The 72089-nt window shown below is 38.8% G+C and overlaps 5 non-coding genes across 5 annotated transcripts; 3 read left to right on the top strand and 2 right to left on the bottom strand.

The window, feature by feature from the left end:
* Positions 1-25528: 25528 nt before the first annotated feature.
* Positions 25529-25636, top strand: LOC148580309 (small nucleolar RNA R71). The gene has a single exon (XR_015898993.1). It is a non-coding gene; the product is annotated as a small nucleolar RNA R71 (small nucleolar RNA).
* Positions 25637-32304: 6668 nt separating this feature from the next.
* Positions 32305-32412, top strand: LOC148580308 (small nucleolar RNA R71). Its single transcript, XR_015896906.1, has one exon. It is a non-coding gene; the product is annotated as a small nucleolar RNA R71 (small nucleolar RNA).
* A 4201-nt stretch (positions 32413-36613) lies between these two features.
* Positions 36614-36717, bottom strand: LOC148580307 (small nucleolar RNA R71). Its single transcript, XR_015898421.1, has one exon. It is a non-coding gene; the product is annotated as a small nucleolar RNA R71 (small nucleolar RNA).
* Positions 36718-48193: 11476 nt separating this feature from the next.
* Positions 48194-48297, bottom strand: LOC148580306 (small nucleolar RNA R71). Its single transcript, XR_015895681.1, has one exon. It is a non-coding gene; the product is annotated as a small nucleolar RNA R71 (small nucleolar RNA).
* A 9197-nt stretch (positions 48298-57494) lies between these two features.
* On the top strand, positions 57495-57602 carry LOC148580305 (small nucleolar RNA R71). Its single transcript, XR_015896126.1, has one exon. It is a non-coding gene; the product is annotated as a small nucleolar RNA R71 (small nucleolar RNA).
* The last annotated feature ends 14487 nt before the right edge of the window (positions 57603-72089 follow it).

The raw sequence follows: 72089 nt of genomic DNA, 5'->3' as shown, positions 1-72089 counted from the left end.
AGTATATTTTTATTAGTTTTTAAATAAAAATCATATTTCTGGACTTTACTATGAGTTTGTGTGTTTTTCTGTGATTTTAGGTAATTTCTGGCTGAAATTGAGGGACTTGAGCAAAAATCTGATTCAGAGGCTGAAGAAGGACTGCAGATGCTGTTGGATTCTGACCTCCTTGCACTCGAAGTGGATTTTCTGGAGCTACAGAAACCCAATTGGCACAATCTCAATTGCGTTGGAAAGTAGACATCCAGGGCTTTCCAGTAATATATAATAGTCTATACTGTGCCCGAGTTTTGATGACGCAAACTCGCATTCAAACGCCAACTTCCTGTTCTATTCTGAAGTTAAACACCAGAAACAGGTTGTAAATCAGAGTTAAACGCCAGAAACAGGCTACAACCTGGCGTTTAACTCCAAAAAGAGTCTCTACACATGAAAGCTTAATGCTCAGCCCAAGCACACACCAAGTGGGCCCGGAAGTGGATTTCTACATCAATTACTCATCTTATGTAACCCTAGCTACTAGTTTAGTATAAAAACTACTTTTAGTGATTTATTTCATATCTTTTGTTCATCTTTAGATCATTTTGTACACGTTTAGGGGGCTGGCCATTCGGCCATGCCTGGACCTTCATCACTTATGTATTTTCAACGGTAGAGTTTCTACACCTCATAGATTAAGGTGTGGAGCTCTGCTGCTCCTCATGAATTAATGCAAAGTACTATTATTTTTCTATTCAATTCAAGCTTATTCCTATTCTAAGGTATTTGCTTACACTTCAACATGATGAATATGATGATCCGTGACACTCATCACTATTCTCAACCTATGAACGCGTGCCTGACAACCACTTCCGTTCTACCTTAGATCGAGCGTGTATCTCTTAGCCTCCATTCCAAAAGATCAGAGTCTTCGTGGTATAAGCTAGAATTATTGGCGGCCACTCCTGAGATCCGGAAAGTCTAAACCATGTCTGTGGTATTCTGAGTAGGATCTGGGAAGGGATGACTGTAACAAACTTCAAACTTGCGAGTGTTGGGCGTAGTGACAGACGCAAAAGGATCATTGGATCCTATTCCAACATGATCGAGAACCGACAGATGATTAGCCGTGCGATGATAGCGCATTTGGACCATTTTTACTAAGAGGACAGGAAGTAGCCATTGACAACGGTGATGCCCAACATACAGCTTGCCATGGAAAGGAGTATGAATGATTCAATGAAGACAGTAGGAAAGCAGAGATTCAGAAGGAGCAAAGCATCTCCATACGCTTATCTGAAATTCTCAGCAATGAATTACATAAGTATCTATATCTTATTTTATATTTTATTTATATTTTAATTATCAAATCTCCATAACCATTTGAATCCGCCTGACTGAGATTTACAAGATGACCATAGCTTGCTTCAAGCCGACAATCTCCGTGGGATCGACCCTTACTCACGTAAGGTTTATTACTTGGACGACCCAGTGCACTTGCTGGTTAGTTGTGCGAAGTTGTGAAAAAGAATTGAGATTATGAACGTGCGTACCAAGTTTTTGGCGCCGTTACTGGGGAATGAACAATCACGATTTCGTGCACCAAGTTTTTTTTCAAGCCTTGTTATTCACTGCTTTTTCTTGCTTCAAGAATTAATTTTATGATTTTTTAGATTATCAATAACATTTCTCTTTTTCATCATTCTTTCAAGAGCCAACAATTTTAACATTCAGAAACAATAAATTCAAAAGACATATGCACTGTTCAAGTATTCATTCAGAAAAACAAAAAGTATTGCCACCACATCAAAATAATTAAGCTAATTTCAGGATAAAATCTGAAATTCATGTACTTCTTGTTCTTTTGTACTTTAAGCACATTTTTCATTTAAGAAAGGTGAAAGATTTATGGGATATTCATAACTTTAAGGCATAGACTCTAATATTTATTTATTATTTAATAGAATAATATAAAATAGGCATAGAAGCAGACAATTAGTAATAAAAGAAAGGAAATTAAAGACATAAAGACAAATGACTCTAATACTAATACTCATGTACTCTTAAAATGGATAAAAGATTATCACAGAGTTAGGACTCAACAACCTTTATTTTGGGAGATGGATGCTCCTTTAGTCTGTGGGGTGCTTGGCCCTTCAAGAGATAGCTTCTTGCGCTTCAGCTCCTGTAGCTCACGCCCCTGCTCCTCTTGTTCCTTTAGCAGTTTGCAGAGCATGCTATTTTAAACTTGTTGTTCTTCTTTCAGTTGATCCATAGCTTCTTGCAACTTGGTGACAGATGCTTATAGGCGGGTCCAGTAGTCAATCTGAGGGATTTATGGGAGGAACTCCTGTGCCCTCTTTTTGATGGAGTTATCCTGTACTTGTCCTTCCATTAACTTTTTGGGGATTGGGTGCTCAACTGAGATATACTCATCCACTCCCATCTTCACCCCAGCATCTTTACATAGCAGAGAGATTAGGTTTGGGAAAGCCAATTTGGCATCAGTGGAGTTCTTGTTTGCAATTGTGTAGAGCTCACAAGAAATCAGTTAATCTCTTATTTTGTCCTGGTGGAAGTACATAATCTTCCCTCTGACCAAGGTTCGAAAGGTATAGAAGGCGGCTCCAGTTAATCTCTGCTTATCTGTTTGCCACAGATTTGCGTAGAATTCCTGAACCATGTTTCTACCCACCTTTGTCACAGGATTAGCCAGAATTTTCTAGCCTCTTTTTCGAATTTGCTCTTGGATCTCGGGATCTTAGATCGAATTTAACTTCCGGGATCACTGATCTTAGACCTATTATTTTGTAGTAATGGTCTGCATGTTCTTTTGTTAAGAACCTCTTTTGATTCCAAAGTGGTTTTGGAATATTCTCTTTCTTGCCTCTTGAAGTGGTTTGTTTTCCTTTAGGAGCCACGATCTTAGTGAGTCTTAGCTCAGTGATCACGCAAAGCACACCAAACTTAGAGGTTTGCTTGTCCTCAAGCAAAAGAAAGGAAAGGAGAGGAATAGAAGGAGAGACAAATTCGAATTGTAGTGGAGAGGGGGTGGCCGAATGTGAATTTAAAGAGAAGGGGGTGGGTTCAAAAATTTTGAAAAAGATATGCTAGAAGATATGATTTGTAAAAAGATAATTATGATATGCAAAAGATGTAGTTTAAAATTGAAAAGATAAAAGGGAGATTTGAAAAAGATAAATCTAATTTTTGAAAAGATAGTATGATGATTTGAAAAAGATTTGAAAAGAATTTAAAAAGATAGATGAGTTTTGAAAAAGATTTGCAAAGAAGTTGAAGAAGAATGAAGAAAGATATTTAGGCTTGAGATTTTGAAATTGAAATTGAAAAATGAGAATTTGTAACATTTTCATGCAAAAAATCATGGATGTAAATATGAAAATTTAAAAAATTTGAGTTGGAAAACAAAACTTCCTCTCCTCCACAATCCTGGCGTTAAACGCCCAACTGCTGCTTGTTTTGGGCGTTTAACGCCCATGTGTTGCTTGTTTTGGGCGTTTAATGCCCAGCCAGGTGCCCTGGATGGCGATAAACGCCAGGAATCCTTTGTCATTGGACGTTTTTTTAAACACCTAGGATGCTGTAATGCTGGCGTTAAATGCCCAGAAAGCTATCTTTACTGGCGTTAAATGCCCAGTAGATGCTTCTTTTGGGCGTTTAACGCCCATAATTCCCCTTACTGGCATTTTTGTGCCAGTGAGCTCCTTTTCTCTGCTTTATGCTCTGAATTCTTCTGTAACTCTGTGAACTCATGCAATTGATACTTTACCTTGAAGATTATTTATATTAAACTCGTATAATTATTATTTAAATAACAAATAAGCTTTGCTAATGGCTGGGTTGCCTCCCAGCAAGCGCTTCTTTATTGTCTTTAGCTGGACCTTGCTGAGCTTTTAATCTAGCCTTAGCTTTGAGCATTCTTGCTCAATATTTCCTTCAAGATAATGCTTAATTTTCTGTCCATTAACAATAAACTTATTATTAGAATCAATGTCTTGAAGCTCCACATAGCCATATGGTGACACACTTGTAATCACATATGGTCCTTTCCACACGGATTTCAGTTTCCCGGGGAATAATCTGAGCCTAGAGTTGAACAGTAGAACCTATTGTCCTGGTTCAAAGACTCTGGGTGACAGTTTCTTATCGTGCCACCTTTTTGCTTTCTCTTTGTAAATCTTAGCATTTTCGAAAGCATTGAGTTTGAATTCCTCTAGCTCCTTCAGCTGGAGCAATCTTTTCTCTCCAGCTAATTTGGTATCAAAGTTTAGGAATCTGGTTGCCCAGTAGGCCTTGTGTACCAGTTCCACTGGCAAATGACAGGCCTTACCATACACAAGCTGGTATGGAGAGGTCCCTATAGGAGTCTTGAATGTTGTTCTGTATGCCCACAGAGCCTCATCCAAGCTTCTTGCCCAATCCCTTCTACGGGAAATCACAGTCCGTTCTAGGATTCTTTTTAGTTCTCTATTAGAGACTTTAGCTTGCCCATTTGTCTGTGGATGATATAGAGTTGCTACTTTGTGGCAAATTCCATATTTGACCATAGCAGAGTAAAGCTGTTTATTGCAGAAGTGAGTGCCCCCATCACTGATTAGTGCTCTAAGGACACCAAACCTGCTGAAGATATGTTTCTGGAGGAACTTCAGCACTGTCTTAGTATCATTAGTGGGTGTTGCAATTGCCTCTACCCATTTAGATACATAGTCTATTGCCACCAGAATATACATGTTTGAGTATGATGGTGGGAAAGGCCCCATGAAGTCAATATCCTATACATCAGACAACTCAATCTCCAAGATCCCTTGTTGGGGCATGGCGTAACCATGAGGCAGATTACCAGCTCTCTGGCAACTGTCACAGTTACGTACAAATTCTTGGGAGTCTCTATAAAGAGTAGGCCAGTAGAAGCCACATTGGAGAACCTTGGTGGCTGTTCGCTCACCTCCAAAATGGCCTCCATATTGTGATCCATGGCAATGCCATAAGATCTTCTGTGCCTCTTCCTTGGGCACACATCTACGGATTATTCCGTCTGCACATCTCTTAAAGAGATATGGTTCATCCCATAAGTAGTACTTTGCATCAGAAATCAATTTCTTTATTTGCTGCCTGCTGTACTCTTTGGGTATGAATCTTATAGCTTTATAGTTTGCAATGTCTGCAAACCATGGTGTTTCCTGAATAGCAAATAATTGCTCATCCGGAAAGGTTTCAGAGATCTCAATAGAGGGGGAGGACGCCCCTTCTACTGGTTCTATCTGGGACAAATGATCAGCCACTTGGTTCTCTGTCCCTTTTCTGTCTCTTATTTCTATATCAAACTCTTGTAGAAACAATACCCATCTTATGAGCCTGGGTTTCGAATCCTGCTTGGTAAGTAGATATTTAAGAGCAGCATGGTCAGTGTACATAATCACTTTTGATCCTACCAAGTATGATCTAAACTTGTCAATGGCATAAACCACTGCAAGCAGCTCTTTTTCTGTGGTTGTGTAATTTTTCTGTGCATCATTTAAAATACGGCTAGCATAATAAATGACATGCAAAAGCTTATTATGCCTCTGTCCCAATACTGCACTAATGGCATGGTCACTGGCATCACACATTAGTTCGAATGGTAATGACCAGTATGGTGCAGAAATAACTGGTGCTGTGACCAGCTTAGCTTTAAGAGTTTCAAACGCCTGCAGACACTTTGTGTCAAACACAAATGGCGTGTCAGCAACTAGCAGATTGCTCAGAGGTTTTGCAATTTTCAAAAAATCTTTTATAAACCTCCTATAGAATCTTGTATACCCCAGAAAGCTTCTGATTGCCTTAACATTGGCAGGTGGTGGTAATTTTTCAATTACTTCCACTTTATCTTGATCCACCTCTATTTCCTTGTTTGAAATTTTATGCCCAAGGACAATTCCTTCAGTTACCAAATGGTCAAGGCAGGAGCTGAAAGAGTCTCCAAATACTGAAAAGTCATCCATGAAGACTTCCAGAAGTTTCTCTACCATATCAGAGAAGATAGAGAGCATGCACCTCTAAAAGGTTGCAGGTGCATTGCACAGACCAAAAGGCATCCTTCTGTAGGCAAACACTCCAAAAGAACATGTGAATGCTGTTTTTTCTTGGTCCTGAGGGTCTACTGTAATTTGGTTGTAACCTGAATAGCCATCCAAAAAGCAGTAATATTCATGACCTGCTAGTCTCTCTAGCATCTGGTCTATGAATGGTAAAGGAAAGTGATCCTTCCTAGTGGCTGTATTGAGCCTTCTGTAATCAATACACATACGCCACCCTGTAACTATTCTTGTAGGAACCAGTTCATTCTTTTCATTATGAACCACTGTCATGCCTCCCTTCTTGGGGACAACTTGGACAGGGCTCACCCAGGGGCTATCAGAAATAAGATAAATAATTCCAGCCTCCAGTAACTTGGTGACCTCTTTCTGCACCACCTCCTTCATGGCTGGATTTAGCCGCCTCTATGGTTGAACCACTGGCTTAGCATCGTCCTCCAATAGGATCTTGTGCATGCATCTTGCTGGGCTGATGCCCTTAAGATCACTTATGGACCACCCAAGAGCTGTCTTGTGTGTCCTTAGCACTTGAAGTAGTGCTTTCTCTTCCTGTGGATTTAAAGCATAGCTTCTGATCACAGGAAAAGTGTCACCTTCTACCAGAAATACATATTTCAGGGATGGTGGTAGTGGTTTGAGCTCGGGTTTAGGAGGTTTCTCCTCTTCTTGAAGAATTTTCAGAGGCTCTTTTATTTCCTCTGCTTCCACCAGATCAGGCTGAACATCTTTAAAGATGTCTTCTAGCTCTGATTTGAGGTTCTTAGCCATGTTGATCTCTTCTACCAGAGAGTCAATAATATCAACACTCATGAAGTCTTTTGATGTGTCTGGATGCTTTATTGCCTCAACAGCATTCAGCCTGAACTCATCTTCATTGACTCTCAAGGTCACTTCCCCCTTTTGGACATCAATGAGGGTTCGTCCAGTTGCTAGGAAGGGTCTTCCTAGAATGAGAGTTGCACTCTTGTGCTCATCCATCTCCAGCACTACAAAGTCAGTGAGAAAGGCAAATGGCCCAACCTTGACAATCATGTCCTCAATTATGCCTGATGGGTGTTTAATGGAGCCATCAGCATGTTGAAGACATATCCGATTTGGTTTGACCTCTTCAGTCAAGCCAAGCTTTCTGATAGTGGATGCATGGATTAGATTGATACTTGTCCCAAGGTCACATAGAGCTGTCTTGGTACAACTACCCTCTAATGTGCATGGTTTCATAAAGCTCCCGGGATCCTTAAGCTTTTCTGGTAAGCTTGTTAGGATGACTGCACTGCATTCTTCAGTGAGAAAAACTTTTTCTATTTCTCTCCAATCCTTCTTATGACTTAAGATCTCTTTCATGAACTTAGCATAAGAGGGTATTTGCTCAAGTGCCTCTGCAAACGGAATCTTTATTTCAAGAGTTCTGAGATAGTCTGTAAAGCGGGCAAATTGTTTATCCTGTTCCGCTTGGCGGAGTTTCTGAGGATAAGGCATTTTGGCTTTATATTCTTCAACCCTAGTTGCTACAGGTTTATTTCCTATAGATGCTGGTTGAGAAGCCTTCTTGAGGGAGTTATTATCAGCACTTGCAGGTGTCTGATCGCTCATTGGCGTTTGAACGCCAGAATTGGACGTGGATTAGGCGTTTAACGCCAGATTCCTACCCTTTTCTGGCGTTTGAACGCCAGAAATGGACATGGATTGGGCGTTTACGCCAGTTTTTCACCCGTTTCTGGTGTTTGAATGCCAGACTTATTCCTCTCTGGGTTCTTACTGTCTTCAGAGGGATTTTGGGTAGCAGGTTGCTCATCCTCTGTCAGCTGTTCTTTTCTTAGCTTTCTGCTACTTTGAGTTGAGACATTTAATGTTTTTTCACTTCTTAATTAAATTGCTTGGCATTCCTCTGTTATCTATTTTGATAACTACTGTTTTTTCTGATTCAATTGTGATTCCATATCCTTGTTAGCAATTTTGGTTTCTTGTAGCATCTCCCTAAATTCTGCTAACTGCCTTGTTATAGAAGATAATTGCTGATTGAGTTCAGCAACTTGTTCTTGAGGACTAAAGTCAGTTGATACTACCTTAGCTTCTTCTTTCATGGAGGACTCATTACTTATGTACAGATGCTGATTTCTAGCAACTATATCAATAAGCTCTTGAGCCTCTTCAATAGTCTTTCTCATGTGTATAGATCCACTAGTTGAGTGGTCTAGAGATATCTGAGCTTTTTCTGTAAGCCCATAGTAAAAGATATCTAATTGCACCCACTCTGAAAACATTTCAAAGGGGCATTCCTTAGCATCCCTCTGTACCTCTCCCAGGCATTATAAAGGGATTCATCATCCTCTTGTTTAAAGCCTTGGATGTCCAGCCTTAGCTGTGTCATCCATTTTGGAGGGAAATATTGATTCAGGAATTTGTCTGATAACTATTTCCATGTTCTTATGCTTGTTGTAGGTTGGTTATTTAACTACCTCTTAGCTTGATATTTTACAGCAAATGGAAACAGTAATTATCTGTAGACATCCTGATCTACTTCTTTGTCACGCACTGTGTCAGCAAGTTGCAAGAACTGCGCCAGAAACTCAGTAGGTTCTTCCTGTGGAAGACCGGAATACTGGCAATTTTGCTGCACCATGACAATGAGCTGAGGATTTAGCTCAAAACTGCTTGCTTTGATGGGAGGTATACAAATGCTACTCCCATATGCAGCAGTAATCGGGTTAGCATATGACCCCAAAGTCCTTTCTGGACTGTTCATTTCCATTTAGGTCCATGATGAATAAAATGGAATTAATATGAATTGCAAACAAAATATATTTTTTTGTTTTTATTTTATTTAAATACAATCAAACCGAATAACTAAAATTAAATAAAAATAATAAGATAAAATAAAATAATTTGAAATTAAAATGTAAATTTCGAAAACTAAAAGAAAAATAAATTTGAAAACTAAAATAATTACTTAATTAAGAAGATTTGAAAAACTTTAGATGTGAGGGGTCAAGGACTCAGCATCCCTGCTCCTTTAAGGCGTGCAAAACACCTTTAGATTACACTTTTGGCGTTAAACGCCAGGTTGCTGCTTGTTTCTGGCATTTAATGCCAGTTTTTCTCCTATTATTTCACTTTTCACAACTCGTACCACTAACCAGCAAGTGCACTGGGTCATCCAAGTAATACCTTACGTGAGTAAGGGTCAATCTCACGGAGATTGTCGGCTTGAAGCAAGCTATGGTTATTTTGCAATTCTTAGTCAGGAAATTAATAATAAAAATTGTAGGATTTATGAAGATTAATTAACATAAAATAAATAATACTTGTTATGTAGTAATGGAGAACAGATTGAGGTTTTGGAGATGCTCTGTCTTCTGAATTTCTGCTTTCCTACTGTCTTCTTCTTCACGCACGCAGGTTTCTTCCATGGCAAGCTGTATATTGGTGGATCACCGTTGTCAATGGCTACCGTCCGTCCTCTCAGTGAAAAAGATCCATGTACATGGCTAATCATCTGTCGGTTCTCACTTGTGCTGGAATAGGATCCATTGATCCTTTTACGTCTGTCACTACGCCTAATACTTGTGAGTTTGAAGCTCGTCACAGTCATCCCTTCCCAGGTCCTACTCAAAATACAATAGACAAGGTTTAGACATTCCGGATCTCAGGAATGCTACCAATTAATTCTTGCTTTTACTACAAAGACTCTGGATTCATGGAATTGAATGCTCTGTTGTTAGGAGAGGGAATCAAACTCCTGAACCAAGAACCCAAGAGATATACACTCAAGCTATTACAGATAGAACGTAAGTGGTTGTCAGGCACGCGTTCATAGGTTGAGAATGATGATGAGTGTCATGGATCATCACATTCTTCAGGGTTAAGTACGAGTGAATATCTTAGAACAGAAACAAGCGTGTTGAATAGAAAATAGAAGTAATTGCATTAATTCATCGAGACACAGCAGAGCTCCGCACCCCCAATTATGGAGTTTAGAGACTCATGTTGTAGAGATACAAGGTGAAACGTGAAAATGTCCTGAGATACAAAATAAATCTCTAAAAGTAGTTTTTATACTAAGCTAGTGACCTAGGTTTACAGGAATTGAGTAAACTAAGATAGATAGTGCAGAAATCCACTTCTGGGGCCCACTTGGTGTGTGCTTCGGTTGAGCATTGAAGCTTCCATGTGTAGAGACTTTATTTGGAGTTAAACGCCAGGTTGTAGCCTGTTTCTGGCGTTTAACTCTGGTTTGCAACCTGTTTCTGGCGTTTAACGCCAGAATAGGGTAAAGACTTGGTGTTAAACGCCAATTTGCGTCATCAAAACTTGGGCAAAGTATGGAATATTAAATATTGCTGGAAAGCCCTGGATGTCTACTTTCCAACGCAATTGAGAGCATTCCAATTGGGCTTCTGTAGCTCCAGAAAATCCATTTCGAGTGCAGGGAGGTCAGAATTCAACAGCATTTGCAGTCCTTCTTCAGCCTCTGAATCAGATTTTGCTCAGGTCCCTCAATTTCAGCCAGAAAATACTTGAAATCATAGAAAAACACACACACTCATAGAAAAATCCAGAAACGTGATTTTTGCATAAAAACTAATAAAAATATACTAAAAATTAACTAAATCATATTAAAAACTACCTAAAAACAATGCCAAAAAGTGTATAAATTATCCGCTCATCACAACACCAAACTTAAATTATTGCTTGTCCCCAAGCAACTGAAATTCAAATATCATAGAAAGAAGAGAATATACTATTAATTCCAAAATATCAATGAAACTTAGCTCCAATTAAATGAGCGGGACTAGTAGCTTTTTGCCTCTGAACAGTTTTGGCATCTCACTTTATCCTTTGAAGTTCAGAATGATTGGCATCTATAGGAACTCAGAATTTAGATAGTATTATTGATTCTCCTAGTTTAGTATGTTGATTCTTGAACACAGCTACTTTATGAGTCTTGGCCGTGGCCCTAAGCGCTTTATTTTCCAGTATTACCACCGGATACATAAATGCCACAGACACATAACTAGGTGAACCTTTTCAGATTGTGACTCAGCTTTGCTAGAGTTCAAAATTAGAGGTTTCCTGGGTTCTTAAGCACACTCTTTTTGCTTTGGATCACGACTTTAACCGCTCAGTCTCAAGCTTTATCACTTGACACCTTCACGCCACAAGCACATGGTTAGGGACAGCTTGGTTTAGCCGCTTAGGCCAGGATTTTATTCCTTTAGGCCCTCCTATCCATTAATGCTCAAAGCCTTGGATCCTTTTTACCCTTGCCTTTTGGTTTAAAGGGTTACTGGCTTTTTGCTCTTGCCTTTTGGTTTAAAAAGCTCTTGGCTTTTTCTGCTTGCTTTTTCTTTTTCTCTTTTTTTTCAAGCCTTGTTATTCATTACTTTTTCTTGCTTCAAGAATCAATTTTATGATTTTTCAGATTATCAATAACATTTCTCTTTTTCATCATTCTTTCAAGAGCCAACAATTTTAACATTCAGAAACAACAAATTCAAAAGACATATGCACTGTTCAAGCATTCATTCAGAAAAAGAAAAAGTATTGCCACCACATCAAAATAATTAAGCTAATTTCAAGATAAAATCTGAAATTCATGTACTTCTTGTTCTTTTGTACTTTAAGCACATTTTTCATTTAAGAGAGGTGAAGGATTTATGGGATATTCACAACATTAAGGCATAGACTCTAATCTTTATTTATGATTTAATAGAAATAATATACAATAGGCATAGAAGCAGACAATTAGTAATAAAAGAAAGGAAATTAAAGACATAAAGACAAATGACTCTAATACTAATACTCATGTACTCTTAAAATGGATAAAAGGTTATCACAGAGTTAGGACTCAACAACCTTTATTTTGGGAGATGGATGCTCCTTTAGTCTGTGGGGTGCTTGGCCCTTCAAGAGATAGCTTCTGGCGCTTCAGCTCTGTAGCTCACGCCCCTGCTCCTCTTGTTCCTTCAGCAGTTTGCAGAGCATGCTATTTTGAACTTGCTGTTCTTCTTTCAGTTGATCTATAGCTTCTTGCAACTTGGTGACAGATGCTTATAGGCGGGTCCAGTAGTCAATCTGAGGGATTTCTGGGAGGAACTCTTGTGCCCTCCTTTTGATGGAGTTATCCTATACTTGTCCTTTCATTAACTTTTTGGTGATTGGGTGCTCAACTGAGATATACTCATCCACTCCCATCTTCACCCCAGCATCTTTACATAGTAGAGAGATTAGGTTTGGGTAAGCCAATTTGGCGTCAGTGGAGTTCTTGTTTGCAATTGTGTAGAGCTCACAAGAAATCAGATGATGAATCTCCACTTCGTTTCCCAGCATAATGCAATGGATCATCACTGCTCTTTTGACAGTGACTTCAAAGCGGTTGCTGGTGGCCAGCATAGAATGGCCAATGAAGTCCAGCCAGCCCCTGGCAATTGGTTTTAGATCTCCTCTCTTGAGTTGATTTGGGACACACTTTGTATTGGTTATCCATTTGGTTCCAGGGATGCATATGTCCTCTAGAACTTGGTCTAAGCGCTTATCAAATCTCACAATTCTCCTATTAAAGAATTTTGGATCATCTTGTAGTTGAGATAGCTTGAAGACCTCTCTTATTTTGTCCTGGTGGAAGTACATAATCTTCCCTCTGACCAAGGTTCGAAAGGTATAGAAGGCAGCTCCAGTTAATCTCTGCTTATCTGTTTGCCATAGATTTGTGTAGAATTCCTGAACCATGTTTCTACTCACCTTTGTCTCAGGATTAGCCAGAATTTCCCAGCCTCTTTTTTGAATCTGCTCTTGGATCTCTAGATATTCGTCTTCTTTCAGATCGAATTTAACTTCCGGGATTACTGATCTTAGACCCATTATTTTGTAGTAATGGTCTCCATGTTCTTTTGTTAAGAACCTCTATTGATTCCAAAGTGGTTTTAGAATATTCTCTTTCTTGCCTCTTGAAGTGGTTTGTTTTCCTTTAGGAGCCATGATCTTAGTGAGTCTTATCTCAATGATCACGCAAAGCACACCAAATTTAGAGGTTTGCTTGTCCTCAAGAAAAAGAAAGGAAAGGAGAGGAATAGAAGGAGAGACAAATTCGAATTGTGGAGGAGAGGTGGTGGCCGAATGTGAATTTAAAGAGGAGGGGGTGAGTTTGAAAATTTTGAAAAAGATATGCTAGAAGATATGATTTGTAAAAAGATAATTATGATATGCAAAAGATGTAGTTTAAAATTGGAAAGATAAGAGGGATATTTGAAAAAGGTAAATCTAATTTTTTGAAAAGATAGTATGATGATTTGAAAAAGATTTGAAAAGAATTTAAAAAGATAGATGAGTTTTGAAAAAGTTTTGAAAGGAATTTAAAAAGATAGATGAGTTTTCAAAAAGATTTGAAAAGAAGTTGAAGAAGAATGAAGAAAGATATTTAGGCTTGAGATTTTGAAATTGACATTGAAAAATGAGAATTTGTAACATTTTCATGCAAAAAATCATGGATGGAAATATGAAAATTTAAAAAAATTGAGTTGGAAAACAAAACTTCCTCTCCTCTACAATCCTGGCGTTAAACACCCAACTGCTGCTTGTTTTGGGCGTTTAACGCCCATTTATTGCTTGTTTTGGACGTTTAACGCCCAGCCAGGTGCCCTGGCTGGCATTAAACGCCAGGAATCCTTTGTCACTGGGCATTTTTCTAAACGTCCAGGATGCTGTAATTCTGGCGTTAAACGCCCAAAATGGTACCCATTATGGCGTTTGATGCCCAGAAAGCTATCTTTACTGGCGTTAAACGCCCAGTAGATGCTTCTTTTGGGCGTTTAATGCCCATAATTTCCCTTACTAGCGTTTTTGTGCCAGTGAGCTCCTTTTCTCTGCTTTATGCTCTGAATTCTTCTGTAACTCTGTGAACTCATGCAATTGATACTTTACCTTGAAGATTATTTATCTTAAACTCATATAATTATTATTTAAATAACAAATAAGCTTTGCTAATGTCCGGGTTGCCTCCCAGCAAGTGCTTCTTTATTGTCTTTAGCTGGACCTTGCTGAGCTTTTAATCTAGCCTCAGTTTTGAGCATTCTTGCTCAATATTTCCTTCAAGATAATGCTTAATTCTTTGTCCATTAACAATGAACTTCTTATTAGAATCAATGTCTTGAAGCTCCACATAGCCATATGGTGACACACTTGTAATCACATATGGTCCTTTCCACTGGGATTTCAGTTTCCCGGGGAATAATCTGAGCCTAGAGTTGAACAGCAGAACCTTTTGTCATGGTTCAAAGACTCTGGGTGACAGTTTCTTATCGTGCCACCTTTTTGCTTTCACTTTGTAAATCTTAGCATTTTCGAAAGCATTGAGTCTGAATTCCTCTAGCTCATTCAGCTGGAGCAATCTTTTCTCTCCAGCTAATTTGGCATCAAAGTTTAGGAATCTGGTTGCCCAGTAGGCCTTATGTTCCAGTTCCACTGGCAAATGACAGGCCTTACCATACACAAGCTGGTATGGAGAGGTCCCTATAGGAGTCTTGAATGCTGTTCTGTATGCCCACAGAGCCTCATCCAAGCTTCTTGCCCAATCCCTTCTACGGATAATCACAGTCCGTTCCAGGATTCTTTTTAGTTCTATATTAGAGACTTCAGCCTGCCCATTTGTCTGTGGATGATATGGAGTTGCTACTTTGTGGCAAATTCCATATCTGACCATAGCAGAGTAAAGCTGTTTATTGCAGAAGTGAGTGCCCCCATCACTGATTAGTGCTCTAGGGACACCAAACCTACTGAAGATATGTATATGGAGGAACTTCAGCACTGTCTTAGTATCATTAGTGGGTGTTACAATTGCCTCTACCCATTTAGATACATAGTCTACTGCCACCAGAATATACGTGTTTGAGTATGATAGTGGGAATGGCCCCATGAAGTCAATATCCCATACATCAAACAACTCAATCTCCAAGATTCCTTGTTGGGGCATGGTGTAACCATGAGACAGATTACCAGCTCTCTGGCAACTATCACAGTTACGTACAAACTCTCGGGAGTCTCTATAGAGAGTAGGCCAGTAGAAGCAATATTGGAGAACCTTGGTGGCTGTTCGCTCACCTCCGAAATGGCCTCCATATTGTGATCCATGACAATGCCATAAAATCTTCTGTGTCTCTTCCTTGGGCACACATCTATGGATTATTCCGTCTGCACATCTCTTAAAGAGATATGGTTCATCCCATAAGTAGTACTTTGTATTAGAAATCAATTTCTTTATTTGCTGCCTGCTGTACTCTTTGGGTATGAATCTTACAGCTTTATAGTTTGCAATGTCTGCAAACCATGGTGTTTCCTAAATAGCAAATAATTGCTCATCCGAAAAGGTTTCAGAGATCTCAATAGAGGGAGAGGACGCCCCTTATACTGGTTCTATCCGGGACAAATGATCAGCCACTTGGTTCTCTGTCCCTTTTCTATCTCTTATTTCTATATCAAACTCTTGCAGAAGCAATACCCATCTTATGAGCCTGGGTTTCGAATCCTGCTTTGTAAGTAGATATTTAAGAGCAGCATGGTTAATGTACACAATCACTTTTGATCCTACTAAGTATGATCTAAATATGTCAATGGCATAAACCACTGCAAGCAGCTCTTTTTCTGTGGTTGTGTAATTTTTCTGTGCATCATTTAAAACGTGGCTAGCATAATAAATGACATGCAGAAGCTTATTATGCTTCTGTCCCAATATTGCACCAATGGCATTGTCACTGGCATCACACATTAGTTCGAATGGTAATGACCAGTCTGGTGCAGAAATAACTGGTGATATGACTAGCTTAGCTTTCAGAGTTTCAAACGCCTGCAGACACTCTGTGTCAAACACAAATGGTGTGTCAGCAGCTAGCATATTGCTCAGAGGTTTTTCAATTTTCGAAAAATCCATTATAAACCTCCTATAGAATCCTGCATGCCCCAGAAAGCTTCTGATTGCCTTAACATTGGCAGAAATTTCTCTACCATATCAGAGAAGATAGAGAGCATGCACCTCTGAAAGGTTGTAGGTACATTGCACAGACCAAAAGGCATCCTTCTGTAGGCAAACACTCCAGAAGGACATGTGAATGCTGTTTTCTCTTGGTCCTGAAGGTCTACTGCAATTTGGTTGTAACCTGAATAGCCATCCAAAAGGCAGTAATATTCATGACCTGCTAGTCTCTCTAGCATCTGGTCTATGAATGGTAAAGAAAAGTGATCCTTCCTGGTGACTGTATTGAGCCTTCTATAATCAATACACATACGCCACCCTGTAACTGTTCTTGTAGGAACCAGTTCATTCTTTTCATTATGAACCACTGTCATGCCTCCCTTCTTGGGGACAACTTGGACAGGGCTCACCCAGGGGCTATCAGAAATAAGATAAATAATTCCAGCCTCCAGTAACTTGGTGACCTCTTTCTGCACCACCTCCTTCATGGCTGGATTTAGCCGCCTCTGTGGTTGAACCACTGGTTTAGTATCGTCCTCCAATAGGATCTTGTGCATGCATCTTGCTGGGTTAATCCCCTTAAGATCACTTATAGACCACCCAAGAGCTGGTTTGTGTATCCTTAGCACTTGAAGTAGTGCTTTCTCTTCCTGTGGATTTAAAGCAGAGCTTATGATCACAGGAAAAGTGTCACCTTCTCCCAGAAATGTATATTTCAGGGATGGTGGTAGTGGTTTGAGCTCGGGTTTAGGAGGTTTCTCCTGTTCTTGAAGAATTTTCAAAGGCTTTTTTATTTCCTTTGCTTCTTCCAGATCAGGCTGAACATCTTTAAAGATGTTTTCTAGCTCTGATTCGAGGCTCTCAGCCATGTTGATCTCTTCTACCAGAGAGTCAATAATATCAACACTCATGCAGTTTTTTTGATGTGTCTGGATGCTTCATTTCCTCAACAGCATTCAGCCTGAACTCATCCTCGTTGACTCTCAAAGTCACTTCCCCCTTTTGGAAATCAATGAGGGTTCGTCCAGTTGCTAGGAAGGGTCTTCCTAGAATGAGAGTTGCACTCTTGTGCTCATCCATCTCCAGCACTACAAAGTCGGTGGGAAACGCAAATGGCCCAACCTTGACAATCATGTCCTCAGCAAGTTGAAGACATATCCGGGTTGGTTTGACCTCTTCAGTCAAGTCAAGCTTTCTGATAGTGGATGCAGGGATTAGATTGATACTTGCCCCAAGGTCACATAGAGCTATCTTGGTACAACTACCCTCTAATGTGCATGGTATCATAAAGCTCCCGGGATCCTTAAGCTTTTCTAGTAAGCTTGTTAGGATCACTGCACTGCATTCTTCAACCCTTGGCGGAGTTTCTGATGATAAGGCATTTTGGCTTTATATTCTTCAACCTTAGTTGCTGCAGGTTTATTTCCTACAGAGGCAGGTTGAGAAGCCTTCTTGAGGGAGTTATTATCAGTACTTGCAGGTGTCTGATCCCTCATTGGCGTTTGAACGCCAGAATTGGACGTGGATTGGGCATTTAACGCCAGATTCCTACTCTTTCTGGCATTTGAACGCCAGAACTGGGCATGGATTGGGCGTTTAACGCCAGTTTTTCACCCGTTTCTGGCATTTGAACGCCAGACCTATTCCTCTCTGGGCTCTTACTATTCTCAGAGGGATTTTGGGTAGCAGGTTACTCATCCTCTGTCAGCTGTTCCTTTCTTGGTTTTCTACTGCTTTGAGTTGAGACATTTAATATTTTTCCACTTCTTAATTGAACTGCTTGGCACTCCCCTGTTATCTGTTTTGATAACTGCTATTTTGTCTGATTCAATTGTGATTCCATATCCTTGTTAGCAATTTTGGTTTCTTGTAGCATATCCCTAAATTCTACTAACTGCCTTGTTATAGAAGATAATTGCTGATTGAGTTCAGCAACTTGTTCCTGACGACTAAAGTCAGTTGATACTGCCTTAGCTTCTTCTTTCATGGAGGACTCATTACTTATGTACAGATGCTGATTTCTAGCAACTATATCAATAAGCTCTTGAGCCTCTTCAATAGTCTTTCTCACGTGTATAGATCCATCAGCTGAGTGGTCTAGAGATATCTTAGCTTTTTCTATAAGCCCATAGTAAAAGATATCTAATTGCACCCACTCTGAAAACATTTCAAAGGGGCATTTCCTTAGCATCCATCTGTACCTCTCCCAGGCATTATAAAAGGATTCATCATCCTCTTGTTTAAAGACTTGGATGTCCAGCCTTAGATGTGTCATCCTTTTTGGAGGGAAATATTGATTCAAGGATTTGTTTGATAACTGTTTCCATGTTTTTATGCTTATTGTAGGTTGGTTATTTAACCTCCTCTTAGCTTGACCTTTTATAGCAAATGGAAACAGTAATAATTTGTAGACATCTTGATCTACTTCCTTGTCACGCACTGTGTCAGCAATTTGCAAGAACTGTGCCAGAAACTCTGTAGGTTCTTCCTGTGCAAGACCGGAATACTGGCAATTTTGCTGCACCATGACAATGAGCTGAGGATTTAGCTCAAAACTGCTTGCTTTGATGGGAGGTATACAAATGCTACTCCCCATATGCAGCAGTAATAGGGTTAGCATATGACCCCAGAGTCCTTCTGGACTGTTCATTTCCATTTAGGTCCATGATGGATAAAATGAAATTGATATGAATTACAAACAAAATATATTTTTTGTTTTTATTTTATTTAAATAGAATCAAACCGAATAATTAAAATTAAATAAAAATAATAAGACAAAATAAAATAATTAGAAATTAAATTGTAAATTTCGAAAAGTAAGAGAAAAATAAATTTGAAAACTAAAATAATTACTTAATTAAGAAGATTTGAAAAACTTTGGATATAAGCTCCTTTTATATTTTATTAAAAGCTATGAATGTCTCCAAAAACTTGGTGTACGAAATCGTGATTGTTCATTCCCCAGCAACGGCGCCATAAACTTGGTACGCACGTTCATAATCTTAATTTTTTTTCACAACTTCGCACAACTAACCAGCAAGTGCACTGGGTCGTCCAAGTAATATACTTTACGTGAGTAAGGGTCGATCCAACGGAGATTGTCGGCTTGGAGCAAGCTATGGTCATCTTGTAAATCTCAGTCAGGCGAATTCAAATGGTTATGGAGATTTGATAATTAAAATATAAATAAAATATAAAATAAGTTAGAGATACTTATATAATTCATTGGTGAGAATTTCAGATAAGCGTATGGAGATGATTTGCTCCTTCTGAATCTTTGCTTTCCTACTGTCTTCATTCAATTATTCATACTCCTTTTTATGGCAAGCTGTATGTTGGGCATCATCGTTGTCAATGGCTACTTCCCGTCCTCTCAGTGAAAATGGTCCAAATGCGCTGTCATCGCACGGCTAATCATCTGTCGGTTCTCGATCATGTTGGAATAGGATCCAATGATCCTTTTGCGTCTATCACTACGCCCAACACTCGTGAGTTTGAAGTCATCACAGTCATCCCTTCCCAGATCCTACTCGGAATACCACAGACAAAGTTTAGACTTTCCGGATCTCAGGAATGGTCACCAATAATTCTAGCTTATACCACGAAGACTCTGATCTTTTGGAATGGAGGCTAAGAGATACACGCTCGATCTAAGGTAGAACGGAAGTGGTTGTCAGGCACGCGTTCATAGGTTGAGAATAGTGATAAGTGTCATGGATCATCATATTCATCATGTTCAAGTGCAAGCGAATATCTTAGAATAGGAACAAGCTTGAGTTGAATAAAAAAATAATAGTACTTCTGGTGCACGAAATTGTGATCTCCAGGTTCGAACAAATCCTGGTAATGGCTCCAGAGCTTGGTGCTCTGATCTTAATTCATAATTGTCACAACTTCGATACAACTAACCAGCAAGTGCACTGGGTCGTCCAAGTAATACCTTACGTGAGTAAGGGTCGAATCCCACGGAGATTGTTGGTATGAAGCAAGCTATGGTCACCTTGTAAATCTCAGTCAGGCGGATATAAAATAATCATGGAGTTTTCGAATAATAAATAATAGAATAGGGATAGAGATACTTATGTAATTCATTGGTAGGAATTTCAGATAAGCGAATGGAGATGCTTTTCGTTCCTCTGAACCTCTGCTTTCCTGCTATCTTCATCCAATCAGTCTCATTCCTTTCCATGGCTGGCTTTATGTGATACATCACCACTGTCAATGGCTACTTTCGGTCATCTCACGGGAAAATGATCCAATGCCCTGTCACGGCACGGCTAATCGTCTGGAGGCATCACCCTTGTCAATGGCTTCATCTTATCCTCTCAGTGAATAATATGCTCACGCACCCTGTCACGGCACGGCTATTCATCTGTCGGTTCCCGATCATGCTGGAATAGGATTCACCCTCCTTTTGCGTCTGTCACTATCGCCCAACAATCGCGAGTTTGAAGCTCGTCACAGTCATTCAATCATTGAATCCTACTCGGAATACCACAGACAAGGTTTAGACTTTCCGGATTCTCTTAAATGCCGCCATCATTCTAGCTTACGCCACGAAGATTCTGGTTAGGAGATCTAAGAGATATTCATTCTAACTTATTTCATGTAGAACAGAAGTGTTTGTCAGGCACGCGTTCATAAGGGAGAAGGATGATGAGCGTCACACATAATCATCACCTTCATCACGTTCTTGGGTGCGAATGGATATCTTAGAAGCGAAATAAGATGAATTGAATAGAAAATAGTAGTACTTTCATTAATCTTTGAGGAACAGCAGAGCTCCACACCTTAATCTATGGAGTGCAGAAACTCTACCGTATGAAAATACATAAGTGAAGGTCTAGGCATGGCCGAGATGGCCAGCCCCCTGAAGCGTGATCAAAGGATCATAAGGTAATCTAAAGATGGTCTAAAAGACGTCTAATACAATAGTAAGAGGTCCTATTTATAATAAACTAGCTACTAGGGTTTACATGAGTAAGTAATTGATGCATAAATCCACTTCCGGGGCCCACTTGGTGTGTGTTTGGGCTGAGCTTAAGTGTAGCACGTGCAGAGGCCATTTGTGGAGTTGAACGCCAGTTTCTGTGCCAGTTTGGGCGTTCAACTCTGGTTTTGGATCCTTTTCTGGCGCTGGACGCCAGATTTGGGTAGAAAGCTGGCGTTGAACGCCAGTTTACGTCATCTATTCTTGGTCAAAGTATGGACTATTATACATTTCTGGAAAGCCCTGGATGTCTACTTTCCAACTCAATTGGAAGCGCGCCATTTCGAGTTCTGTAGCTCCAGAAAATCCACTTTGAGTATAGGGAGGTCAGAATCCAACAGCATCAGCAGTCCTTTTTCAACCTCTGAATCTGATTTTTGCTCAAGTCCCTCAATTTCAGCCAGAAAATACCTGAAATCACAGAAAAACACACAACTCATAGTAAAGTCCAGAAATGTGAATTTAACATAAAAACTAATGAAAACATCCCTAAAAGTAACTAGATCCTACTAAAAACATACTAAAAACAATGTCAAAAAGCGTATAAATTATCCGCTCATCACAACACCAAACTTAAATTGTTGCTTGTCCCCAAGCAACTAAAAATAGGATAAAAAGAAGAGAATATACTATAAATTCCAAACTATCAATGAAACATAGCTTCAATCAAATGAGCGGGACTTATAGCTTTTTGCCTCTTGAATAGTTTTGGCATCTCACTTTATCCATTGAGGTTCAGAATGATTGGCATCTATAGGAACTTCAGATTTCGAATAGTGTTATTGACTCTCCTAGTTTAGTATGATGATTCTTGAATACAGCTTCTTTATGAGTCTTGGCCGTGGCCCTAAGCACTTTGTTTTCCAGTATTACTACCGGATACATAAATGCCACAAACACATAATTGGGTGAACCTTTTCAGATTGTGACTCAGCTTTGCTAAAGTCCTCAATTAGAGGTGTCCAGGGTTCTTAAGCACACTCTTTGTTTGCTTTGGACCTTGACTTTAACCGCTCAGTCTCAAGTTTTCACTTGACACCTACACGCCACAAGCACATGATTAGGGACAGCTTGGTTTAGCCGCTTAGACCAGGATTTTATTCCTTTAGGCCCTCCTATCCACTGATGCTCAAAGCCTTGGGATCCTTTTTATTTGCCCTTGCCTTTTGGTTTTAAGGGTTATTGGCTTTTTCTGCTTGCTTTTTCTTTTTCTTTCTATTTTTTTTTCTATATATATATATATTTTTTTTTTCGCCTCTCTTTTTTTTTTTTTTCTGCAAGCTTTGTTCTTAGCTGCTTTTTCTTGCTTCAAGAATCATTTTTATGATTTTTCAGATTATCAAATAACATGTCTCCTAGTCATCATTCTTTCAAGAGCCAACATATTTAACATTCTTAAACAACAACTTCAAAAGACATATGCACTGTTCAAGCATACATTCAGAAAACAAGAAGCATTGTCACCACATCAATATAATTAAGCTAAGTTCAAGGATAAATTCGAAACTCATGTATTTCTTGTTCTTTTGAATTAAAACATTTTTCTTTTAAGAGAGGTGACGGATTCATAGGACATTCATATCTTTAAGACAAAGTTACTAACTACTAATGATCATGTAATGAAGATACAAACATAGATAAGCACATAATATAGAACGAAAAACAGAGAAAGTAAGGACAAGGAATTAATCCACCTTAGTGATGTCCTTGAGCTCTTCTATGTCTCTTCCTTGTCTTTGCTGCTCCTCCTTCATTGCTTTTAGATCTTCTCTGATTTCATGAAGGATGATGGAGTGCTCTTGATGTTCCACCCTTAGTTGCTTCCATCAATTGTGTGGAAGAAAATGTATCCCCTGAGGTATCTCAGTGATCTCTTGATTTGCAGTCAAATGTTCTACCACTGAGCTATAGACCCTTGATGGAAGCTTTTGTCTTCCCTTTCCTCTTTCTAGAGGTTTCTCTGGCCTTAGGTGCCATCAATGGTTATGGAAAAAACAAAAAAGCTATGCTTTTACCACACCAAACTTAGAATGTTGCTCGCCCTCGAGCAAAAGAAGAAAGAATAGAAGAATAAGAAGATATGGAGGAGATGGATGGATGTTTGTATTCGGCCATATGGGTGGGATTGGGTGGGAAAGAGATGTTGAATTTTGAAGGTAGGTGGAGTTTATGAGGTAGGTTTATTGGGAAGAGTGGATGGATGTGAGTGGTGAAGGTTTAGTGGGGAAGAGAGCTTGAGGTGATTGGTGAGGGGTTTTTAGGGAAGAGTGTTTATGGGGTTTTGTGAAAGAGAGTGGTGGGAAGAAGTGAGTGGAGGTAGGTGGGGATCCTGTGGGGTCCACAGATCCTGAGTGGATCCTGTGGGGTCCACAGATCCTGAGGTGTTCAAGGAATTACATCCCTGCACCCATTAGGCATATAAAAATGCCTTTGTACCCAACTCTGGGCGTTCAGCGCCAGGTTGGTGGCCATTTTGGGCGTTCAACGCCCATTTGTGTGCCATTTCTGGCGTTGAACGCCAGAACCATGCCTGTTCTGGCGTTCAGCGCCCAGAAGCTGCCCATTTTGGGCGTTCAGCGCCAGAACCATGCTCTGTTCTGGCGCTGAACGCCAGACAGATGCTCCTCCAGGGTGTGATTTTTCTTCTGCTGTTTTTGATTCCGTTTTCAATTTTTATATTTATTTTGTGACTCCACATGATCATGAACCTAAGAAAACATGAAAAACAATGAAAATAAAAGTTAGATAAACATTGGGTTGCCTCCCAACAAGCGCTTCTTTAATGTCAATAGCTTGACAGTGGGCTCTCATGGAGCCTCACAAATGTGCAGAGCTTTGTTGAGACTCTCCAACACCAAACTTAGAGTTTGGATATGGGAGTTCAACACCAAACTTAGAGTTTGGTTGTGGCCTCTCAACACCAAACTTAGAGTTTGACTGTGGGGGCTCTGGTTGACTCTGCTTTGAGAGAAGTTTTTCCTGCTTCCTCTCCATGGTTGCAGAGGGAGATCCTTGAGTTTTGAATACAAGGGAGTTCTCATTCCATTGAAGGACTATTTCACCTCTGTCAACATCAATCACAGCTCTTGCTGTGGCCAGGAAAGGTCTTCCTAGGATGATGGATTCATCCTCTTCCTTTCCAGTATCCAGGACTATGAAATCAGTAGGTATGTAAAGGCCTTCAACCTTTACTAACACGTCCTCTACTTGTCCATAAGCCTGTTTTCTTGAGCTGTCTGCCATCTCTAGTGAGATTTTAGCAGCTTGCACCCCATAGATTCCCAGTTTCTCTATTACAGAGAGGGGCATGAGGTTTATTCCTGAACCAAGGTCACACAGAGCCTTAAAGATCATGGTGCCTATGGTACAGGGTATTATGAACTTTCCAGGATCCTGTCTCTTCTGAGGCAATGTCAGTTGATCCAGATCACTTAGTTCATTGATGAACAAGGGAGGTTCAACTTCCCAAGCATCAATGCCAAACAATTTGGCATTCAGCTTCATGATTGCACCAAGAAACATGGCAGTTTGCTCTTCAGTGACATCCTCATTCTCTTCAGAAGAGGAATACTCATCAGAGCTCATGAAGGGTATAAGGAGGTTCAATGGAATCTCTATGGTCTCTAGATGAGTCTCAGATTCCTTTGGTTCCTCAGAGGGAAGCTCCTTATTGATCACTGGACGTCCCAGGAGGTCTTCCTCCTTGGGATTCACATCCTCTCCTTTCCTCACAGGTTCGGCCATGGCACTTATGTCAATGGCCTTGCACTCTCCTTTTGGGTTCTCTTCTGTATTGCTTGGGAGAGTACTAGGAGGGATTTCAGTGATCCTTTTACTCAGCTGGCCCACTTGTGCTTCCAGATTTCTAATGGAAGACCTTGTTTCATTCATGAAACTTAAAGTGGCCTTAGATAGATCAGAGACTAGATTTGCTAAATTAGAAGCATTTTGTTCAGAGTTCTCTGTCTGTTGCTAAGTTGATGATGGAAAAGGTTTGCTATTGCTAAACCTGTTTCTTCCACCATTATTAAAGCCTTGTTGGGGATTTTGATCCTTCCATGAGAAATTTGGATGATTTCTCCATGTTGAGTTATAGGTGTTTCCATAAGGTTCACCTAAGTAATTTACCTCTGCTATTGCAGGGTTCTCAAGATCATAAGCTTCTTCTTCAGAAGATGCCTCTTGAGTACTGTTGGATGCAGCTTGCATTCCATGCAGACTCTGAGAAATCATATTGACTTGCTGAGTCAATATTTTGTTCTGAACCAATATGGCATTCAGAGTATCAACTTCAAGAACTCCCTTCTTCATAGGCGTCCCCTTACTCACAGGATTCCTTTCAGAAGTGTACATGAACTGGTTATTAGCAACCATGTCAATGAGTTCTTGAGCTTCTGCAGGCGTTTTCTTTAGGTGAATGGATCCACCTGCAGAAGTGTCCAGTGACATCTTTGATAGCTCAGATAAACCATCATAGAATATATCCAGGATGGTCCATTCTGAAAGCATGTCAGAAGGACACTTTTTGGTCAACTGTTTGTATCTTTCCCAAGCTTCATAGAGAGATTCACCTTCTTTCTGTCTGAAGGTTTGAACATCAGCTCTAAGCTTGCTCAGCTTTTGAGGAGGAAAGTACTTGGCTAAGAAAGCCGTGACCAGCTTATCCCAAGAGTTCAGGCTGTCTTTGGGTTGAGAATCCAACCATAATCTAGCTCTGTCTCTTACAGCAAAAGGGAAAAGCATGAGCCTGTAGACTTCAGGATCTACTCCATTAGTCTTAACAGTATCACATATCTGCAAGAATTCAGTTAAGAACTGAAAAGGATCTTCAGATGGAAGTCCATGAAACTTGCAGTTCTGCTGCATCAGAGAAACTAATTGAGGTTTCAGCTCAAAATTGTTTGCTCCAATGGCAGGAATGGAGATGCTTCTTCCATGTAAATCGGAATTAGGTGCAGTAAAGTGACCAAGCATCTTCCTTACATTATTATTATTTTCGGCTGCCATCTCCTCTGCCTGTTCGAAAATTTCTGAAAGGTTATCTCTGGATTGTTGTATTTTAGCTTCTCTTAATTTTCTCTTCAGAGTCCTTTCAGGTTCTGGATTTGCTTCCACAATAATGTTCTTGTCCTTGCTCCTGCTCATATGACAAAGAAGAAGGCACAGAAAAATAATAATAATAATAGAGATCCTTTATACCACAGTATAGGGGTCCCTTTGTGAGTGGAAGAAAAGAGAAGGAGATAAAGAATGTGATGTAAAGGAAGAAACACAACTGTACGAATAGAAGAGATGTGAGATGAGATGTTAGGATATGAATGAGTAAATAGAATAAGATGAGAGAGAAGGAGGGAATTTTCGAAAATTAATTTTGAAAAGGGGTTAGTGATTTTTGAAAATAGTTTTTGAAAATTGTTAGTATTTTTTTTCGAAAATTTTTGAAATTAAAAATAAAAATAATTAGTTAATAAAAAAAAGAAATTTTTGAAAAAGAGGGGAGATATTTTCGAAAATTGGAGAGAGAGAGTTAGTTAGGTAGTTTTGAAAAAGTTAAGAAACAAACAAAAAGTTAGTTAGTTAGTTGAAACAAATTTTAAAAAAGATAAGAAGTTAGGAGGTTAGAAAAGATATTTTGAAAAGATATTTTTGAAAAAGATAAGATAAGAAGATATTTTTGAAAAGATATGATAGAAATTAGTTTTTGAAAAAGATTTTATTTTTAAAATCACAATTAATGACTTGATTCATAAGAAATCACAAGATATGATTCTAGAACTTAAAGTTTGAATCTTTCTTAACAAGCAAGTAACAAACTTCAAATTTTTGAATCAAAACATTAATTGTTATTGTTATTTTCGAAAATATGGTAAAAAAAAAGATTTTTGAAAAATATTTTTGGAATTTTCGAAAATAACTAAGAATTTTGAAAAAGATTTGATCTTTGAAAAGGATTTTGAAAAAGATAAGATTTTCAAATTGAAAATTTGATTTGACTCATGAGAAACAATTTGATTTTAAAAATTTTTGAAAAAGTCAATCCAAATTTTCGAATTTGATGAGAGAAAAAGGGAAAGATATTTTTTTGATTTTTGAATTTTTATGATGAGAGAGAAAAACACAAAAAAAAATGCAATGCATGAAATTTTTAGATCAAAACATGTGATGCATGCAAGAATGCTATGAATGTCAAGATGAACACCAAGAACACTATGAATGTCATGATGAACATCAAGAACATATTTTTGAAAAATTTTTAATGCAAAGAAAACATGCAAGACACCAAACTTAGAATTCTTTAATGCTTAGACACTAAGAATTCAAGAATGCACATGAAAACCATGAAAAGACACAAAACAAAAAATCATCAAGATCAAACAAGAAGACTTACCAAGAACAACTTGAAGATCATGAAGAACACCATGAATGCATGAGAATTTTCAAAAAATGCAAGATGCATATGCAAGTGACACCAAACTTATAACATGACTCAAGACTCAAACAAGAAACAGAAAAATATTTTTGATTTTTATGATTTCCTAAAAATTTTTTGGATTTTTATTTTATATTTTTCGAAAATTATATGAAAAAGAAAAATAAGGATTCCAAAATTTTTAATATGAATTCCAGGAATCTTGTCATGTTAGTCTAAAGCTTCAGTCCAGGAATTAGACATGGCTCACTAGCCAGCCAAGCTTTCAATGAAAGCTTCGGTCCAAAACACTAGACATGGCCAATGGCCAGCCAAGCTTCAGCCTTTAACACGAGAGTATATTGATCTTTGATAGCAAATTGCAAGCCTCAGTCCAAATAAATTTAGACATGACTTTACAGCCAGCCAGGCTTCAACATGCTTCATGAAACACTAGAATTCATTCTTAAAAATTTTGAATACAAAATTTTTTTTTTTTGAAAACATTTTTATTTTTTTTTCGAAAACATATGAGAGATTTTTGAAAATATTTTTGAAAGATTTTTGAAAAGAAAATAAAATAAAAAGAAAATTACCTAATCTGAGCAACAAGATGAACCGTCAGTTGTCCAAACTCGAACAATCCCCGGCAACGGCGCCAAAAACTTGGTGCACGAAATTGTGATCTCCAGGCTCGAACAAATCCTGGTAATGGCTCCAGAGCTTGGTGCTCTGATCTTAATTCATAATTGTCACAACTTCGATACAACTAACCAGCAAGTGCACTGGGTCGTCCAAGTAATACCTTACGTGAGTAAGGGTCGAATCCCACGGAGATTGTTGGTATGAAGCAAGCTATGGTCACCTTGTAAATCTCAGTCAGGCGGATATAAAATAATCATGGAGTTTTCGAATAATAAATAATAGAATAGGGATAGAGATACTTATGTAATTCATTGGTAGGAATTTCAGATAAGCGAATGGAGATGCTTTTCGTTCCTCTGAACCTCTGCTTTCCTGCTATCTTCATCCAATCAGTCTCATTCCTTTCCATGGCTGGCTTTATGTGATACATCACCACTGTCAATGGCTACTTTCGGTCATCTCACGGGAAAATGATCCAATGCCCTGTCACGGCACGGCTAATCGTCTGGAGGCATCACCCTTGTCAATGGCTTCATCTTATCCTCTCAGTGAATAATATGCTCACGCACCCTGTCACGGCACGGCTATTCATCTGTCGGTTCCCGATCATGCTGGAATAGGATTCACCCTCCTTTTGCGTCTGTCACTAACGCCCAACAATCGCGAGTTTGAAGCTCGTCACAGTCATTCAATCATTGAATCCTACTCGGAATACCACAGACAAGGTTTAGACTTTCCGGATTCTCTTGAATGCCGCCATCATTCTAGCTTACGCCACGAAGATTCTGGTTAGGAGATCTAAGAGATATTCATTCTAGCATATTTCATGTAGAACAGAAGTGTTTGTCAGGCACGCGTTCATAAGGGAGAAGGATGATGAGCGTCACACATAATCATCACCTTCATCACGTTCTTGGGTGCGAATGGATATCTTAGAAGCGAAATAAGATGAATTGAATAGAAAATAGTAGTACTTTCATTAATCTTTGAGGAACAGCAGAGCTCCACACCTTAATCTATGGAGTGCAGAAACTCTACCGTATGAAAATACATAAGTGAAGGTCCAGGCATGGCCGAGATGGCCAGCCCCCTGAAGCGTGATCAAAGGATCATAAGGTAATCGAAAGATGGTCTAAAAGACGTCTAATACAATAGTAAGAGGTCCTATTTATAATAAACTAGCTACTAGGGTTTACATGAGTAAGTAATTGATGCATAAATCCACTTCCGGGGCCCACTTGGTGTGTGTTTGGGCTGAGCTTAAGTGTAGCATGTGCAGAGGCCATTTGTGGAGTTGAACGCCAGTTTCTGTGCCAGTTTGGGCGTTCAACTCTGGTTTTGGATCCTTTTCTGGCGCTGGACGCCAGATTTGGGTAGAAAGCTGGCGTTGAACGCCAGTTTACGTCGTCTATTCTTGGCCAAAGTATGAACTATTATACATTGCTGGAAAGCCCTGGATGTCTACTTTCCAACTCAATTGGAAGCGCGCCATTTCGAGTTCTGTAGCTCCCGAAAATCCACTTTGAGTGTAGGGAGGTCAGAATCCAACAGCATCAGCAGTCCTTTTTCAACCTCTGAATCTGATTTTTGCTCAAGTCCCTCAATTTCAGCCAGAAAATACCTGAAATCACAGAAAAACACACAACTCATAGTAAAGTCCAGAAATGTGAATTTAACATAAAAACTAATGAAAACATCCCTAAAAGTAACTAGATCCTACTAAAAACATACTAAAAACAATGTCAAAAAGCGTATAAATTATCCGCTCATCAACTTCGCATTAATTCATGAGGAGCAGCAGAGCTCCACACCTTAATCTATAAGTTGTAGAAACTTTACCGTTGAAAATACATAAGTGATGAAGGTCCAGGCATGGCCGTGAGGCCAGCCTCCAAAACGTGATCAATGATCAAAAGTGTGTATTCGGCCAAGGGGGTAAGAAGTGGTGTTAATGTGTGAAAATGAGGTAGTGTTGAGGGGTTTATATAGGGGTTGTGGGAGGGTTAGGTTTTGTGTATTAGGGTTGGGTTTGGGAGGGAAAGGATTTTAAATTTGGAGGTAGGTGGGGTTTTTGGGGAAGTGTTTTGGATGTGATTGGTGAGGGGAATTTGGGGAAGAGTGTTATGAAAGGGTGTGCATAGGAGAGAAGAAGAGGTGGGGTAGGTGGAGATCCTGTGGGGTCCACAGATTCTGAGGGGTCAAGGACTTAGCATCCCTGCTCCTTTAAGGCGTGCAAAACACCCTTAGATTACACTTCTGGCGTTAAACGCCAGGTTGCTGCTTGTTTCTGGCATTTAACGCCAGTTTGGTGCTTGTTTCTGGCGTTAAACGCTAGCTTGATGCTTCTTACTAGCGTTTAAACGCTTGTGAGTTCTTCCTCCTGGGTGAGCTATTTTTAATGCTTTTTTTCATTTTGTTTTTGATATTTCAGTTGTTTTTGTGACTTCACATGATCATCATCCTAAATAAAACATAAAATAACAATGGAAAATATATAGATATAATTAAATAACATTAGGTTGCCTCCCAATAAGTGCTTCTTTAATGTCAATAGCTTGACAGTGAGCTCTCATGGAGCCTCACAGATAATTAGAGCAGGGTTGGAGCCTCTCAACACCAAACTTAGAGTTTGGTTATGGCCTCCCAACACCAAACTTAGAGTTTGAATGTGGGGGTTTTGTTTGACTCTATATTGAGAGAAGCTTTTCATGCTTCCTCTGCATGGTTACAGAAGGAGAACCTTGAGTCTTGAATAAAAGGTAGTCCTCATTCGAATGAAGGACCACCTCTCCTCTGTTAACATCAAACACAGCTTTTGCTGTAGCTAGGAAGGGTCTGCCAAGGATGATGGATTCATTCTCATGCTTCGCAGTGTCTAGGATTATGAAATCAGCAATGATGTAAAGGTCTTCAACCTTCACTAACACATCCTCTACTAATCCATAAGCCTTTTTCATTGATTTATCTGCCATCTCTAGTGAGATTCTTGCAGCTTGTACCTCAAAGATTCCCAGTTTCTCTATTACAGAGAGTGGCATGAGGTTTATCCCTGACCCCAGGTCACACAGAGCCTTCTCAAAGGTCATGGTGCCTATGGTACAAGGTATAAAGAATTTTCCAGGATCCGGTTTCTTCTGAGGTAATGTCTCCCTCATTAATGCACTCAGTTCATGGGAAAACATAGAGGGTTCATCCACCCAAGTTTCAGTACCAAACAACTTGGCATTCAGCTTCATGATTGCTCCTAGATATTTAGCAACATGCTCTTCAATGGTATCTTCATCCTCTTCAGAGGAAGAATATTCATCAGAGCTCATGAATGGCAGAAGGAAGTTCAATGGAATCTCTATGGTCTCTGTATGAGCCTCAGATTCAATGAAAACTCCTTTCTGTCCAGAGGACGTCCCATGAGACTTTTCTCACTGGGACTCATGACCTCCTCACTCTCTCCAGGTTCGTCCATGTTGGTCATGGTTATGGCCTTGCACTCTCTCTTGGGATTTTCTTCTGTATTGCTTGGGAGAGTACTGAGAGGAGTTTCAGTAATTTTCTTACTCAGCTGACCCACTTGTGCCTCCAAATTTCTAATGGAGGACCTTGTTTTATTCATGAAACTTAGTGTGGTCTTAGATAGATCAGAGACTATGGTTGCCAGGCCAGAATGGCTCTGTTCAGAATTTTCTATCTGTTGCTGAGAAGATGATGGAAAAGGCTTGCTATTGCTAAACCTATTTCTTCCACCATTATTATTGAAGCCTTGTTGAGGCTTCGTTTGGTCCTTCCATGAGAGATTTGGGTAATATCTCCATGAAGGATTATAGGTGTTTCCATAGGGTTTTCCCATGTAATTCACCTCTGCCATTGCAGGATTCTTAGGATCATAAGCTTCTTCTTCAGAAGATGCTTCTTTAGTACTGTTGGATGCAGCTTGTAATCCATTCAGACTCTAAGAAATCATATTGACTTGCTGAGTCAATATTTTGTTCTGAGCCAATATGGTATTCAGAGTTTCAATTTCAAGAATTCCCTTCTTCTGAGGCGTCCCATTGTTCACAGGATTCCTCTCAGAGGTGTACATGAACTGGTTATTTGCAACCATTACAATGGGTTCCTGAGCTTCTGCAGGGGTTTTCAGATGAAGAGATCCTCCTGCAGAATGGTCCAATGACATTTTTGACAACTCAGACAGACCATCAAAGAATATATATATGATACTCCATTCTGGAAGCATGTCATTAGGACACCTTTTGATCAGTTGCATATATCTTTCCCAAGCTTCATAGAGGGATTCTCCTTCCTTCTGTCTGAAGGTTTGGATTTCCACTCTAAGCTTGCTCAACATTTGAGGTGGAAAAAATTTTGCCAGAAAAGCACTGACCAGCTTATCCCATGAGTTCAGGCTATCCTTAGGTTGTGAATCCAACCATGTTCTAGCTCTGTCTCTTACAACAAAAGGGAAAAGCATAAGCCTGTAGACCTCTGGATCAACTCTATTGGTCTTAACAGTGTCACAGATTTGCAAAAATTTAGCTAAAAACTGATGAGGATCTTCCATTGGAAGTCCATGAAACTTGCAATTCTACTGCATTAGAGAAACTAATTGAGGCTTAAGCTCAAAGTTGTTTGCTCCAATTGCAGGAATTGAGATGCTTCTTCCACAGAAGTCAGAAGAGGGTGTAATGAAGTCACCAAGCATCTTGCTTGCATTGTTGGCATTGTTATTGGGTTCGGCCATGTCTCTTTCTTTTTCGAAAATTTCTGTCAGGTCCTCTCCAGAGGGTTGTGCTTTAGCTTCTCTTAGTTTTCTCTTAAGAGTCCTTTCAGGTTCAGGATCAGCTTCAACAAGAATATTCTTATCCTTGTTCCTGCTCATATGAAAAAGAAGAGAACAGAAAATATGGAATCCTCTATGTCACAGTATAGAGATTCCTTTATATGAGTAGAAGAAGAGAAGAATAGAAGAAGGAGAAGGGAAAAATTTGAACACAGAGAAGAAGAGGGGGTTCGAATTTTGAGTGGAAGAGGAGTGTTAGTAGATAAATAAATAAATAGAAAGAGATGAGAGGGGGAAAAATTCAAAAATTAAATAAAATAAAATAAAAATATTTTTGTTTTTATTTTAAATATTGGTTATAATTCGAAAATTAAAAAGAGAAATAAAATTAAATTAAATCATAATTTAAAACAATTAGTTAATTAAAAGGAATTTTGAAAAAGTGGGGAGGAGTTTTCGAAAATTAGAGAGAGAAAATTAGTTAGGTGGTTTTGAAAAAGATATGATTGAAATAGAAAATTTTAAAATCAAACAAAAAGTCAGGTAGTTAATTGAAAAAGATTTGAAAATCAATTTGGAAAAGATAAGAAGTTAGAAAAGATTTTGAAAATTAAATTTTGAAAAAGATATGATTGAAATTTATTTTGAAAAATATTTGAAAAAGAAATTTAAAAAGATTTGATTTTTGAAATTAAAGTTGATTACTTGCCTAACATGAAACTGAAATATATGATTTTAGAATTTAATGATTGAACCTTTCTTAATGAGCAAGTAACAACTTGAGATTTTTGAATCAATCATATCAAATGTTAGCATTAATTTCAAAAATTATGAAATAAAAATAAGAAATAGATTTTGAGAATCAAATTTTAAAATTTTCGAAAATATGAAAGAAAAAATAAAAAAGATTTGATTTTTGAAAAAGGTTTTGAAAAGATAGGATTTCTAAATTGAAAATTTGACTTGACTCATAAGAATCAATTAAATTTTAAAACTTTATGACTAAATCAATTCAAATTTTCGAAATTTATGAGTGAAATAAGGGAAAGATATTTTTAACGTTAAGGGGGAGGGAGAGAAGCCAACGTTAGTGACACTCAACATTGTCACTAACGTTGGCCTATGGTGCTAAGTACCACGTTAACTCCCACGTTAACTTGGTTAACGTGGGAACTAACGTAGAGGATGAAGAGTTGTCGACAACGTTAGTGACACTCAACATTGTCACTAACGTTGAAGCAACCACACAACCCCCAAGAGTCACGTTAACTTCCACGTTAACTTGGTTAACGTGGAAGCTAACGATGAGAAATGAAGGATGAGCCAACGTTAGTGACACTCAATATTGTCACTAACGTTGGGATGGCTAAAAGATGGCCACGTTAGAAGCCACGTTAACCTAGTTAACGTGGACTCTAACGTGAGACCTAGGGGCACATTGGAACGTTAGTGACAATGTTGAATGTCACTAACGTTCTCGAAGGATGGCAAAGGCCACGTTAGAAGCCACGTTAACTTAGTTAACGTGAGCTTTAACGTGAAGCAAGAAGGGGCACACTAGAACGTTAGTGACAATGTTGAGTGTCACTAACGTTCTCGAAGGTTGACAAGGCAACGTTAAAAGCCACGTTAACCTAGTTAACGTGGGTTTTAACGTAAGGCAAAAGGGGTGCATTGGAACGTTAGTGACAATGTTAAGTGTCACTAACGTTCCCGAACTTGGACTTTCACTAAATGATTAACACTCCTTACGCCCTGAGCTTAAGTCTCTGTCCACTCCGCACTTTTTCTCTGCAAGCAAAGCCAAGCCCAAATAAAGAAAGGAACTGCTTCAAACTCAAGATCCAAAGGCTCAAGACTTGAAGAGTGAACTAGAAGCTGAGAAGAGTAGTATATATAGGAGTAGCTTTGAATTGTAAAAGAGTTCTGGAGGCTGAAGAACCACTCTCTGTATTTTACTTTCTTTTCAATTTCTAGTTTTATGATGTATTCTCCATCTTTGTTTTCATTTTCAAGAGCTATGAACAACTAAACCCCTTTCATTGGGTTAGGGAGCTCTGTTGTAATTTGATGGATCAATACTAATTTTCATTGTTCTTCTTCTATCTTTCCTCTTGATTTTACTTGAAAGCTTTCGATCTTCATCCAACTGAGTAGTTATCTTGGAAGAGAAGCTATTCAAACTTGGATCTCTTTTGAACCTTGGAAGAGGAATGAAGAGATCAAGCTAGAAATGCTTTCTCATGCTGGACCAAATTGGGTTTGGATGGGTATGTGACTGTAACCCTCTCAATACTTGGTTTGGGAAATGCATGTGGTATAATCAGTGACCACACTCCATCTCTTCTCATGAGCAATTGACCAAGGAATTGGCTATTGATCAAGATTTGAGAGATTGAATTGCAAGGAATTGCAATTCAATCACTTAAGATTGCCAAGGAGATCAATGAGTGCATTGATTTAGGAAGAGATGAAAATGAACTTGATTCGGAGAATTGCAACATCTCCTAAGCCCAATGAACTCCCCATCTCTAATCTTACCCATTCTCTTTAATTTCTGCGATTTACTTTTATGAGCAAATCCCCCATTCCCATTTATAATTCTGCAATTTATTTTCAGTCATTTACTTCCAGTCCTTTAATTCTAGCATTTACTTTTCTGTTATTTACATTCCTGCCATTTTATTTTCTGCAACTCTCAACCCAATTTCTGGATTCGGTCAACTAGAACATTCTTCTAATTAAAGTTGCTTGATCAATCAATCCCTGTGGGATTCGACCTCACTCTATTGTGAATTTTTACTTGACGACAACTTCGGTACACTTGCCGAAGGAAGATTTGTTGAGAGACAAGTTTTCCCCGCATCAAGTTTATGGCGCTGTTGCCGGGGATTAATTGTGCATCAACAATGATTAGATTGGAAGATCACTAGATTGAGCATTTTTATTTTGTGAATTTCATTTTTCTGTTTGAGTGATTTACTTTTTATTTTAGCTTAACTTCTTCCCTTCTCCCTCTACCCGTTTATTTTTCTTTGTTATTTTCAATTCTGTTTGCTAACCCACTAACTGTTTGATATATTGCATCACCCACAACTAATAATAACTCTGACACAAATACTGTCTGCACCTATTTTCTTTGCTTGTACTTGTTGGTTGTATGACAGGGAGAAGAAGCGGGGCTTCAACTTCCTTTGATTCTGAACCAGAGAGAACCTTCCTTAGACTAAGGAGGGAGGCAAAACAAAAATGAGTAGTTGGTGCTGAAGAAGAGGAGGAACAGTTTGAGGAATACTTTGAACCAAACATGGAAGAAAACATGGAAAATCATCATGAAGAAGAGACTCACAACCATGGCAGAGGAGGTGGAGCAACTCATGCTGGGGAGGATAGAAGAGTTTTGGGCTCTTACATTAATCCAAACCCAGGCAATTGTGGAAGTAGCATCTAAAAGCCAACAATCCATGCCAACAACTTTGAACTTAAACCACAGCTCATCACCCTTGTTCAGAACAACTGTTCGTTTGGAGGAGGTGTTCAAGAAGATCCCAACCAACATTTGACCACCTTCCTGAGAATATGTGACACAGTGAAATCTAATGGTGTTCATCCTGACGCCTATAGATTGCTCTTATTTCCCTTCTCACTCAGAGACAAGGCAGCTAAGTGGCTGGAATCCTTCCCAAGGGAGAGCTTGACAACTTGGGAGGATGTGGTGAACAAAATTTTAGCAAGATTCTACCCTCCTCAACGAATCAATAGGCTGAGAGCTGAGGTTCAAACTTTCAGGCAACAGGATGGTGAGACTCTGTATGAAGCATGGGAGAGGTTCAAAGACTTAACAAGGAGGTGTCCACCTGACATGTTCAACGAATGGGTCCAGCTGCACATTTTCTATGAAGGGCTCTCTTATGAGTCAAAGAAGGCAGTAGACCATTCATCTGGAGGGTCCTTGAACAAGAAGAAGACCATTGAAGAAGCCATAGATGTTATTGAAACAGTAGCAGAAAACGACTACTTCTATGCTTCCGAAAGAGGGAACACAAGAGGAGTGATGGAGCTAAACAATGTAGACGCTCTGTTGGCCCAAAACAAGCTCATTACCCAGCAGCTGGCTGACCTCACCAAGAAGATGGAGATGAACCAAGTAGCAGCAATCTCCACTTCATCAACAACACAAGAAGGAGTAAACCAAGAAGCAGAAGGGAGTCAGGAGCAAGCCAACTACATTGGGAATTCACCAAGGAAAAACTATGATCCATACTCCAAGACTTACAACCCTGGATGGAGAAACCACCCGAACTTTGGGTGGGGAAGTGAGCAAGATCAAATCCAAGACCAGAGACGTTACAACTCCAACGACAATGCAGCTCACCAACAATTCACCCAGAGGACATCTCAACACCCCCACAACAACACTTCTCCACATACTTATCAAAACCAAAACAGCACATCTGCTCCAAACCACTCATCAATTGATGACAGGCTCTCTAAGATTGAAGCCTTACTTGAAGGAATATGCCAAGAGATTCAAGAAAATAAGGTGTCCAAAGAGGAGGTGCGAGCCAATATTAAGAACCAGGGAGAAACCATTAGGAAGATGGAATTCCAGGTGGGATATTTAGCTGAGAAGATTCCCAAACCTACTGATAGCTTCCCAAGTGACACTGAGAAAAACCCCAAGGGAGAAGCAAAGAAAGTAAGATGGGAAGATTGCAAAATGGTCACTACAAGTGATCAAGAGATTGAAGACAAGCAAGGCAAAATGTGCAAACAACCTGAGACAACTCAACAAAGGAGGAGGATAGAGATCACAAAGAACCAGAAATCTCACAACAAGAGCTGCTGAAGCTCTATGCACCATTCCCTCAACTGCTCAATGGTGCTGTGGGAAAAAGAATATACTCAAGGTTCCTAGACTTGTTTGCATCTCTGCATGTGAACATACCATTCATCAAGGCAATTCAACAAATGCCTGCATTCATCAAGTATATGAAGGAACTTCTTCCCAGGAAAAGCTCACTCAAGGGAGGGCAGACTATAGTGATGAACAAGGAATGTAGTGCCCTTATTCAACCTGAGTTGCCTACAAAAAGAAGAGACCCATAAAGTTTTTATATCCCTTGTGCCATAGGTGAAAATATGTTCGATAGAGCACTATGCGATTTAGAGGCTAGCATCAACTTACTGCCCTTATCCCTGGTGAAGAGGCTGCAGATCAATGAGATAATGCCTACAGATGTCATTATCAGACTGGCTGACAAAACTCAAAAGCAAGCAATAGGAGTGGTGGAAAATGTGTTGCTAAAGGTTGGGAAGTACTTTCTCCCAACAGACTTTGTCATTCTGGACATGGAAGAAAGTCACACTCACCTAATCATATTGGGAAGACCATTTCTAGCTACGGCCAGAGCACTTATCGATGTAGAGAAAGGGGAGCTAATATTGAGAATCCATGATGAACGACTCAGCTTCAATGTTTTCAAACTCTCACAAGAAACAGATCAAGAGGACAAGGAACTAAGCACAAATGATAATGAGACACTGAAGGAGGAAACAAACACTGAAGCACAGCCAGTTCGATCTGAGACCCCCTTAACTGACAAACAAGGAAAACAACAATTGCCATAGCTCAAGGAAAAGTTGGAGGAACCCAAACCTCTAGAGGCAGGTGAAGACAGCATCACAACTCCTTGGAGAAAAGAGGTCACCAAGGGGAAGGCAACCTCAAAAGAAATAAAGAAAAAGGTACCAAGGAGATGGAGGAACAAGAAGATCCCTACGGAAGACTTCTCTCCAGGGGATAGAGTTGTCTCAGCCTACTTCCCAGATATTCCCCCTAATCTCCCTACTGTGCCATCTCAATTACCCAAGGTCTTCACTATCAACAGAGTTCTTTCCCTGGAACATGTGGAGATCATTGATCCAACCAATGGATACAAGTCCACAGCAAGAGGGGAAGACTTTAAGCACTACCAACCACCGTGATGAAAGAAAAACGTCAAGCTAGTGACGCTAAAGAAGCGCTTCATGGTAGGCAACCCATGTTTTATATGCTTTCAGATGATAATGAATAAGTCAATCTTTATGAGCTTCAATCCAAACTTAACAAACAATTGGTGAAAATCTTCTTATGCAGAATATAGTGAGGAACAAGTTTGGTGTTCAAAGCAAACCAAGTTGCATGCTAGTCTTGGGAGCTTTGAACACAAAACTTTCATCACAGTGCTTCAAACTAAGTTTGGTGTCACCCCATGGTGCCACCAAAATGCATATAAGGAACCACCAATAGTTAGTTAGTTAGTTGGAATTCATAAATAAACAATCAAATCCTTTCTTTCATTTTATTCTAGCCGTAGAGTTTAATTTTTTTTATGATATTAATTTCCTTAATTCAAATCTTTATAGGAAAGGAAAAGACGTATGAAAAGGGATTGATTAGACAATTAAATGGGGGAAATTTCGCCACTTAATGAAGAGCACTACACACATGTCTCAAGAGGGAATGCATGGAGAAACGCTGCCATGCAACATTGGAGAAAGAAGACCCTTGAAGACCGAACCAATCACTCTCATTAAGTGATGATCCTTGTCTTTCCTTCATACACAACCCCATCCGTCCATTTAGTAAACATTCATGCAATCCACACCATTCATTCACTCATAATTTTCTTATATAAGTGAACCTTAGTGCATGCTCACTCCTCACTTTCAAATCCCCACTCTCCACACTTCTATTGGCACATTAAACCCTTCATCACACATTGCTTTAACCAACCCACTCTTCATCTATCCAAAGCCTCAAACCCCCTCAAACAACAACTCAAGTCATGGCGTCATCAAGCTCAAAGAGGCAAAAGAGGAAGGAACCTATGATGAGTACTCCTTTTGATGACAAAAGATTCAAGACTACCTTTCATGAGCATGAATTTGAGCGGATAAGTGCCAGAAGGATATTTCCAGAATTAATCTTCCAAATCAATGCCAATGAATCACCACAGATTTGGAGAAAAATCGAACAGAGGGGGTGGCAATTGCTCACCAGTCCAGAGGAGAAGATCAATGGAAACCTCATCAAAGAATTCTATGCAAATACAGTTAGAGAGGATAAGACCAAAGCCCCAACCTTCAAAAGCTATGTGAGAGGAAGGGAGGTGGACTTCAGCCCAAGTGCCATAACAAGAGCTCTTCACTTGAAATCACCTCATTTTGATGAGGAGAGTTATCAGGAAAGGATAAGTAGAAGCCCCGATAAGGATGAGCTTTCAGAGATAGCATCAGATATCTGTGTCATAGCCGCTGACTAGGAGAGGTATTCAGATGGGAGACCAAAATTCATAAAAAGGGGAGACCTTCACCCTGAAGCTAAAGGGTGGTTTGAGCTTGTAAGGAGGTCCATTCTACCAGCTGCTAATAATTCAGAGGTCAACATCAATCGAGCCACTATGGTACAATGCTTAGTACAAGGTGGGGAAATCAAAGTGCATGAGCTCATTGCCGAAGGGATTCAAGAGTCAGCTGAGAAAGCTGACTCAGGTGCCAGACTTTGGTACCCCAGCACCATTCTCCGCTTGTGCAACAAGGCCAAGGTAATATTTGAGGACAGCAGCCCAGACTGGGTGAACCCAGGGAGGCCAGTCACACTCGAGCGAATGGTCTATACCACACCGGCTCAGCAACTAAGAAGGCCACAAATAGGAAGGCAAAGGGCCCAGGAAGGAGCTCATCAAGAAGAATACCATCAGGAAGAATATCAACAAGAAGAGCATCATGACCCAGCCAACTTGAATATGACTCACCTTCTAAGAGCCATTGAAGATTTAGGACAGAGACATATGGAAGGACAAGAGCAAATACTGAACCGGCTGAGTCAACAAGAAGCATGGCAAAAATAACAAATGGAGCAGCAGCAGGAACAATACTTCCAGCTCACTCAAGCCATCAACCAAGTGAATGAGAAGCAAGAGATTCAAGAGAAGCACTTGCAAGAGCTCAACCAGCGGCAGATAGCCCAAATGAAAACTTTCAATGAGTTCAGTGTACTCAATGAAGGAAGGCAACTACATAGGGAGGAGTTCTATGTAAACACTCAAGCCGAGTTGAACTACATGACCACTAATATGCATCATCTACACTATGCCATCCCCACATATGATGAGGTCCAAAAAGAATTTGTAGAACAAGAAGAGAGGAAAGTGAAACAGCAAAAGGAGACACTCAAGAAGAAGATGGAAGATAGTGGTTTCTGGAAGAAGCTGCTTGGAAAAGGCAAAGGAAGTGGGAGCACAAGCACTCAAGAGAGACACAATGAAGACAAGCAAGGAGGGGAGCACGGGCATCCACATGAATGAAAGGTGGTGGAGTTCCTTTTAGTCCATTGTTTTATATGCTTTAAATAAGGAAGATCTTGTATGAAATAGAACCTGCTTCCATGTTATGTTTAAAATTTTTAAAATTCTGTCTTTTAAGTTTTCCTTCTGAATAGGTCCATGATTTCTGGTTTAAATGTCACTGCATCATTCCCTTATTTACTTGTAAGCTTGTCCCTTTTTATCAAATGAAGAAGAGAATGTTTATGTTTTTAAAAGACCAGAGTAGGGTTCATATTGTGGAAGTGCATTCATGAATCTTTGGGGTAGTCATAAGTTAGCTAAGTTAGTTCAACCACAAGGCTAGGAGGACAACTATCTACCCTGAAAACTTGACTTTGGATATACTCATGAGACTAAGATAATAACAAGATCCTAAGAAAAGAAAAGGGAAAGAACAATGGAAGTGAAAAACAAAAGAAAAAGAGTAAGCAGCAAGGCTAGGCATCAATGGTTTTAATCTTGAGGCAAGTGTCTGTGGTGCTCCTGTGTGAGGGATCTACTTGGATGAATAAGCTCTTAGGGGTGCTTTATCACTTGGTAACTTGGGTTAACTAACCCGGGATTATCAGCTGAAAATCCACTATCAAGAGTAACCCTCACTACAAAGCATTTAGTAACCCAAAGAGGTGCTAGACACCAAGGTCTCAAGAAAAGAAAATAAATAAACTATATGCCTGTGGTGTGTATGTATGGGGCAGAGACTTGAGGGAGTAAGTCCTTGGGGGTGCTTCAACACCTAACACCTTGAACCAACTGGTTCGGGAGTGTTGGCTGAAAGCTTATCTTAAAGAGTTGCCCCCTTACAGAGCACTTAGCCTAAAAAACACAAATAACCCTTGAAATAACAATAAAAGGATCAATGAATAAAAGTCTCATGAGATATAAACAAAGTAAGTGTTTAGGGACATGATAAAAGTCTGAAAGCCAGTAATGGAATGAACCGAAGTTGCTATGCATGAAACCACCATAAAATCAGTAATATGACTTCCACAAGGATGACTCATTCCTCTGGATATTCCATTCATCATTCTCTTGTTCCAGTACTTGCTTAGGGACAAGCAAGCTTTAAGTTTGGTGTTGTGATGCCAGGGCATCTTGGCCAGTTTCACTGGCCTTTTCTTTACTGTTTTTAGGTTAGTTTCATGCATTTCTTTAGGAAATAAGTTAGTTTTGGGTAAATATTCACTTATGCCTTGACTCAAGCATACATTGTGCATTTTACATGATTTCATGAGGATTTTGCATAAGTTTAGTGACAAATATTATGTTGCATTATTCATGACTTGGACTAGAGCTTTGATGCACTTTGTTGCTTGATTTCAGGACCAAAAAGAAGCAAGAAAAAGGGAGGTAACTTGCAAGATTAATGAGAAAAGTGATTGCCAATAACACTCTCAAAAAGCCATCAATGCCCACGTTAGAGAGTCACGTTAACCAAGTTAACATGAACTCTAACGTGGAGAAAAGAAGTTGAGCCAACGTTAGTGACACTCAACATTGTCACTAACGTTGGCAATTACTTATAAGTGGCCACGTTAGAAGCCATGTTAACCTAGTTAACGTGGCCTCTAACGTTAAGGGGGAGGGAGAGAAGCCAACGTTAGTGACACTCAACATTGTCACTAACGTTGGCCTATGGTGCTAAGTACCACGTTAACTCCCACGTTAACTTGGTTAACATGGGAACTAACGTAGAAGATGAAGAGTTGTCGACAACGTTAGTGACACTCAACATTGTTACTAATGTTGAAGCAACCACACAACCCCCAAGAGTCACGTTAACTTCCACGTTAACTTGGTTAACGTGGAAGCTAACGATGAGAAATGAAGGATGAGCCAACGTTAGTGACACTCAACATTGTCACTAACGTTGGGATGGCTAAAAGATGGCCACGTTAGAAGCCACGTTAACCTAGTTAACGTGGACTCTAACGTGAGACCTAGGGGCACATTGGAACGTTAGTGACAATGTTGAATGTCACTAAAGTTCTCGAAGGATGGCAAAGGCCACGTTAGAAGCCACGTTAACCTAGTTAACGTGAGCTTTAACGTGAAGCAAGAAGGGGCACACTGGAACGTTAGTGACAATGTTGAGTGTCACTAACGTTCTAGAAGGTTGACAAGGCAACGTTAAAAGCCACGTTAACCTAGTTAACGTGGGTTTTAACGTAAGGCAAAAGGGGTGCATTGGAACGTTAGTGACAATGTTAAGTGTCACTAACGTTCCCGAACTTGGACTTTCACTAAATGATTAACACTCCTTACGCCCTGAGCTTAAGTCTCTGCCCACTCCGCACTTTCTCTCTGCAAGCAAAGCCAAGCCCAAATAAAGAAAGGAACTGCTTCAAACTCAAGATCCAAAGGCCCAAGACTTGAAGAGTGAACTAGAAGCTGAGAAGAGTAGTATATATAGGAGTAGCTTTGAATTGTAAAAGAGTTCTGGAGGCTGAAGAACCACTCTCTGTATTTTACTTTCTTTGCAATTTCTAGTTTTATGATGTATTCTCCATCTTTGTTTTCATTTTCAAGAGCTATGAACAACTAAACCCCTTTCATTGGGTTAGGGAACTCTGTTGTAATTTGATGGATCAATACTAATTTTCATTGTTCTTCTTCTATCTTTCCTCTTGATTTTACTTGAAAGCTTTCGATCTTCATCCAACTGAGTAGTTATCTTGGAAGAGAAGCTATTCAAACTTGGATCTCTTTTGAACCTTGGAAGAGGAATGAAGAGATCAAGCTAGAAATGCTTTCTCATGCTGGACCAAATTGGGTTTGGATGGGTATGTGACTGTAACCCTCTCAATACTTGGTTTGGGAAATGCATGTGGTATAATCAGTGACCACACTTCATCTCTTCTCATGAGCAATTGACCAAGGAATTGGCTATTGATCAAGATTTGAGAGATTGAATTGCAAGGAATTGCAATTCAATCACTTAAGATTGCCAAGGAGATCAATGAGTGCATTGATTGAGGAAGAGATGAAAATGAACTTGATTCGGAGAATTGCAACATCTCCTAAGCCCAATGAACTCCCCATCTCTAATCTTACCCATTCTCTTTAATTTCTGCGATTTACTTTTATGAGCAAATCCCCCATTCCCATTTATAATTCTACAATTTATTTTCAGTCATTTACTTCCAGTCTTTTAATTCTAGCATTTACTTTTCTGTTATTTACATTCCTGCCATTTTATTTTCTGCAACTCTCAACCCAATTTCTGGATTCGCTCAACTAGAACATTCTTCTAATTAAAGTTGCTTGATCAATCAATCCCTGTGTGATTCGACCTCACTCTATTGTGAGTTTTTACTTGACGACAACTTCGGTACACTTGCCGAAGGAAGATTTGTTGAGAGACAAGTTTTCCCCGCATCACCTTCTCAAAGGTCATGGTGCCTATGGTACAAGGTATGAAGAATTTTCTGGGATCCGGTTTCTTCTGAGGTAATGTCTCCCTCATTAATGCTCTCAGTTCATTGGTAAACAACTTGGCATTCAACTTCATGATTGCTCCTAGATATTTAACAACATGCTCCTCAATGGTATCTTCATCCTCTTTAAAGGAAGAATATTCATCGGAGCTCATGAATGGCAGAAGGAAGTTCAATGGAATCTCTATGGTCTCTGTATGAGCCTCAGATTCATGTGGTTCCACAAAGGGGAACTCCTTTCTGTCTAGAGGACTGATGCCAAGGCATCTTAGGCTAGTTTCACTAGTATTTTTCTGTTAATTTTAGTGGTTTTATGCATTTTCTTGAGCTTAAAGTAACCAAGAATGGTTAAAAGAATAACAAAGCAATGAACCATCCAAACAATATGATTTTGATGCAAATTCCATGAGTTTTAGTTATATTACTTGAATGCTATGAATGGAAGATTTCTCATGAAATTTTGCAAGACTTTGATGCATTTGTTTGGATGATTTCAGGGAAGAAGAGGCTAAGCAAGGAAGCAACAAAATCAATAAAGGAAGCTTGAATATCACATGTGGAGTTTAAGTTCCAGTTTAAGCCTAAACTGGAGCTTAAACGCCAGAATCATGAAGGCTAAGAAATGCTGGAATTGAAGTTTAACCTCCAGTTTAACCTTAAACTGGAGGTTAAACGCCAGAATGGAAGTCTCACCAAAGAAGCATGTCCACGTTTAACCTCCAGTTTGACCTTAAACTGGAGGTTAAACGCCAGAAATGGGAAGTGCACCAGGGAGCCATTTCCACGTTTAAGCTCCAGTTTGACCTTAAACTGGAGCTTAAACGTGTTCGACCAAGTTTTCTCCTCCAGGGTTGCTTTCTCCATTTCCACGTTTAAGCTCCAGTTTAACCTTAAACTGGAGCTTAAACGTGTTCGACACCTCCAGGGCTACCCTTCTAAGCTTCCACGTTTAACCTCCAGTTTAACCTTAAACTGGAGGTTAAACGTGTTCGACCTCCAAGATGCCTCCTTCTATTTCCACGTTTAACCTCCAGTTTAACCTTAAACTGGAGGTTAAACGTGTTCGACCTCCAGGGCTGCCCTTCCTATCTCCACGTTTAAGCTTCAGTTTAACCTTAAACTGAAGCTTAAACGTGTTCGACTACATGACTCTCCAGGGCTGCCTTCTTCCTATCTCCACGTTTAAGCTTCAGTTTAACCTTAAACTGAAGCTTAAACGTGTTCGACTACATGACTCTCCAGGGCTGCCTTCTTCCATTTCCACGTTTAAGCTTCAGTTTAACCTTAAACTGAAGCTTAAACGTGCTTCTACAAAAAGGCCTCACTGGAAGTGTCTGGCGTTTAAGCTGCAGTTTAAGCTTAAACTGCAACTTAAACGCCACTCTTGGAAAAGGTTTCTGGGCCAAAAATATTGCGGTTTAAGTTAGTCTTTGAGCACAAACATTAACTTAAACTTACTCTGGTATGAAACCCAATTGAATATCATGGTTTATGGGATTGGGCCTGAAGGATTGATGAGTTTGAAATCTCAATTTATTGAGTCATGTGTCATTATTTGATTATCACTAAGTTGGCTCAATGAATGTTACAGAATTTGGATCAACAGCCTCATCAAGATTATGGATCATAAACCCAAGGCAAAAGGAAAGCAGGGAGAGGCCTCAAAGCCCAAGAAACACAACAGAAGCTCAATATAGAAAGTGTATAAATAGGATAGAATTTAAGTTAGGGAGGACTTTTACCTTCACTTTTAGCTAGTTTTCATATCTTTGTAATTGAATTCAGAGCTATGACTCACTAAACCCCCTTTCATTGGGTTAGGGAGCTCTATTGTAATTCAATGAATCAATAATAGTTTATCTTCTTCTTCAATCTTTTCTCTTGAATTTTGTTAGAAAGCTTCTCGATCTAATTCCATTGGGTAGTTGTCTTGGGAAAAAAACTACCAATAATTGGAATCCTTCGGAACCTTGGGAAAGGAATGGAGGATTCATGCTAGAGAAGCTTTCTCACAGTGAATTGGATTGGGGTTTGGATGGATATTGTGACATGTAATCCTACCAAATTGTGGTTCATGAAACTGTGTGGTATAATCAGTGATCGAGCATCATCTCTTCTTATGAACATTTAAACCAAGGGATTGGGAATTTGTTTGTTTTTAGAGAGAATTGGTGAGCCAAGGGATTGGGATCCAATCATATAAGATTGCCAAGCAAAATTCAATGAACGCATTGGTTGAGGAAGAGATAAACATGTTTTGATTCGGAGATCTCAATATCTCCTATAACCCAATGAATTCCCCATTTCTGATTTCCACTTTCTCTTTACATTCTGCAAGTATATTCATGCAATGACCCCCATTCCCTTTTAATTTCAGCAAATTAGCTTCTGCTCTTTAATTCATGCAATTTAAGATTCTGCCATTTCAATTTCTTGTCATTTACTTTTCCCGCCAATTTTACATTCCGCAATTCTCATCTAAATCTTGATTCCGCTCAACTAGAACACACTTCTAATCTGAATTGCTCATTCAACCAATCCTTGTGGGATTCGACCTCACTCTATTGTGAGTTTTTACTTGACGATAACCGATGCACTTGCCGGAAGGAATTTCGCCGATCGTGCAATTTCCTAAATCGTAGCATAACTAGTTTATGCGCATCAAGTTTATGGCGCCGTTGCCGGGGATTGGTTTTCGATTGACAATTCTCCAATTGGAAGCTAACTAGATTGAGTAATTTCTCTTGCTTTGTTAATTCTGTTCAAGTTACTTGTTGAATTTTAATTTCTGAACTCGGTTACATGCTTTCTTTCTTTATGCCTTTAAATTCAAGCAACTAACTCACTGACTCACTAACTGTTTGAATTAATTCCTCAATTGCTCTAACCATACTCTTCCATTAACCAAGAGTATTTCACTTGTTTGTGCCTGTGCTGTGTTCTTGTATGACAGGTAGGAGAGGAGAGACATCAACTCCTCCATATACCGAACCAGAGAGGACCCTTCATAGACTGAGAAGGGAAGCAAGAGGGAAGCGAGTAGTGGGAGAAGAGGAATCTGAAGGAGAATCTGAGGACAATTTTGAGGAAGCTCTAGATCTCAACATGGATAGAGAAGTTCACAACCATGAGAGAGCTGATGGAAACAATGCCATTCCTGAGAGGAGGGTTCTTAGTTCATACATAAACCCAACCTCTGGGAATTGTGGTAGCAGCATCCAGAAACCACCCATTCAGGCCAACAATTTTGAGCTCAAACCACAGCTAATATCACTTGTGGAGAATCATTGTTCATTTGGTGGAAGTGCTAATGAAGACCCAAACCAACATCTCACCAAATTCCTGAGAATTTGCGACACTGTGAAGTCCAATGGAGTCCAGGAAGATGCCTATAAACTGCTTTTGTTCCCATTTTCACTTAGGGACAAAGCAGCTAAGTGGCTGGAATCATTCCCAAGGGGGAGTCTAACAACATGGGATGAGGTGGAAAGCAAGTTTCTGGCACGTTTCTACCCCTCACAAAAGGTCAATAGGCTTCGATCTGAGGTTCAGACTTTTAGACAACAAGATGGTGAAACTCTCTACGAGGCATGGGAGAGATTCAAGGATTTGACAAGGAAATGCCCACCAGACATGTTCCATGATTGGGTGCAATTGCATATTTTCTATGATGGACTCTCTTATGAATCAAGGAAGGCTATAGACCATTCATCAGGAGGTTCATTGAACAGGAAAAAGACTGTGGAAGAGGCCATTGAAGTGATTGAGACAGTGGCTGAGAATGAGTACTACTATGCATCAGAAAGGCACAACACTAAGGGAGTCATGGAGCTGAACCATGTTGATACAATTCTAGCCCAAAACAAGGTGTTTGCCAAGCAACTAGCAGAGCTTACCAGGCAATTAGAAACAAAGCAAGTGGCTGCAATACACACACAAGATCAAGAGGAAGTAAGCATTGAAGGAGGTGATTGGGAAGAGGCCAACTATGTGGGAAACCAACAAAGGCAATCATATGATCCACATTCCAACACTTACAACCCAGGATGGAAAAATCACCCAAACTTTGGGTGGGGGAACCAACAAACCCAACCACAAAACCACAAACCTTACAACCACAACCAACATAACAATTCCACATACCAAAACTCCAACCAAAGATCATACCAAGCCACACAAAACACTTACCCCCAACCATCATATCATGGCCAAAATAATCAACCTACCCAACTTAATCCGAACCAACAATTTCAAGATCAATTAAACCGGATAGAAGGAATGATGGCAACCATGAGTCAAGACATAACCGAATTGAAAAGCTTCAGGGATGATGTGAGAGCTACCTTAAGAAACCATGGTGAAAAACTCAAGAGGATGGAGTCTCAAGTAGGAGAGCTATCTCAACAGGCCGTCAAATCAACTGCAGTGTTCCCTAGTGACACAGAAAAGAATCCTAAAGGGGAACAAAAGAGAGTGAGATGGGATTACAATTTCGAATCCGTTATTATATGTTTGCTCTAGTTTTTGTTGTTTTTGATGTTGAAACGGTTTTTCTTTATCCCTGGGCAATAGGTTTTGATATATTGGGGATATCCGTATTTATAGAAGCTTTAATTTTCGTGCTTATCCTAATTGTTGGTTCAGTTTATGATGCAAGGCCATCACCATATTGAAGGAAGTTTCAGAAGAAGAAGGAATCAGGCCCTCAGAGCAGGAGCCAGAAATCTTGAAGGAAGGTGTGGAAGAAGTTAAGCAGGAAAGTGGAACTAAGCAAGCCAAGGAACTGCAAAAAGGCATGCTGGAAATATACCAACCAAAAGCACCATTTCCTCAGAGGTTAGGAGGAGGTGAAAAAGGGAAAACCTATTCAAGGTTTTTAGAGACATTTAACTCTCTCCATGTCAATATTCCCTTTCTTGAGATTCTCCATCAAATGCCTACACACATCAAGTATTTAAAGGAATTGTTAAGCAAGAAAAGAGTTTTGAAGGGAGGACAAACGGTAACAATGAACAAAGAATGCAGTGCTCTCATCAAGAAGGACACACTCTCTAAGAAAACGGACCCAGGAAGTTTTCATATCCCTTGCATCATAGGGGAAACAAAAATTGACAAAGGATTCTGTGATCTAGGAGCTAGCATAAATGTGATGCCTCTAACTCTTATGAAGAGGCTACAACTGAATGAGGTGAGATCCACTGATGTAATCATACAACTGGCTGACAAAACTCAGAAGCAAGCTGAAGGGGTAGTTGAAAATGTGCTGGTGAAAGTGGGGGATTATTACTTCCCCACAGACTTTGTCATTGTGGACATGGAGGAAAGCTACTTACACCCTATCATTCTGGGCAGACCATTTCTAGCCACTACTAGAGCGCTCATAGATGTAGAACAAGGAGAGCTAATTCTGAGAATACATGATGAACAGCTCATTTTCAAAGTTTTCAAACCTGCATCTGAGCCTGAACCAGAACCTGAAAAGCCTAAGGATGATAGTAGCCATCTGTGTTTGGAGGAAAGTAATCCAGCAGCTGAAACTCTAAAACAGTCCTTGGAAGGCAAACAAGAGTTGCAAGAGTTAAAGCCACAAGAATCAGTGGAAACAGATCAGAAGGATCCTCCTGACATAAGGGTCAATGAAGAAATCCTCAAGAGAAAGGGAAGAGTGATAGGGAGATTGCCAAGAGGGTGGAGAAACAAGAAAATTCCCACTGAAGGTTTTTCTCCGGGAGATAACGTGATATCAAGTCATTATCTGCCAATCCCACCTGGCCTCAAAACCATTCCTTCCCAGCTCCCTCAAGTGTTCACAATCAGGAAAGTTCTTTCTATGGAACATTTAGAGGTCATGAATGAATCAAGTGGGGACGTTTTCATAGTGAGAGGAGAAGACGTCAAGCACTACAATCCACCCTAACAAGGGACAACCGTCAAGCTAGTGACGTTAAAGAAGCGCTTCATGGGAGGCAACCCATGTTTTAATATCCTTACTTTTTTTGTTTTGTTGTGCATCTAATAAAGCATGGTTTCTTATGCATGAACTTGAATCCTCAGGACAACTGCTGAAAGAGTGCACTAAACATTGCATGTGAAATGCAATTTGCCTCTAAGTTTGGTGTGCCTGAAGGCACCCCAAATTTATTCAAAATGCATTCAATTTTTAGTGCACAACCAAAGATTAAGTTTGGTGTTCCTCTTTGAACACGGTTCATGAAAAGCACGAAGTTCCTCTGGATTTCGAAATTCATGACAAGTATACCATTCGCATGTTTTAATGCTTTGGTTTCAATTACTTAGGGTAGTAAATTTGTTTAGAATCAAAGAGCCAAGGTGACTATGATTTATTAGAATTAAGCACATTCATTAAGGACAACCAATATGGATTTCATGTCATCAGGAGACTTGACCAAACACTAAGTTTGGTGTCCAAATAATAAGTGTGCATACATGTAGAAGTCACGGCTATAAGCTCATAAAGACAATCATTGATTTACATGTGCAAGTACTATTCATAATTCACATGGACCGAAAAATGATAGCAAACTTGTTTGTTTGTGCAGGTACAAAAGAAAAGACAAAAATGGAGGAAAAAGACAAAGGGAGGTACGGTGCTTGGTCAAAAAGAAAATTCACAAGTCTTTGAAACTAACACATGGGAAAAGGAAGTTCTGCAAGAAACGATAGCTACATGTACAACCTAATGCACCCAGAATACTTCCAAGAAAATGAAAAGCAATTCGTCCTTCTCCCTAATTCATATATTTACCATCAAGCCACCCTTCACAAATCACCCTAGCCGTCCATTTTGCACTTACGGGCACTATAAAGAACCACTTGGGGAACAAGTTCAACACCACCAAATCTCCTTCATGCACATTTCCTTCATCATAGCATAAACTATCTCTTGCCGAAAACAACCTCCCCACACTTCCAACAACACTTCTTGCTTCACCTTGTCAACTTTAGCTTGTCACTTACCAAAACTAAAGAACCAATGGCAGCTTCATCTAGCCACAAAAGAAGAAAAGACAAGCAGCCAATGGAGGAAAACAGGGAATTCGATGCAAGGAGATACAAATCAGTTTTCCATGAGATTCAAGCCGAATGGATGAGACCTAAAAGGGTACTAGCTGAAGTTCCCTTTGACCTTGAAAAGGATGAGTTCCCAGGTGTTTGGGAGAAGATCAAAAAGAGGAAGTGGGAGCTCCTGACTAAGCCAATCACAAAAATCAACATCAACTTGGTGAAGGAGTTCTATGCAAATGCAGTGAGGGAAGACTCAACCAAGAAACCCACATACAAAAGCTATGTGAGAGGGGTGGAAGTTGACTTCAGCCCCAAGGCAATCATGAAAACTCTTGGCCTGAAAAACATACATTTCAGCCAAGCGAGTTATGAGGAAAGGATGATAGGAGAACCTGACTACACGACTATTGCTGAAGATCTTTGTGCCATCAGAGCCGAATGGGTGAGAAAAACAAGAGGGGCTCCAAGAGTCTTGAGAAGGGGAGACCTAACACCTGAAGCTAAAGGGTGGTATGCAATAGTTAGGAGATCCATCCTACCCACTGCAAACTCTTCAGAAATAGTCCCTAAAAGAGCCATCTTGCTACATTGCATTATGGTGGGAGGGGAGATCAAAGTTCATAAACTCATTGCTGAACAGATACAAGAGTTTAGTGAGAAAAGTGACCCTGAATCCTGGCTCCACTTCCCTAGCACCATCATTAGACTATGCATCGATGCCCAAGTACCACTTGAGGATGAAAGACCTAATTGGCTATATCCTGGATTGGCCATAACTGCGTACAGAATGACTCTTGGCCCAACTCCTCCAAGACATACAAGAAGAAGAAATGAAGAAGGGCAACAAGTGGAAGCCGAGCAAGAAGCAGAACAAGAAGGACAGGAAGGAGAAGACAGAGAAGAAGAGCAAGAAGAGCAAGCAATTCCAGAAAGAAGACAACGAATTTCCAGAGACCCCATGGATATGAGCAGAATGCAGGAAATCATGGAAGGAATGTCTCAACAATACATGAGGTCTCAGGAGAGACAAGAGGACTTTCACCTAAAAATGATGGATATGCAAAGGAACTTTGAATCAAGATTCTTCGATCTGCAAAGGGAACAGAATTTACACTTACAGGAATCCTTCAGCCACATATGCCAACACCAAGATGCCAATGTCTTGGCAATCAAGGAAGCCACCACTTTACAGAATGCAAGATACTCAGTCCAAGCTGATTACAACATCAGTTCGCAAATCAAGCTTAACTACATAGGGGAACATCTACACAAGATGGACCCAGCATTCCCAGCTTTTGATGAGTATTTCAAAGGGAGGAAAGAAGGAGAAATAAACAAGGCAATGATCCTTGAAAAAGGAGTGGAAGAAACGATGAAAAAGGCTGGATTCTGGAAAAAGCTCATAAGAAAAGACAAAGGAAGCACAAGTGGTCAAAAAGAGGCAGGAAGCAAGAAGAAGCAGGATCCCAAGAATTAAGAAGAACCAAGCAATAAATAAGAGGTGGTCTCGTTCCTTAATAATCAAATGATCATTGGTGGATTGTCTTTATGAGCTTTCTTTCATCATAAGTCATTTAAGTGTTATGTGGAGTTTTTTTTTTTAGTATGAGTGTCTGTTTATTGCTTTGAATAAAGTGAATGCCTAGATGTTTGGATATAACTTCACCTTCTTAAACAAGTGCTTGCCATGCTTGTTCTGTTTCCAAAAATAAAAGAAAAGTTTGAACAAAAGTAACTTGGCTAAATTAGTGACAAATCAAGTAGAATTAAGTGGTGGTATGCATGCTTGATTGTTTAGTCAGATCACTGGAATTAGAGTGTAGAATTATCATTTTGTGTGTAGAAATTGAAAACTGTCTATGGATCTTGATGAATAAATGTCTTTGGCCATGAAAAAGAAAGAAAAAGAAGAAGAAAAAGCCACTGAAAAAGGGCAACCAAAAAGCAAAAAAATTGAGAAAATAAGCTAGGTACCAATGGTTTGAACTTCTGAGACAAATGCCTGTGGTGTTTATGTATTAAGGATATGCTTGGATGAATAGGTTCTGAGGAGTGTTTCAACACTTGGTAACTTGGGTTAACTAACCCGGGATTATCAACCAAAAGTCCATTATCAAGAGCAACCTAAATACAAAACATTTAGTCACACAAAGAGGTGCTGGGCACCAATGTCTCAAGAAGAAATGTGAACTAAAATGCCTAAAGTGGATATGTGTAGTGCACTGATAAGAAAAAGAAAATGCCAAAGGCTTGTGCAACACATGACACTAAGCAAACAAGGAGCAAAAGAAGCTCTAAGAAAAAGAAAAGAAAAACAAAGAAGAGAAAAGTGCCAAGGACATAAGAATAACAAGAGGCCATAGCAGTGTTTGATGGATGCAATGAAAAAGTGATAATCTTACCTGATAAGAATGAAAAAGTGATGCTGCAACTTTCTGCATAAAACCCTTCTGAGGAACTTCAAATGCTTGCTAATATAGCCAATGTAATTGCTTTCTGTTTCATACTTTCTTCTTAAATAACTCAGGACTTGCTTAGGGACAAGCAAGTATTAAGTTTGGTGTTGTGATGCCAAGGCATCTTAGGCTAGTTTCACTAGTATTTTTCTGTTAATTTTAGTGGTTTTATGCATTTTCTTGAGCTTAAAGTAACCAAGAATGGTTAAAAGAATAACAAAGCAATGAACCATCCAAACAATATGATTTTGATGCAAATTCCATGAGTTTTAGTTATATTACTTGAATGCTATGAATGGAAGATTTCTCATGAAATTTTGCAAGACTTTGATGCATTTGTTTGGATGATTTCAGGGAAGAAGAGGCTAAGCAAGGAAGCAACAAAATCAATAAAGGAAGCTTGAATATCACATGTGGAGTTTAAGTTCCAGTTTAAGCCTAAACTGGAGCTTAAACGCCAGAATCATGAAGGCTAAGAAATGCTGGAATTGAAGTTTAACCTCCAGTTTAACCTTAAACTGGAGGTTAAACGCTAGAATGGAAGTCTCACCAAAGAAGCATGTCCACGTTTAACCTCCAGTTTGACCTTAAACTGGAGGTTAAACGCCAGAAATGGGAAGTGCACCAGGGAGCCATTTCCACGTTTAAGCTCCAGTTTGACCTTAAACTGGAGCTTAAACGTGTTCGACCAAGTTTTCTCCTCCAGGGTTGCTTTCTCCATTTCCACGTTTAAGCTCCAGTTTAACCTTAAACTGGAGCTTAAACGTGTTCGACACCTCCAGGGCTACCCTTCTAAGCTTCCACGTTTAACCTCCAGTTTAACCTTAAACTGGAGGTTAAACGTGTTCGACCTCCAAGATGCCTCCTTCTATTTCCACGTTTAACCTCCAGTTTAACCTTAAACTGGAGGTTAAACGTGTTCGACCTCCAGGGCTGCCCTTCCTATCTCCACGTTTAAGCTTCAGTTTAACCTTAAACTGAAGCTTAAACGTGTTCGACTACATGACTCTCCAGGGCTGCCTTCTTCCTATCTCCACGTTTAAGCTTCAGTTTAACCTTAAACTGAAGCTTAAACGTGTTCGACTACATGACTCTCCAGGGCTGCCTTCTTCCATTTCCACGTTTAAGCTTCAGTTTAACCTTAAACTGAAGCTTAAACGTGCTTCTACAAAAAGGCCTCACTGGAAGTGTCTGGCGTTTAAGCTGCAGTTTAAGCTTAAACTGCAACTTAAACGCCACTCTTGGAAAAGGTTTCTGGGCCAAAAATATTGCGGTTTAAGTTAGTCTTTGAGCACAAACATTAACTTAAACTTACTCTGGTATGAAACCCAATTGAATATCATGGTTTATGGGATTGGGCCTGAAGGATTGATGAGTTTGAAATCTCAATTTATTGAGTCATGTGTCATTATTTGATTATCACTAAGTTGGCTCAATGAATGTTACAGAATTTGGATCAACAGCCTCATCAAGATTATGGATCATAAACCCAAGGCAAAAGGAAAGCAGGGAGAGGCCTCAAAGCCCAAGAAACACAACAGAAGCTCAATATAGAAAGTGTATAAATAGGATAGAATTTAAGTTAGGGAGGACTTTTACCTTCACTTTTAGCTAGTTTTCATATCTTTGTAATTGAATTCAGAGCTATGACTCACTAAACCCCCTTTCATTGGGTTAGGGAGCTCTATTGTAATTCAATGAATCAATAATAGTTTATCTTCTTCTTCAATCTTTTCTCTTGAATTTTGTTAGAAAGCTTCTCGATCTAATTCCATTGGGTAGTTGTCTTGGGAAAGAAACTACCCATAATTGGAATCCTTCGGAACCTTGGGAAAGGAATGGAGGATTCATGCTAGAGAAGCTTTCTCACAGTGAATTGGATTGGGGTTTGGATGGATATTGTGACATGTAATCCTACCAAATTGTGGTTCATGAAACTGTGTGGTATAATCAGTGATCGAGCATCATCTCTTCTTATGAACATTTAAACCAAGGGATTGGGAATTTGTTTGTTTTTAGAGAGAATTGGTGAGCCAAGGGATTGGGATCCAATCATATAAGATTGCCAAGCAAAATTCAATGAACGCATTGGTTGAGGAAGAGATAAACATGTTTTGATTCGGAGATCTCAATATCTCCTATAACCCAATGAATTCCCCATTTCTGATTTCCACTTTCTCTTTACATTCTGCAAGTACATTCATGCAATGACCCTCATTCCCTTTTAATTTCAGCAAATTAGCTTCTGCTCTTTAATTCATGCAATTTAAGATTCCGCCATTTCAATTTCTTGTCATTTACTTTTCCCGCCAATTTTACATTCCGCAATTCTCATCTAAATCTTGATTACGCTCAACTAGAACACACTTCTAATCTGAATTGCTCATTCAACCAATCCTTGTGGGATTCGACCTCACTCTATTGTGAGTTTTTACTTGACGATAACCGGTGCACTTGCCGGAAGGAATTTTGCCGATCGTGCAATTTCCTAAATCGTAGCATAACTAGTTTATGTGCATCAAGGACATCCCATGAGACTTTTCTCACTGGGACTCATGTCCTCCTCACTCTCTCCAGGTTCGGCCATGTTGGTCATGGTTATGGCCTTTCACTCTCTCTTGGGATTTTCTTCTGTATTGCTTGGGAGAGTACTCGGAGGAGTTTCAGTAATTTTCTTACTCAGCTGACCCACTTGTGCCTCCAAATTTCTAATGGAGGACTTTGTTTCATTCATGAAACTTAGTGTGGTCTTAGATAGATCAGAGACTATGGTTGCCAGGCCAGAATGGCTCTGTTCAGAATTCTCTGTCTGTTGCTGAGAAGATGATGGAAAAGGCTTGCTATTGCTAAACCTATTTCTTCCACCATTATTATTGAAGCCTTGTTGAGGCTTCGGCGATTGGTCCTTCCAAGAGAGATTTGGGTGATTTCTCCATGAAGGATTATAGGGGTTCCATAGGGTTCTCCCATGTAATTCACCTCTGCCATTGCAGGATTCTCAGGATCATAAGCTTCTTCTTCAGAGGATGCTTCTTTAGTACTGTTAGATGCAGCTTGTAATCCATTCAAACTCTGAGAATCATATTGACTTGCTGAGTCAATATTTTATTCTGAGCCAATATGGCATTCAGAGTTTCAATTTCAAGAACTCTCTTCTTCTGAGGCGTCCCATTGTTCACAGGATTCCTCTCAGAGGTGTACATGAACTGGTTATTTGAAACCATTTCAATGAGTTCCTAAGGTTCTGCAGGGGTTTTCAGATGAAGAGATCCTCCTGCAGAATGGTCCAATGACATTTTTGACAACTTAGACAGACCATCATAGAATATACATATGCTGCTCCATTTTTGAAGCATGTCAGTAGGACATCTTTTGATCAGTTGCTTATATCTTTCCCAAGCTTCATAGAGGGATTCTCCTTCCTTCTGTCTGAAGGTTTGGATTTCTACTCTAAGCTTGCTCATCTTTTGAGGTGGAAAGAATTTGGCCAGAAAAGCGCTGACCAGCTTATCCCAAGAGTTCAGGCTATCCTTAGGTTGTGAATCCAACCATGTTCTAGCTCTGTCTCTTACAGCAAAAGGGAAAAGCATAAGCCTGTAGACCTCTGGATCAACTCTATTGGTCTTAACAGTTTCACAGATTTACAAGAATTTGGCTAAAAACTGATGAGGATCTTTCATTGGAAGTCCATGAAACTTGCAATTTTGCTGCATTAGAGAAACTAATTGAGGTTTAAGCTCAAAGTTGTTTGCTCCAATTGCAGGAATTGAGATGCTTCTTCCACAGAAGTCAGAAGAGGGTGTAATGAAGTCACCAAGCATCTTCCTTGCATTATTGGCATTGTTATTGGGTTCGGCCATGTCTCTTTCATTTTCGAAAATTTCTGTCAGGTCCTCTCCAGAGGGTTGTGCTTTAGCTTCTCTTAGTTTTCTCTTAAGAGTCCTTTCAGGTTCAGGATCAGCTTCAACAAGAATGTTCCTATCCTTGTTCCAGCTCATATAAAAAAGAAGAGAACAGAAAATATGGAATCCTCTATGTCACAGTATAGAGATTCCTTTATGTGAGTAGAAGAAGAGAAGAATAGAAGAAGGAGAAGGGAAAAATTCGAACACAGAGAAGAAGAGGGGGTTCGAATTTTGAGTGGAAGAGGAGTGTTAGTAGATAAATAAATAAATAGAAAGAGATGAGAGGGGAAAGAATTCGAAAATTAAATAAAATAAAATAAAAATATTTTTGTTTTTATTTTAAATATTGGTTGTAATTCGAAAATTAAAAAGATAAATAAAATAAAATTAAATCAGAATTTAAAATAATTAGTTAATTAAAAAGAATTTTGAAAAAGTGGGGAGGAGTTTCGAAATTTAGAGAGAGAAAATTAGTTAGGTAGTTTTGAAAAAGATATGATTGAAATAGAAAACTTTTAAAATCAAACAAAAAGTTAGGTAGTTAATTGAAAAAGATTTGAAAATCAATTTGGAAAAGATAAGAAGTTAGAAAAGATTTTGAAAAATAAATTTTGAAAAAGATATGATTGAAATTTATCTTTAAAAAGATTTGAAAAAGAAATTTAAAAAGATTTGATTTTTGAAATTAAAGTTGATTACTTGCCTAACAAGAAACTGAAAGATATGATTTTAGAATTTAAAGATTGAACCTTTCTTAATAAGCAAGTAACAACTTGAGATTTTAGAATCAATCATATCAAATGTTAGCATTAATTTCAAAAATTATGAAATAAAAATAAGAAAAAGATTTTGAGAATCAAATTTTAAAATTTTCAAAAATATGAAAGAAAGATAAAAATAATAAAAACAAAAAGCTTAAAATTAAAATAAAATTACCTAATCTGAGCAACAAGATGAACCATCAGTTGTGCAAACTCAAACAATCCCCGGCAACGGCGCCAAAAACTTGGTACACGAAATCGTGATTGTTCATTCCCCAGCAACGGCGCCAAAAACTTGGTACGCACGTTCATAATATCAATTCTTTTTCACAACTTCACACAACTAACCAGCAAGTGCACTAGGTCGTCCAAGTAATAAACCTTACGTGAGTAAGGGTCGATCCCACGGAGATTGTCGGCTTGAAGCAAGCTATGGTCATCTTGTAAATCTCAGTCAGGCGGATTCAAATGGTTATGGAGATTTGATAATTAAAATTTAAATAAAATATAATATAAGATAGAGATACTTATGTAATTCATTGGTGAGAATTTCAGATAAGCGTATAGAGATGCTTTGCTCATTCTGAATCTCTGCTTTCCTACTGCTTTCATTCAATCATTCATACTCCCTTCCATGGCAAGCTGTATGTTGGGCATCACCGTTGTCAATGGATACTTCCTGTCCTCTCAGTGAAAATGGTCCAAATGCGCTGTCACCGCACGGCTAATCATCTGTCAGTTCTCGATCATGTTGGAATAGGATCCATTGATCATTTTGCGTCTGTCACTACGCCAAACACTCACGAGTTTGAAGCTCGTCACAGTCATCCCTTCCCAAATCCTACTCGGAATACCACAGACAAGGTTTAGACTTTTCGAATATCAGGAATGGCCACCAATAATTCTAGCTTATACCACGAAGACTCCGATCTTTCGGAATGGAGGCTAAGAGATACACGCTCGATCTAAGGTAGAACGGAAGTGGTTGTCAGGCATGCGTTCATAGGTTGAGAATAGTGATGAGTGTCACGGATTATCACATTCATCATGTTGAAGTGCAAGCGAATATCTTAGAATAGGAATAAGCTTGAATTGAATAGAAAAATGATAGTACTTTGTATTAATTCATGAGGAACAGCAGAGCTCCACCCCTTAATCTATGAGGTGTAGAAACTCTACCGTTGAAAATACATAAGTGATGAAGGTCCAGGCATGGCCGAATGGCCAGCCCCCTAAACATGTACAAAATGATCTAAAGATGAACAAAAGATGTGAAATAAATCACTAAAAGTAGTTTTTATACTAAACTAGTCGCTAGGGTTACATAAGATGAGTAATTGATGTAGAAATCCACTTCTGGGCCCACTTGGTGTGTGCTTGGGCTGAGCATTGAGCTTTCATGTGTAGAGACTCTTTTTGGAGTTAAACGCCAAGTTGTAGCCTGTTTCTGGCGTTTAACTCTGATTTACAACCTATTTCTGGCGTTTAACTTCAAAATAGGGCAGGAAGGTGGTGTTTGAACGCCAGTTTGCATCATCAAAACTCGGGCAAAGTATAGACTATTATATATTGCTAGAAAGCCCTGGATGTGTACTTTCCAACGCAATTGAGAGCGTGCCAATTGAGCTTTTGTAGCTCCAGAAAATCCACTTCGAGTGCAGGGAGGTTAGAATCCAACAGCATCTACAGTCCTTCTTCAACCTCTGAATCAGATTTTTGCTCAAGTCCCTCAATTTCAGCCAGAAATTACCTGAAATCACAGAAAAATACACAAACTCATAGTAAAGTCCAGAAATGTGATTTTTATTTAAAAACTAATAAAAATATACTAAAAACTAATCAAATTATGCTAAAAAATACTTAAAAATAATGCCAAAAAGCGTATAAATTATCCGCTCATCAAGTTGATACATGGTGGAGAAAGGAGTGTTGGTTGCCAAGTGAATCCAAGGCCCTTCAAGAAGAACAATTCAAGAATTGGAGTTCAAGAATGGTGTGACGCACAATTGGGTGATTTTTGGAAAATGTTGGGTTGTTACAAGAGTCAATTAGGAGCTTATCCATCCTGCTTGAAGCATAAAGATCAACAAGAAGGTGAGTGGATGCCTAAAATATGGGATCCCGGAGGAGAGTCAAAGACCAAGCATGGATGGAGGTTCAAAGAGGAGTGGAAACACAAGCCACCCTAACAAGAATCTCCTCAACAAGTCCAACTTAAGGACTATAAACCAAAGTGCTAAGTGGGAGACACCCCACCATGGTAACATCTTTCCTACCCTTTCTCTTTGTTTATAGTCTTAGTTTATTGCATGTTTTCTTGTCTTAGTTAGCCTAGGATTAGTTCAATTTTGAGTTTAGATAGGTTGATTTTTGTATGGATCATGATTTGGTGAAGTTTTGATTGTACTAAGGCTTGGTACTTTAGTTTTTGAAAGAAAAAAATTTTGAAACACGGCATCTACGCGTACGCACACTGCTGTGCGTGCACACACAACTATGAGTTTCGCGACCTGTGCTAGCGCACAAGTCTGTGCGTCCGTAGACTCTTTGTATTGCTCCCTGTTCGCAGCACCAGCACGTCTTGTGCGTGCCCATTCCCCTGTGTTTCACGCCTTGTGCATACGCACACAGCTGTGCGCACGTATGCACCCCCTATTCGCACTATTTGTGCGAGCGCACAGAGCTGTGCGCACGCACACGTCCATACACTCACTCTATTGGGAGCGTTGGCACAACATGTGCGCATGAACCCCTTTTCTTTTTGCTTTTGTGCGTGCGCACGGACCTGTGTGCGCACGCACACATGATCCTTCCCTTAAAATAAAAAAGAGTCTTCTGTGCGCACACACACGCTTGTGCGTGCGCACACTTCTATATTCCCATTTTGTTCGGAGCACTCGCACACCTTGTGCGAGCGCACACCCCCCTATTCCATCTTGTGTGCGTGCGCACAGGTGCTGTTTTGGGCAAAATTTTTATTGCACTATGAATGAAGCCCTAACGCACCTTCTACCCCCTCCACCCCTCTCTTCTTTTACTTTTGCCCTATTTTCTACTTATTCTTGTTAATTTTGATTGCATTTCATTTTCATTCTAGTAATTATAATAGTTTTGGTCTAGTTGTTTTTTAATTGAATAAGTTGCAAGTGTTTGTTTGATGTTGATTAGGTTGTTTGTTGACTGAAATTCATCAATGTACTTATAGCTTGGCTTAAATTACTATCACCTAATTGGATCTGCACATTTACATTTCGTTGCATATTAGGTGAAACTTTTATGAGTGCACATGGAATTTAGTGAATTGAATTGAATTGCTTGTTCACTATGGATTTTCAGTCAGTATAATCACATAACAAGGTATTTGTTCCTTGTTAATGCTTTGCATTTGTTTGGGTTGGCTTAATGTGATTCTATCAAGTTTGTCACCTTTTTGTAATAAACACCTTAACTATGTGATTATTTGATTATTCCTAAGGATGAATAAGAAATTTTCCTTTCATCATTGAATTGGTTATTGCTTGTTGTGTTATTTTATTAATTTTGCGCTTTCACTTGCACACCTTCAATATCCAATATTTCCTAAATTCAATTCACTCTTGTTGCAATTGCCTAAGCTTGCCTGTGTTTAATTGATGCTCATCTCTTAGTTGCATCTTAGGCTATTTAATTGAGGAACTCATTATACCTTTTGATTGTGTGGATGCCATTTTAACCGGCCATTGTGTGTATTCTAACCACGTGCATAATTGGAATCCACACATGGCTCATCTTTTTATCATACCACACCACTATGCCAACTCCCTCAATTAAATATTTGTTTGTTTTCTTTTTCCTCCAAGCATACAATGTATTTGCTCCCTCCTTTACCTTTTTATGCTACTTGCCCTATGATTTCTATTATACTTTAGTCCTTCTTTTTGAGGATGAGACATAAAGGCAAGAAGCCGGGAGAGGAGAAGGACACTGAGGATGGAGATGCCGAAAATACTTTGAACTTGGCAATTTCCACACTACCCAAGCCCCCGCATCCGCCAACCAAAGGTGGAGGAACCTAGAGACATTCTCTTCAGATCGTGTTCATGCACGGAGGACCGTGCAACACTTAAGTGTAGGGGAGAATTCGTCATTTTGGGTTGTAAACTTTCTTTTCCGAACACATTGCACTTTATTTTTTGTTTTCTTTTATTATGTTTCTTGTAGATATTTAGAGTGCTTTTGATTGTTGCATTGCATTTTCTTCTAGTATATATGTCTTAGCTTATGCATAGTTTATTTCTAGCTATTGCATGTTACATTTTTGCATCTTTTTCTTAGTATATAGCTTATAGATAGAAGTTGTGATTTGATGATGTGAATAGAATGTGCCTAGTTCATTTTGATCCTAATGGTTCATGTTAATTTTTGTTTGTTGAAAATTAGAAAAGAACTAGGAAATTTTGAAAAATTGCATCCATCACATCATACATACATATATGAAATAATTTTGGTGAAAAACAACAAGGATTTTCCAAGAATTTTGTTTTTAAGGGCATTCTATTGAATTGACTTGGAAAATTATTTTTAAACTTGCTTCAATGAATCTTTTTGGAAAATAGAAGAGAGATAGAACAAAATGCCTTGTGAGTTTTTGAGCTTTAATGAGTGGTTACACATTCTAACCACTAATTTTGTTCATAGTGTGATTTTTTTCACCTTCTATGATTGTGATCGTGGTTTTGCTTGATTCTTTATTTCAGATGTTTGATGTCTTGAATGCATTTAACATGATTGAGGCCATCTTTAAATTAAGCTTACTCACCCATATAGCCTTACCCTTGCATCTACTATTGTTAACCCCTTTTGAAATTTTTAATCCCCTTTGTTCTAATTATTAGCACATCACAACCCTAAGCAAAAAATCATGAATTACCTTGAATTGCATCTTTGATTAGCTTAGGTTGAGATGTGTGTGTCATTTAAGTGTGGGGGAAATTTTAGGAAGCATTGGTAGAGAAAAATTTTGTTTTGGGTAATTATTGAAAAATTTGAAAAATGGGTGCACATTCATGTTTCAATTTGCTTTAACCGTATGCATTTGTCATAGAAAAAGAAAAAGAAATAGAAAAGAAAAACAAAAGAAAAAAATAAAATGAAAAAAAATATAGTAATAAGATGGGACAAAAGTTATCCCAAAGAAAAAAAATTGGAATAAGAAATGCATATGTGTTTTGAATAGAAACTAAGGCGTGAATGTGTGTGAAAAGAAGTAATGGGTGGCTAGAATGCATTTTTGTGATTAGATTGATATAGGTTGAGTTGGATACTTAAGCTAATCAAATATTCAATCTTTTAGTCCACTTAGCCATATATTCATCTTACCCTTACCTCAACCCCATTACAACCTTCTAAAGACCTCATGATACTTGCATACATACATCAAATACTTGTTGATTATTAGATGAAAAGCAATTCCTTAAAAGCATGATTAGAGGAGACTTGAGTGATTAAACCCTAAACACCGAGCGTTGAGAGTATATACACATCTAGTGAGGGTTCGATCACTCAATTCTATGTTTCCACCCTTCTTATCATGCATTCTTGCAAGTTGCTTCTTTTTGATGAGTTGAATCAATTCTTTAGATTTTGATTGCATTGAGCTACTTCTTTGCCTAGCCCTATATGTCCATACTCCTGCTTGGAAATTTGATTGTTTGTTTTCACCAAATCAATATGACATTATAGATAGATATATGTAGATAGTATATAACATAGTTGCATGCATAAAGGTAGTTGCATTGAATAAGTTGCTTACCCTTTTTCCCTTCTCCTTTGGATGTGATTAGCATGAGCACATGCTATTGTTTAAGTGTGGGGGAATTGATGAGTCCATATTTTCCGAAATATTTTAGCTCAATTTGCATGGATTTCATCATATAAACTGATATTTATTCACCTAAATAGCATGCTTTTGTGTTTTCTATTTAAATTGTGCCTAAATGTGAAAGCATGTGTTTTTGAGCTTAAATTAGTGATTTTAATCCCACTTTTATGCCATTCGATGCCATGACATGTTTGTTGAGTGATTTTAGGTCATAGAGGCAAGTTTGGCAAGGAAAAAGTGGAAGGAAGCATGTACAAAGTGAGAAAACATGAAGAAAACAAAGGAGAAGCACACAGCGATGTGTGCGTATGCATAACTCCCTGTGCGTACGCACAAGTGCAAATTCAACGACCTGTGCGAACGCACACACCTATGCGTACGCACAGATACCAGTGCGTGCCTTCATTAAAAATGCATGTACATTCGCATTTTGGGGCTCTTTTTGGCCCATTTCTGAAGGCTTGAGGCTGAAATCAAGAGCTATATGAAGGAGGCAACATCTCATATGAAGGCATGAGTGAAGAGAGCCATCTTAGATTAGGAAAAACATATAGTAGGAGTAGGAGTAGTATAGATTAGAAAATCCTCTCTTAGGTTTAATTAGGGTTTGTAGCATTTTATACTTCAAGTTTTGTTTTGGGATTATAGCAATTTTATTGTAAGTATTTCTTCAATTCTCTCTTTTATTATATCACTTGTTCTACACTTGCTTTTATTTTCATCTCCTTTGTCCATATTTACATAGTCTTACAATTTTGGATCCCTAGTTGTTTAATTAGATGTTTGATGGCTTTTATATGTTTGTTTGAGTTGCCTTTATTGATTTTGAGCATTTATGGTTCATAGCTTTTATCATTTTTTCAATTTTGTCATGTTTTATGATATTGCCCTCCATGTGTTTGATGAAATGCCAATTTTGATTATGGGGTAATTTCCACCCCTTGGCTTGGGGAAAATGAGTTTATGGATTAATAGAGCCATAATGTCCAACATTTAGTGATAATTCTTGGGTTGTTAGTTGTTATTGCTTCCACTAATGCTAGCTTTTTACCAATTAATTTGGTAAGTTAACTAGGATTTGTAGATTAATAACAATTATGCTCACTTGACTTATCCTTCAATGTCAAGAGTTGACTTGGTGAAATTAATCCATCACAATTATCATAGTTGTGGTTATGGCAAGGAAGGGATTCCATGACTCATCCCAAGTCAAGGTTTCATTTATGTTTTAAACTACTTTTCCATCAATTTTGAGTCTTACTTGTTTATATTACATACATAGTTCTTTTGTTCTTTCATTAGTTTATTAATTGCAAATTTTGTCTTGTTCTTTTATCTCTTTGATTTGAATTAGAAATATTAAACTTTGATTGCGAGGATTGCTTGTCGGTTCGGACTATGCTACTAACGAAGTGATTCTTGTTTTGCTAAAATTCCGAATTGCCATAATTCTTTCCATCAGGAGGTTTTAAAAACCTTCACTAAAATACTCCCTCAAATAAACAAAAATCATGTAGTGATCATATTTGGTTCCTTGGTCACAATCCCCATTTCAGTACATTTCTTAATTATCTCTAACACCCTGAATTCAAGATTTGGGTGTTGTGTGATGGGTAGAGTGTACCCTTTATCAAGAACCTCTAGAATTGGAGGTTCAGTGAACTCACCCTCTATGTAGCTCTCTGCTTTATTAGAGTGTGCAGTCCCATAATTTTTTCCTCCCTTACAACCTCTTTTGTTTGTGCATCTTTTTCTTCTTCCATGTGTAAGGGTGGAGAGTTCTCTAATTCACTGGGGTATGAACTCCTTTGAATGATTCCCTCATATTCTTTTGAATGAATTTGGATTGCTTCCCTTGTGATGGGGTTTGCTTGTTCCTCTGCCAAAAGCTTGATAATCACATCCACATCTTCCTCTACATTTTTGACACTCATTCTCATATCATGTATGCAACTTTGAGCGGTATCCCTTAATTCTTTCACGGTAAGCTCTAGAGTTGATAGTTCTAAATAAGGAGATGATGATTCTTGATATAAATAATGAGATTGTGGCTCTTGATATGAGTAAAAGGAGCATAGTTCTTGGTATAGATAGAGAGGTGGTAGTTCTTGGTATGAGTAAGCAGGGGATGAGGATGGAAATTTTTGCAAAATTTATCTGTTATATGCTCCAGTTCTTGGCATGCAAGATCAAAAGATGATGGCTCTTGATATGAATAGGGAGCATTGAAGTTTCCTTTGTCTTGGCTTTCTCAACTGAAGTCTGGATAATTCCTCCATCCATAGTAATTTGAGTGACTCCTTGGGTGTGAATAGTAACCCATGTAATCTCTCTCCATTATTGTTCCTCAGAACAGAACACCAAACAAAATTAAACGCACCTTGTGGTAAATAGAAAAGCAAGGAAGAAAGAACAAAATAATTTTTTTGATAAATAAAAAGAATAATAAAGAAAAACGAAAATAAGATAAAATGTAAAAGAAAAAACAAAAATAAAAGAAAAATGAGATAAAGTAAGCAATTAAGTAAAAAAATTTGAAAATAAGGATGGAAGATTTACTTAAAATTTTAAAAAATTTAAAAATACAGGATCTTAAAATTTTTTGAATTTCAAAAAGGGAGAAAAAAACTAAAGAAACACCAAACTTAAAATTTGAATTTAAATGAAAAATCAAATAACTAGAATCAAGGAAAAGATAAATAAGATAAAGATCAAGAATAAAGAAAGATAAGCAAGATATGATTTGAAAATTTTTTAAAAGAATTAATTAAAAAGAAAAAGAAAAGATTTGAAATTTTTGAAATTTAAAAAGAAAAAGGAAATATTAAAAGACAACAAACTTAAAATTTAAAATTAAATAAAGATAAGATAACTTAAAACAAAATTTTGCAAATAAAGAGAAAGATAAAAAAGATAAGTTCAAAAATTTAAGGAAAATAAATAAACTAGTAACCAAAAATTAAAAAGAAAATCTAGATAAAATCAAGATAAAATAGAAAATCAAGAGAAAGTCGAGAATCAAGGAAAAGATAAACAAGATAAAGATAAAAAATCAAGAAAGATAACAAGATATGATTTAAGAATTAAAAAGAAAATTAATTAAAAGAAAAACTAATGAGACACCAAACTTAATATTCATTTGCCTCATATCCACACACATTCCCCTATTACTCCTTCACCTTCTTCTTCCTCCTTATTCTTCCCCACGCCACAATCGACCCTACTCCCTCCCTTTGCTCTCTACTTCCTTTGCTCGAGGACTAGCAAAATTTTGAAGTTTGATGTTGTCGTGCCACTCATTTTACCATTTGTATTCGATGGCACCAAAGAGAGGTGAGTCATCCTCAAGAAAAAGGAAAGAAAAGGCACCACAATCCGGTGACTATGACTCAAATAGGTTCTCCTCCAAGTTTTATGAGGAGCACTTTTTCGAGATCACAGTAGAAGGTGATCCTGAAAGTGAAATTTGACCTCAAGCCGGATGAATATCCAGTGATTCGGCACTAAATCGAGAGGAGAGGTTGGAAATTTCAATGCAATCCACATACCGATGTGGGCCAACTGAAGGTCCAAGAATTCTATGGTAATGCGTGGATCACCTATAAGGACCTTGTTCGGGGAGTAAATGAAATGAACAACTAGATGTATGTGAGGAGGAAAATCTTGGAAAATCTTGATTAGAGCTGCACTTCGACTACCACCTTCGGGCTATGGCTTAGAGACTTATAGTGAGAGGGTGAATCAGGACGAGAGGTGGTGCGCAGAATTACACTTCGCACAACTGAACCAGCAAGTGCACTGGGTCGTCCAAGTAATACCTGAGTGAGTCAGGGTCGATCCCACGAGGATTGTGATTTGAAGCAAGCTATGGTTATCTTGTAGATCTTAGTCTGGCGGATAGAAAAGTTGGTTGATTGTTTAAAACACATAAAATTAAAATAAAGATAACATTACTTAGTTGATGGTGAATGCAATGATAAGAAGATGGTTAAGGTTTCAGAGATGCTTTATTCTTTTGGATCAATTTGGTTTTACTGTCTCCTCCAACTGTGAATGATTTCTTCTATGGTAGGCTGTATGTGATCAACGCCTTTCTTGAGAGGACGCCGACTCCCCTCCAGAGCTGAACACCAGGGTTAGTGCGCATCCAGTCTGATTGAGCGTGAAGCTCTTGCAGTCCATTCCCTTTAATGATCCTACTCAAAATGCCACAGACAAGGTCGAATCTTTCGGATTAGAGAATGTTGCGCCTTTGGTTCTAGCCTCTACCACAAAGACTCTAATCTCCCCATACTTCTAACGAAGTCGTGGATTAACCGTCTAAGAGATGTATAATCAAGCTAGTGGTTCATTATTGTCCGATGAAAGACTCACTCTGAACCCATGTAGAATGAGATAACCTTGTGCCAGTTCAACGCATTCATAAGGATGAAGAACAAAGATACATCTTAGAATAGAGAATCAAACACGGATTGAAGATAGAACAGTAATACTTTTATTAATCTATAAAACTCAGCAGAGCTCCTCTCCTCAACCTAGGAGGTTTAGAGACTCATACTAATAGAAAATACAATGTAAAATGTGTAAAGTGTCAAAATGTTGCCAGAGAGATCCTAAACAAGGGTGATCTTCTCCTTTTAATACTAAACTAATAACTATATATTACATAAAAAGAGTAGAACAGTCTTTTAGTGCAAAAATCTACTTGTAGGGCCCACTTAGTGAGTTTTTGGGCTGAGCAAAAGAGTGAGCCACATGCTAGGAGGACTCTAGGGCATTAACCGCTGGCTCGGGGCACCTTCCTGGGCATTGGACGCTGGTCACTCCTCCCTTGGGCATTGGACGCCAGAATAGGGCAGATGGCTGGCGTTGAACGCCAGTTTTGGGCCTTCAATTCTGAAGCAAAGTCACTGATGACATGTCATCATGTCATCTTTTTCTATGCTTTTTCATACAAGAAATTGATAATTAGTGCTTAAATATTGCATTCTTTTATGCTTAAATGGTATATTTCCTTGATCTTTTAATTTTATAAATTTGGTAGGAAATAAGAAGAAAAAGAAGCACAAAATAAGCTAAAAAGGAGAAAAAAAGAACTTTGGGGCACACTTTGAAGTTGGAGCACACTTTGGAGCCTTAGGCCACGCTTTTAAAAGCGTGGCCCATGACCAAATCAAGGAAAAATCACAACCAGCACTCAAAGCTCAGTTCACTAAGTGAACTTAGCTTTGCCGTACAAGAAACTTAGCTTGGAGGCAAGAATTTTCGCTAAGTTAAAAGTTGGGCGTTTACAGCATGACCATGCCTCCTTCAAAGGGCCATAACTTGAGCTACAGATGTCCAATTGATGTGCTTCCAGTTGAATTGGAAAGCTGACATTCAGAGCTTTCCAACGATGTATAATAGTCCATATTTGGCATGAAATTGAGGCACAAGTGAAAGGCATCTTTAAGGACCAAAAACAAGCAAAAATAAACCAAAGTGGCTTCACTAAGGCTCGAAGGGGGAGACACAAGGAAAGCAAGGCAAGAGCAAAATAGTGCTCAGTTCACTTTTCCAACTTAGCTTTATCGGGCTTCCACTCAAGAAAATTCAAGGAAAAGGCTCACAAAACTTCTTCCACCAAGAGTTGAACTTGGGACCTTGAAGACAAAAGCAAGGCGCCACAAGGGGAGCTCAGTTGGTTTTCCCAACTGAGCACTACTTCCCCCCTTTTCCCCACATTTTGACACGGACCAAAGGCACCAAGCAAGCCTTGTGCGCACAATGGGACACGGCCAAGGATGGGACGCACGCACAAAATTGGACAAGCAAGGCATTGGAATGCTCAGTTTGGTTTTCCAACTGAGCCGTCCCCTGGGAGATGCACTTGGGCCAAAACTCAACCAAAATTCCATTTAAATTCAATTCTTCACCAAATTGAATCAAGGCCAACCAAACCCATCTCTCTTCAAATCCAAAGCAAGCAAAGCCCACATCATCACTCAAAGGCACAAGAACAAGCTAGAATTAGGATTTTCATTTAATTTGTTTTTCATTTCAACTTTATTTTTTACTTTGTAAAGCCTATATAAAGGCATCAATTCCATCTCATTAGAGAGGCTCGAATTGTATGGAGGCTGGCTCCAATAGGGAGTTTTGCACTTTTAGTTTTCATTTTGCGCTCTCTCTCTTTAGTTTTCCATTCTGTTTTGAATTTTGCATCAAGAATTGAAGGAATTCTGTTTCACTTTATCTGAAATCTCTTATTCCTCTTCTGCATAAAATCTGAGTTTCCTTGATTGCTTTCATCTTTCTTCTTCTGCAATTTACTCTTCCATTTTCATTTTGCAATTATTCTTGTTGGATCAAGGAAGGATTTGAGATCTAGACTTGTTATCTAGTCTCTTCCACTCCTGAGATTTTCAACCACTTTTAAATTGCTGCAACTTAAGCACTGCTTTTCTGTTTTTAAAATCTTTCAAGCATTTTTACTTTCTGTTGTATTGCTTCCAATTTACATTTCCTGCAATTGCTCTAAGTTCTTATTCACTGCAATTTTACTTCTCTGTTTACATTGCTCCCAGCACCCAATTCCTTTTATATTTCCTGCACTTTAAATTTCCAGTTGCTTGATCTATTGCTTTCTTTAATTTCCAGCATCCACTCCCCTTTATATTTCATGCAATTTACATTTCTTGTCATTTAAGATTCTTGCAATTTACATTTCTTGCTCTTTAAGTTTCTGTCCAATATTACTTTCTGCACTTTAATTCTTCTTGTCATTTACTTTCTTTTGTTTCAATTGTCACTCAAATCACTCAATGTTAGCTTGACTAAACTAATCACCCACTAAAGTTGCTTGATCCATCAATCCCTGTGGGATCGACCTCACTCTAAGTGAGTTTTACTACTTGATGCGACCAGGTACACTTGCCGGTTAGTTTTAGGTGTTTTGGGAAATTCAGTTTTCCACAAAAATACCATCAGTCACGGGCGAAAAATTGCCGATTAAGAATTTATAATAAAGATAGCGTTGCAAGTACAATTCTTAACCGACGAAAATTTCGCTTATCAATTTAAAAAGAGTTGTCATAATTTAAGAATAAAATACTGGGAGTAAAATTCCCAGGTCGTCTCCCAACGAGTTGACAAAAGAGTGCAAGTTATTGGTCAGGAATTTTCTGAGAAACTTTAGAGTTGGGGAATGAAAAAATAAATGATTATAAATTAAAGCAATAAAAATTAACAAGAGGTTTTATATATTTGAAATAAAAAGCCTTGACTGAGAGAAGATTAATTGGAAGTTCTATCTTTGTTGAATTTTCCCAAGTGTAATGGTAAGAGGTTGTTGTTTCTACTTAGTTATCCCTTACCGAATAAAGAAAAGTCAATTAACTAAACCAACTCCGATTCATAAGTCCTAGTCCTCTCCTATGG

This window comes from Arachis ipaensis, chromosome B10 (genome assembly GCF_059453495.1).
Source record: "Arachis ipaensis isolate K30076 ecotype BB chromosome B10, ASM5945349v1, whole genome shotgun sequence".
Lineage (NCBI taxonomy): Eukaryota > Viridiplantae > Streptophyta > Magnoliopsida > Fabales > Fabaceae > Arachis > Arachis ipaensis.
Note: the sequence above shows the minus strand (reverse complement) of the source record. Positions and strands in the feature narration are given on the sequence as shown.